Below are 72,089 nucleotides of genomic sequence, written 5' to 3'. Positions count from 1 at the left end.
ATTGCTTTTCTCTTTCTGCTTTCAGAATTCTCTCTTCATCATTGGCATTAGAAAATCTGATTAGTAAGTGTCTTGGTGTAGGTCTATTTGGATCTATTCTGTTTGGGGTTCACTGTGATTCTTGGACTTGTAATTTTATGTCTTTTATAAGAGTTGGGAAATTTTCAGTGATTGTTTCCTCAATTGTTCTTTCTGTCCCCTTTCCCTTCTCTCTCTCCATCTAGAACACCCAAAACATGTACCTTCACTGGGGAAATGCCATTGGTGTCTGGAAAACCTCTGTTAGCTGGGAAGGCATGTGGCTGGTGTCTGCTTCCTCCCAGGTTGTGTTTCAAAATGGCATTCTCCAAAACGTTGCTCTTGGGGCATTTTGTCCTCTCTTAGCTGTAGTTTCTCTTTGAAATGTCACTCTTAGTTGCTCTGAGGTCCCTGTTTGTGAGTCCTTTTCATGGGACTCCAGTGAACTAATCAAGAACCATCCTGTATGGGTGGGCCACATTTCCATAGAAACCCTTAAGCAAGAAGTCACACCCTAATAAAAGCTGTCACTTACAGTTGGGTGGGTCACATCTCCATGGAAACAACCTAATCCAAACTTTCCACCCAAATCAACACTAATACATCTGCCCTCATAAGATTGCACAAAAGAACATTGCCTCTTGGGGGACATAATACATCCAACCTGGCACATCTAGTCTCTGTGTTTCTTAATGATTGAAAATTATATCTAAAGAATTGATTAAGGAGCAAGAGAAAAGTGATTCAACACATACAAGGGAAGATTTCTTAGACATGTATAAGTTTTTCATAAGAATTGGGAAATTTTCAAACATTATTTCCTCAAATATTCTGTCTTCTTCTTTTCCCTTCTCTTCTCCTGATCAAACACTTATGATACATCTCTATGTTTGCTTCCTGCTGCCATTCAATTCCCTGAGACCCTGCTTCATTTTTTCCATTCTTTTCTCTATCTGCTCTTTTGTGTGTAAGATTTCAGTTGTTCAATCTTCTAGGTCATTGATTCTTGCTTCTGCTTTTTCAAATCTGCTGGTGCATTACTTTAGTGTATTAATATCTTTTGTTGTGCCTTTATTCCCATAAGTTCTGTTATGTTTCTTTTCATACTTTCAAATGCATCTTTTTGCTCACCTGATGCATATTTTTTAATTCAATTTTACTAAGATATATTCACATATCATACAATCATCCATAGTGTACAATCAACTGTTCATAGTACCATCCTATAGTTGTGTATTCATCACCCCAAACTATTTTCAAACATTTTCCTTACAACAGAAAGAATCAGTATCAGAATAAAAAATAAAAATAAAAAAGAACACATAAAACTCCCCCATCCAACCCTATTTTTTTCATTTTGGTTTTGTCCCCATTTTTCTACCTATTCTTCGATAAACTGGATAAAGGGAGTGTGATCCACAGGGTTTTCACAATCACACTCTCACTCCTTGTAAGCTACATTGTTGTACAATTATCTTCAAGAGTCAAGTCTACTGGGTTGGAGTTTGGTAGTTTCAGGTATTTACTTCTAGCTATTCCAATATATTAAAACCTAAAAAGTGCTATCCGTATAGTGTGTAATAATGTCCACCAGAGTGACCTCTGAACTCCATTTGAAATCTCTCAGCCACTGAAGCTTTATTTTGTTTCATTTCACATCCCCCTTTTGGTAAAGAAGATGTTCTCAATCCCATGATTCTGGGTCCAGTTTCATCCCTAGGAGTCATATCCTGTGTTGGCAGGAAGATTTGCACCCCTGAGAGTCAGGTCCCACATGGGGGGAGGGCAGTGAGATTACTTGCCAGTGTGGCTTAGTTAGATAGAGAGGGCCACATCTGAGCAACAAAGAGGCACTCAGGGGGAGACTCTTAGGCACAAATATAAGCAGCTTTACCCTCTCCTTGCAGCAACAAGCTTCATAGGGTCCAGCCCAAAGACAGAAGGCTCAGCACATCAAGCCGTCAGTCCCCAATGTTTGTGAGAACATCAGTAACAATCCAGGTGAGGAAGTCCAACACCTATGCATTTTCCCCCAGCTCTTCAGGGTGGCCCCAAATATGTATTTTTATTCTCCACTCAAATTACTTTAGGATGTATTGCTATTTCATTCTAATCTATACAGACCTACCATAGCTCACTTTCTGTTCAAAGTTTCATGTGACTGTAGTGTTTGAACAAACTGACTGTAGTTTAGAAAGTATAGATCCTACACCAAATAAACATCTCTTCCCCAGATCTCACATGGAAGTTGAAGTTTGAACACAGTCCGTTTCAAACTTTACCCTCTGGCCCAATTTGCTCTTGTCATAACTAAATCTCATTTATTCATATCTCTAATTGAAGTCTGGGCTCTATTTCAACATTTTATGTTTTAACAGTTGCTGTATGCATTAATACTGACATTCACATCTGCCAAACTCTAGCTCTGAGTTTACCTGATGTCTTATTAATACCTTTTATCTCCTTATACATATTATCTTTTATCTCCTTGAGTTGATTTAGGAGATTTGTTTCAACATCTCTGAGTGGTGGTTCCAAAATCTGTGTCTCCTCCAAAGTTTTAATTTTTTTCCTTTGCCTGGGGCATATCTTCCTGTTTCTTAGTATGGCTTGCAATTTTTGCTGAAGTCTAGGCATCTTATTATCTTGATTAGTTTACTGTAACTATTTTTTTTATTCATTTTATTGAGATATATTCACATACCACGCAGTCATACAAAACAAATTGTACATTTGACTGTTCACAGTACCATTACATAGTTGTACATTCATTACCAAAATCAGTCCCAGACACCCTCATTACCACACAGACAAAAATAACCAGAATAGTAATTAAAATGAAAAAGAGCAACTAAAGTAAAAAAGAACACTGGGTGCCCTTTTCTGTTTGTTTGTTTGTTTCCTTCCCCCACCTTTCCACTCATCCATCCACAAACTAGACAAATGGGAGTGTGATCCCTATGGCCCCCCCAATCCCACTTTCCCCCCTCATAAGCCACATTTTTATACAATTGCCTTCAAGATTCATGGGTTCTGGGTTGTAGTTTGATAGTTTCAGGTAACCACCACCAGCTACCCCAATTCATTAGAACCTAAAAAGAGTTGACAGTAGACTAATTTTATCTCTTGACTGGGGTTTTGTTGTAGGTTGACTTTTTTAAAGGCTCTTCTTTGACACTTGGTTCAACTTATTCTAGAACTTTAGAATTGCTTGTGTTTAACTGACTGGATTTTTTCAAACTCTTCTTCATTTGGTTCTTGCTCTGGGTATGCTGTAAAATTTTAAGTTTCAAGTATTGGTGCAATTGCTTCATCCCAGTATAAAGCTTCCTTACTTCTGTTCCTTGTATGGGAATCTTGACATATTCTGTTTGTTTTTGTTTTGTGTCTTTAGTTTTGTGTTTTTTGTTTCTTTTTTTTTTTTTTTTTTACTCTCTTTTTATTGCTTCTAGCTGCTTTTGTCTGGAGGGAAAATTCTAGGAGGAGGGTCACCCAGATGAGGACTTTTCCAAGTCAGTGTCTCCCAGACAAAACAGGGCCTGGGACCCATGAAGGGGTGCAGGGCAGTTCCAAAGAACCATTGGGAGAGAGTCAGGAAAGATGCAAAAGGCCTTTTTGGTGGCCCCCCAAAGATGCACTTTCCTGACCTGCCCAGCAGATTACATTCTTCAGCAAACTGTCCTGCCCAGCCCTAATGCAGCCCTGTGTCTTTCAACCTCCTAAATGTTTACCCCTTTTGGGGGCAAGGTTGAAAGAATTGGTGCAATGTTCCCTGTCCAGGGCACACTAAAAAGCCATTCAGAGACAGGACCCACATTTGAAATTCACCATTTAAAAGTCATGATCAGTAGTGGGCCATGCCCCCTGCATTCTTGGGGAGGAGTTCTTCCACATCCTTCTCTGTCTGCAGCAGCCATCCAGGGGCCAGATCAAAGGTAGTTCACCTTGAGGGTGCCAATGAGGAAGTTAATCACAGTTCTTTACCACAGTGTCTCAGCCTCTTCATCCTGCTCTTCCCTGGGTGCTGTAGGCTGCTCCTCTAGCCTCCAGGGCTCCAATAGAGTTGTTTCAGTTTCTGCCTGTCAACTGCACTTTTTGGAGGAGGAGTGAATTCTGGATTTCCCTATTCCACAACTATTCTTTGTTTTTGTCAATTATTGCCAAAATATAGCTAAAGAACAATTAAGGAGAATTTGGGTCAATGGAATTTTAAAATTTGAAATTAACTTTATTGCTAGGAATGAACCATCCCCTAAAAATTTAATGAATTGCAATATTTCCTTTCATTTCTATTTCTTGTTGCCTTCCAAAAACATTGCTGTAATGATAAATTTAAAAAGCTCTTTTTCATGAAAAAAGTGACTTAAATATTCTTTTGGTCTTCCCAAAGGATCCATAAAAGAAAAGAAGAGAAAACTCCTAGTATGTATTCTGATTCCTATTAGGCTCTTTAAAAAAATCTAGAATACGTGTGGTGCTCATGGACGTTTGCTTAGGAGTATAAAGGTGCTAATATTTGACTTACTCTTCTTTATCTGCCAGAGGAACAGTCTCCCAGAAGGTGAGGGAAATGTCAGTACTGCAATTATTTGAAAACTTATGCTGTTATGGCCAAACCAAAGCTATTAAAGATAACTGCTTCTGATATTTTGGTAGGTTATTAGTGACCCAGATGGCTCAGTGTCTTTACTTTTATTATGTATCCAATGCAATCTCCCCTCCTTTAAAGGATATAAGCATCCAGGAATGTGGGAGAAAGAATTTCCTTTATAGTGAGTGATTCCTCAGTTTCACTTTGCAACCCTATACAATATAATTTCTGGAATTATTTCAATTTTGGTAGAGCATCATTTGGAATACTTATTTGAGGAGATGTTATAAAAAGGCTTATAGCATTTTTGAAGAAATCAACTATTAAAGGAAAGAATAATTGCTTAAATAGAGCAAGCAGGAACATAAATCATATTTTTATTGAAAGAATCTGTGACTGGATTAATGACATGTATTGGGAATTTTGGGTGGAGGGCATCTTTTTTCTTGATATTTTAGTACTTGTAGCTGTGACATATTCATAGTGACATAGTCATTACTTAACTTTATGTTTTTCCTTCTAGAATTAAAACAATAACAAAAGGAAAGCATTAGAATTCTACTGCTTCACTTTTAAGGGAACCCAACAAATTGGCAGATGATACAACCTAAAAGTAACTTTAAAACATGTGGGTTTCTGACAAATAATGCCTCAAACTGACAACTTGTTTGCTAGCTGCTCTTGGAATTGCTCCCCTTTCCAGGTATAAATGTCTTCAGTCATAAGGCTATTAGAGTTTGAAAAGGTTTGATAGGAATAAATCTTGAAAATTTAGATAATATGTGACCTTGGTCTAAAGAATAGCAAAAGAAGAAAAATAAAATGTATTATTTTTCAAAATGAAAGCTATTTCATGGCTACTTCAGGCATTCCTTCACTGCTTAATTATCTCCCAGACCCTAAGTATATCTAATTTAAAGTCTTGTTCTTTTATAATACAATTTTTGCACATTTAAATTTTGATAGAGCTGATAAGTGATTCATTTTTAAACATTTATTCTAATCTTGAATAGCAATTATATGTAATAACTTTTCTTCTCTGTAATCTCTTCACTCAGGCAAAAATATTATACATCTCCCATATTTCTTCACTCTTTCTATACTTTTATCAGTTTCTCTGATTCTTTCCCTCAACTTGGAATAATTTATACAAAAAAATCACATATACATCTTATTAATTTTAAATTTAATTATCATTAATTATTTTGGTGTGAAATGTGTTACTGAGCAAGACGAATTGTCTTAAAGATAATAATGGTTAACATTCATTGAGTATTTACTGTACCATACAATGCTAGGTGATTTGCATGCATTATCTCTTTCCATACTCCCAAGAAATCTTGGAAGGTATATTATTTCATCATCATTCTTTTATATGAAGACACTGGCATAAAGCACATTAATTCCTTTTCTAAGCTCCCAATTAGAAAGTGAGAGAAGCAGAACTGGAAACTAGTTCTATTTAAAACTGACCCCAGTACTAACCATGGCACTATTACAGTCTTCAAATTTTCCATTGATTCTGCATTCTAAATTATTACTTGATATTCATATCTATAATAAATATATATTGATTGATTACTATTTGCAATACCCTGAACATTATGCTGACAATATATAGAGAACAAGTTGAAGTTTTGATCTGAAGAAAATTGTCATTGAGGAAGAGTTATATTAAAATACTGTGATAACTGCTATGATCACCGAAAGTATGATGTATGCATAAAGGTGTTATGACCAAAGCTGGAGAATTAGGGAATTTACTATGAATACATGAAATTTTAACTAACTCTAAAGAACAAGAAGAGGTCACTCAGGTTAACGGAACAGGAAGTACATCTTACCCAGAGATGGTATAGGGTAGTTATTAAGAGCATGGATTCTTGAGCCAATTTTCCTAGCTTCAGATCCTAGTTCTGATACTAGTAGGTGACCTTCAGCAGAATTTTTCATTTCTCTGTGCCTTGGCTTCTTTATCTGTAAACTGGGGAATATAAAGTTATATAACTTATATTATTGTTGTGCTGATCAAGTTACTATGAAAAGCACTTAGAAAAGTGTCCAGCTTATAATGAGTGCCACATAAATGTTTGCTATTATTATGACTGTCTACTGGGATTGTACAAAAAACCTGAGGAGAGAGAAAGAGTGGACAATATTGTTTGCAGAAAGAGGTCCAAATCTACTTGAACTGTCTAGTAAATGAATTAATGAAAACTATGAAATTTATTTTTGGGGTAAATAAAAATGCAAGCAACAATTCCCTCAATGTATCTTTTTGTTCGGTATCCATTTATAAAGTTTTTATTCTACCTGGGCTATTTTAAGGCCTCTTCTCAAAAAGCCATGGGCCTAGGTATCACAGGAAAATTCTCTCTGTGAGATCACTTTGGGTTCCCATGTAGAAGAAAAATCATAGAACATGTGTACAAATTGCTGCTTTTGGTCATGCACAAGTTTTCTCTTAGAAGGTACGTAGCTTCTATCAGAAACCAAAGTAACCATGACCCATAAAATGTACCACCTTAATTTTAAAATTCAGTTGTTTTCTTTATTATTTGCTGGTATTCTTTAAATTGAGGTCCCAATTTTTCCTAACCTAGACTACTGAAACTCCATTGTCTCTAATCTCAGATATCCTGAATTGTTTCCCAAATATCATCATGAAATCAGTTTGATCTCTACCAAAAACTATCTCAGCTTATTGAAGTACAAATCATGAGTGGAAAATTTATAGAGATTACAGTTGTGAATTTGAAAGGCATTGTACTAGACTCAAAGACAAAGACCTAGTTCAACCATGTGTTAAATTAAGCAATAAAACTAACTGATAATTAATAGTCATTTCAAATTGGCTTCAATTTAATTCACAGAATTTATAAGAGGCTAAAATGAATTATCATTACAAAATAACTTTGTAAATCTAAGCAGTGTAAGAGATTATTTGTAACATTAGGATCAAAGCCAAGAACTCATTTGTTTATTTTCCCATGTGCCTCTCAGCAGGTCTCTGCCATGAGTGACAGGGGAAGAAACAACCACTCAGAAGGAACTGACTTCATTCTTGTAGGCTTCAGAGTTTGTCCAGAGATGCACATCTTCCTCTTCCTGCTATTTCTGCTTGTATATGCCATGATCCTTCTAGGAAACATTGGTATGATGGCCATTATTATGACTGACCCCCGGCTGAACACACCAATGTATTTCTTCTTAGGAAACCTGTCCTTCATTGATCTCTTTTATTCATCTGTTATTGCACCCAAGGCTATGATCAACTTCTGGTCTGAGAGCAAGTCCATCTCCTTTGCAGGCTGTGTGACCCAGGTCTTTCTCTTTGCCCTTTTCATTGTGGCTGAGGGATTTGTCCTGGCAGCCATGGCTTATGACCGCTTCATTGCCATCTGCAATCCTCTTCTCTACTCTGTTCAGATGTCAGCACATCTCTGCTCTCAGTTGGTGGCTGGATCCTATTTCTGTGGCTGCATCAGCTCAGTTCTTCTGACCAGCATGACCTTCACTTTATCCTTTTGTGCTTCTCGGGCCATTGATCACTTTTATTGTGATGTTCGCTCACTTCAGAGGCTATCTTGTTCAGATCTCTTTGTCTATAATGTGGTGTCTTTTTCCTTATCCGGCATCATTATCTTGCCTACCATCATAGTCATTATTGTTTCTTACATGTATATTTTGTCCACAGTTCTAAAGATACACTCCACTGAGGGACGTAAGAAAGCCTTCTCTACTTGCAGCTCTCACCTGGGGGTTGTGAGTGTGCTGTATGGGGCTGTCTTTTTTATGTATCTCACTCCTGACAGATTTCCTGAGCTAAGTAAAGTAGCCTCCTTATGTTACACTCTAGTCACTCCCATGTTGAATCCTTTGATTTACTCTCTGAGAAACAAAGATGTTAAAGAGGTTCTAAAGAAACTTCTAGAGAAGAAAAATACTACTCTTTGATATAATTTATCTCCTACCAATTGTATTGTGACTTTTTATTTAGTAGACTTGTGGCCTTTAATAAAAAGCTATTCTCCTGGATATTATTAAAGTATCATTGGCAGCTTTTTGATATATGATATAAATATTCTATTCATTACTTTCTAAAATTCTTTTGACCTATTGTTAATATTGAAGTCCTGGAGTGTGGTGAAGCCTTGGCCACTGGAGAGGAATTTGTAGTGGGGAATTCTCCACTAGTCTCATGTATCATTTTATTTCATAGTTTTCCTATCTATTGGTTCCCACAAAATTGCGCTGAATATTCCCTGTAACTTATATGTTGTCTGGCATTTGTATTTGGAAATGGCCCTCCCTCCTCTACTTAATCATGAATAATTGGCAGTAATGCCCAATTTATTTTTTATTTTTATTTTTAATGCAATTTTATTGGGATATATTCATGTACCATAAAGCCATCTGAAGTATATAATCACTGGCTCATAGTATCATCACATATTTGTGCATACATCCCTGTATTAGTCACAGTTCTCTAGGGAAACAGAACAGGAGATATCTGTAAGTAGGAGATTTTACAGAAGTGTCTCATGCAATTGTGGGGATGCATGAGTTCAATTTCTGTAGGTCAGGATGCACAATTCCAAATTCCATAGGGAAAGCAGTGAGCTGGCAACTCCGATGAAGGTCTTCAATGAATTCCCCCAGGAGAGGTTGGCTAGCTGAAGGAAAAATGAAAGTTCTCTCTTTTTTCTTAAAATAGTTCAACTGGTAGAATTCAATCCTACTGATTGATTTCTCTCATTGGGGGAGACCTTCCCTTAGTTGATCATAGATCCAATCAGCCACAGATGCAATTATTTGACAAATGATTTAATTAAACCAGCTTTCTGTTTATTAACCAGCCAGGAAATGTCCTTGCTGTAATGATTAAACAAGTGCTTTCTCAACCAGACAACTGGGCACCATCTCCTAGCCAAGTTGACAAATCAACTCAACCACCACAAACCCTGTGATAAAATTTAGAAAATTTTCATTACTCCAGAAAAGAAACAAAAATAAAAATGAAAACCCTAATCTTCCATACTCTTTATCCTCTCCTATTTTTGACCCATAGTATTAATGTGATACCTTTTTTTACTGTTGATGAAAGTGTATAAAATTATTACTGTTAACTGTAGTCTATAGTTTGCAATATATCCATTTTTCTTCATATACCCTTCTATTAATAACACCTTGCAATAATGTTGTACAATTACTCTAGTTCATGAAAGAATTTTTTATATTTGTACAGTTAATCATGCACGTTGTCCACCACGAGATTCACTGTGTTACGCATTCCAGTGTTTTAACCTCAACTTTCCATCTGTTGGCATACATGACTCTAAAATTCCCCTTTCACCACACTCACACATCATTCAGCACTGTTAATTACTCTCACAATAACTTTCTATTGTCACTAATGTCCATTTCCAAACATTTAAGTCCAACCTAGTTATACATTCTACAGGTATCAAGCAACTGCTCTGTATTGTTTAGCCTCATTCTATTCCTGGTAACAAATATTCTATATTTTATGTCTATGATTTTACATATTATAATTAGTTCATAACAGTGAGATCATACAATATTTGTCCTTTTGTGTCTGGCTTATTTCTCTTAACATAATGTCTTCAAGGTTCATCCATGTTGTCATGTGCTTTGGTAATTCATTCCTTCTTACTGCTGAATAATATTCCATCATCTGTAAATACTACATTTTGTTTAGCCATTCATCTGTTGGATGGACACTTGGGTTGTTTCCATATTTTGCCAATTGTGAATTATGCCACTATGAACATTAATGTGCAGATGCCTGTTCATGTCCCAAGTAGCGGGAATACTGGGTCATAAAGCAACTCTATACTTAGTTTCCTGAGGAACCACCAAAGTGACCTCCACAGCAGCTGCACCATTTTACATTCCCACCAGCAGTGAATAAGTGTTCCAGTTTTTCCATATCCTCTCCAATACTTGTAGTTTCCTGTTTGTTTAATTGTGCCAGTCTAGTAAGTGTGAGGTGATATCTCATTGTGGTTTTGATTTTCATTTCTCTAATAGCCAGTGAGATTGAGCATCTTTTCATGTGGTTTTTAGCTATTTGTATTTCCTCTTAATTAAAGTATCTATTTGTGTCTTTTGTCCAGTTTTAAATTGGAATATCTTTTTATTGTGGAGTTTTAAGATTTCTTAGTATATTCTGCATATCAAACCCTCATCAGATTTGTGGTTTCCAAATATTTTCTCCATTGATTCAATTGACCTTTCACCTTTTTGACAAAGTCCTTTGAAGCATTGAAGGATTTGATATTTAGGATTTCCCATTTAACTATTTTTTTTTTTTTTTTTTTTTTGTTGCTTGTGCTTTCGGTGTGAAATCTAAGAAACCACCTCTTATCACTGGATCTTGAGAATGTTTCCCTACATTTTCTTCTAGGAGTTTTATGATACTGGTTCTTATATTTAAACCTTTGATTCATTTTGAGTTAATTTTTGCATAGGGTGTGATGGAGGTCCTCTTTCATTCTTTTGGTTATAGATATCCAGTTCTCCCAACACCGTTTATTGGAGAAATGGTTCATCCCAGTTGAGTGGACTTTGGAGTCTTATCAGAAATCAATTGACCAGAGATCTGAGGGTCTATTTCTGAACTCTGAATTCAACTCTATTATTCAATATGCATATCTTTATGCTGGTGTCATGCTGTTTTGACCATTGTAGCTTTATAATATGCTATAAAGTCAGGAAGCATGATATATTCCACGTCATTCTTCTTTTTCAAGATGTTTTTGGCTATTCAAGGCTCCTTACCCTTCTGAATAAAATTAATAATTAGATTTTCCATATCTGCAAAGAAGTCTGAGGAATTTTGATTGGTACTTCATTGAATCTATAGATCAACTAGGGTAGAATTGACATGTTAACATAATTTAGTCTTCCAGTCCATGAAAATTATTCAGGTATTTGAAATTTTTGGCAATGTTTTGTAGTTTTCTTTGCACAAGTTCTTTACATCTTTGGTTAGGTATACTAGATATTTGGTTATTTTAGGTGCTATTGTAAATGGAACATTTTTCTTGATTACCTCCTCAGGTAGCTCATTGCTAGTGGATAGAAACACCATTGATTGTTGCATGTTGCTCTTGTATTCTTCTTCTTTACTGAACTTGCTGATTAGCTCAAGTAGCTTTACTCATTTTCTCTGGATTTTCTAAATATAGGATTATGTCACCTGCAATTTTACTTCTTCCGTTCTAATTTGGATCCTTTTATCTGTTTTTCTTGCCCAATTGCTCTAGCTACAACTTCCAGCACAATGTTGAATAGTAGTGGTCACAGTGAGCATCCTTATATTATTCCTAATGTTAGAGGGAAGGCTTTCAGTCTCTCACCATTGAGTATGATTTTAGTTGTGGGTTTTTCATATATGCCTTTCATCATGTTGAGGAAGTTTCCTTTGATTACTACATTTTGAAGTGTTTTTTCATGGAATAATGAATTTTTTCAAATGTCTTTTCTGTATCAGTCAAGATGATCATGTGGTTTTTCCATTTTAATTTGTTAATGTGGTATATTACATTAATTGATTTTCCTGTGTTGAACTACATTTGCATACTTGGATTGAAGCCCTCTTTGTTATAGTGTATAATTCTTTGAGTCTGTTGTTGGATTCTATTCTCAAGTATTTTTTTGAGGGTTTTTGCATTTGTATTCATTAGAGAGATTGGTCTGAGTTTCCTTGTATCTTTAGCAGGCTTTGGTATTAGAGTAATGTTGGCTTCCTAGCATGAGTTAGGTAGTGTTCCCTTTTCTTCAGTTTTTTGAAATAGTATGAGCAGGAAAGGTATTATGTCTTCTTGGAATGCTTGGTAAAACTTGCCTGTGAGGCCATCCAATCCTGGGCTTTTCTTTTTTGGTAGATTTTTGATGACTGATTCAATCTTTTGTGACTGGTTTGTTGAGGTCTTACATTTCTTCTTGAGTCAGTGTAGGTTGTGTGTTTCTAGGAAGTTGTCAATTTCATCTAAATTGTATAACTTGGCATATAGTTGTTCATAGTAAACACATTTGATCTTTATTTTTTTTTTTCTTTGGGTTCCATGGAAATGCCAATTATTTATTTAATAAAATGTTTTCTAATTTTATTACTAATTTTTTGGATGTTAAACCATTATTGAATTTTTACTTCAAAGCAAGTATTTTATATATGTTTCATAGAAAGGATGTAGCAATATGAATAAACAAAGAAAGTGTCATCTTCATTGTACACATTAACTTGGAAAACTGCTGTGGCTACCCATGGCCTGAGCAAAACAGGCCTGCAGATCTTTGGTGCACAGCAGTCTGCATGACCTAGGCAGCTAAATGTTTAACCTATTGTCTTTGTAAGCCAGTAAGGAGAAAAAGGGTAAATTGACCTTCAAATGTAACTTAATGGGAAGCAGGCAGGAAGTGAGAGACTCTTAGTCTCACAAAAAGAGCAAAACATAATTGTTCAAATGTTATTCTAGTCCTTCCCGCACCACCCCTCAGGTCAGAGTGACCTGTTCCTGCATCTATGCTCCCCCCACCCTTAGGGACATTTTTGTCTAAAACCCTTATGAAAAAGGGCTTGCTGTTCTCTGAATCATGCAGCCGATGTCCCCTACCAAAGCGGTACCTGCCTGAGGAAATAAATGCCATTTGAATTCTGCCTCCCTGTGAGTAAGCCCCAAATAAAGTCCATGTTTCAGCAAATTCTGGGCATTCTCTTTGTTTTTTGACTGGTAAAGCCCCCTTGGGCTGTGACAATTGGTGGGCCAGCCAGGAGACCAAAGGGGCCCCCACTTTCTGTAGGCACAAACCTGGGGAAGGGAGAGACCCTGGAGGGGGATACTGGGGTGGCCTGAGACTTCAATGTGGGGAGCGGTAGCTACCCTCCTGGATGAATGGGGCCCACTGAGGGACATTGGAGGCATGTTCACCTCTCTGGTGGGACTATTAGATATCCTGCAACAGGTGGCAGGTGACTTGGGAATCCAGAAAGAGAAAAGGGGCCACTAGATTGTGGCTGTGGTGGGATGGCCATTGTTAGAAGCCCTACATGCTGCTACTGAGAAAGCTTTGGCAGCAAAGGCATCCATATGCCTCCTGAAGGATAAACTAAAACTGGAAAAGGATATGAGGCTGGCACAAGCTGAGCTGAGGGATGCTTTGAATGAAAGGTTAAAGTGAGCAGACAAAAGTTTGGCCATGCTTACATGCCATTATGCTAAAGTGAAAGGGCACAAGCTGCACAAAATGCAAGTCAGACACATTCTATCCTCGCCTGACTGGGATCTTAAGGTTTGGGACCCTGTGGATTTCTCTTCAGAGGAAGAGTCACAGTCAGAATGGGAGGTTGAAGAAGAGCATAAGCTTTGCCATCCTTTGGTCTGGTGCAAAATTAAATCAGAACAGACAGTAGGGTCTAGTGAAAGAGGCGAGGGTGAGGCAGAGCAGTCCCCTGATGAGCCAAAGGTACTTGTCACAACATGAGAATTCTCCCCAGTGGAATTAAGGGATATTGGGTATCAATATCAGCAAAAGCCTAGAGAGCCATTAGTAAACTGGTTGCCAAGGCTATGGGATGATGGTGCAGACAGCACTCTGCTCACTGGGTGGGAAATGAGTAAGTTAGCCACCATTTCCATTCACCCCTCCCTATGCCAGCGATTGTACTCAATTGGAACTACAATAGAGACTCATTCACTTTTTCAGTGGCTAGACAAACAATGTAAAATTGTGTGGCTACAAGAAGGGGACTTACCCCACACCCTGCTACAATGGAATAGCATAGCAGAGCTTCAGGATATACTTCAGGGTTTAGGCATGAAACATTCAATTTATGCTAATGAAACTGTGGGACCAGATGATGTCACTTTCACTCAAGATTTGTGTGGAACAATTATGCACACAGCCCCTAATCAATGGTATGGAACTTCAATGCCCCTGTTCGAGCCTCTAATAGGAAAGCCCCTTGTGGAAGTTGCCCAAGAGATAGTGGAGTTGGGAGAAACAGACCATCTGTGGAAAAACAAGGCTGGGGTTAGAGCAATGAGGCAAGTCCCCAGAGAGCATGATGGGTCAAATAGGGTGTCACATAAGCACATGTGGGCAGATCTCATAGCAGCTGGAACAGAAATAGAAGGAATTGATGAGAAGTCAAATCCTGTACTAGTTAAACTGTGGAGAAAATTGTCCAAAGAGCAGAGGTTTACTAAGCAGGAAATTAAACCTTCAGGAAAAAAAGTTGCATTAGGCTATCAGGCATGTGGTATGTGAATGGAGCCCTCTGCTCCACCAGCAGATGAGGCTTGGGAGGCCCCATTTCCCCTGGATTAGAGGTGAGGCTGAGATCCCCAGATAAGAGCAATTAATGGGAGCACTGGGGATTGGAGGCCACACATTGGATTAACTATTTTTTGGTCTGTCACTAATGAACATAGAGTTTTAGCCCTTGTAGACACAGGAGTGGAATGTACCCTGATATATGGGAGGAAACCATGAAGTGGAGGCCCCACACTGATTATTGCTGGTTATGCAGGCCAAGGAGTTAAAGCAACACAAAAACAGGTTTTAATGCAAATTGCCCAGCTACCTCCCCAAACTTACAGAGTATATATATCCCCTATTCCAGAATATAGACTGGGGATTGATATTCTTCAGAATATCACCCTGCAGACCACTAAAGAGGAATTCCACCTCTGGTGTCAAGTTGTAAAAGCAGTCCTGAGGAGACACACTAAATGGTCACTGGTAAAGGTGCCTCCTCCTATACTCACAGTTGCCATTTGCCAGTACAAGTTACCTGGAGGGCACCAGGAAATTATAGCTATGATAAAGGAGTTAGAAAGGGTGGTTATTATTATTCCCACCCATAGCCCCTTCAGCAGTCAGGTCTGTCCAGTAAAGAAGTCTGATGGCTCTTGGAGGATGACTATTGATTATAGGGAGCTAAATAAGGTAACCCCTACTTTGCAGCGGTGCCGAATATCACCACATTGCTCCAGGATATTAGCACAAAATTAGGCTTGTTTCATTTTGCATTAGATCCTACTAATGCCTTCTTCAGCATTCCACTAGATTCTTCCAGTCAACCTGTGTTCACCCTCACATGGGAAGGACAACAGTGGACTTTCACAGTGTTGCCAAAAGGGTATATTCACAGCCCCACTATTTGCCACAGCCTAGTGGCTAGAGATTTAACAAAATGGACACCTCCTGATGCTGTCACTGTGTTCCATTATATTGATGATATAATGTTAACTAGCAATTCTCTTCCAGACCTGGAAGAGGCTGCTAAAACAGTGGTGACTCAACTTGAGAGTAAAGGATGGGGGATAAACTGAGAAAAAATGCAAGGACCTGGGTGTTCTATTAAATTTTTGGCATTGTCTGGTCAGATAAGACAAGAACTATTCCTTCTGCTGTTATTGATAGTGTGCAGAATTACCCTACCCCATGTACCCCCAAACAATTAATGGTTTATTTATGGCTATTGGGTTATTGGAGGTCTTTTATACCTCACATGGCACAAATTTTTAAACCTTTATATTTGTTAGTTCAAAAGGGAAAAACATGGGAGTGGGACATTCCCCAACAGGCTGCTTTTGAGACATCAAAGCATGCTGTGGTGCAGGCACAAGACTTAAGGGGGGTGGACCCTGATATGCCTTGTGAATTGGTTGTGGTCAGTACTGACATTGGCTTTGGGTGGGGTTTGCTGCAAAGGTAACAGGCTAAACATTTACCTATCAGATTTTGGTCACAATTATGGAAAGGTGCAGAGTTTTGATATAGTCCTTTAGAAAAGCAGTTGTGTGCTGCTTATAATGCCCTATTACAAGTAGAAAGGCTAATTCAAAAATGTCCAGTGACTTTATGAACAGCCATACCTGTACAGGGGTGGATCTGTGACACCATAAGCAAGCCACATTCTGGGAGTGCTCAGTTGAGCACATTGACAAAGTAGAAAGCTTACCTCCTACAATGTAGTGTTTTCAACAACAGCCATTTAAGTGAGGGAAGGAATGAAATCCTGGGACCAGTCTCCTATGTAGAAGAACAGTTTATCTCACTACATCCCATCCTTCCTGAGGTAGCTCCTCCCTCAATGCCCAGCTGAGCACTGATACCATCTGATGAGAAATGGGAACTCTGCAAAGCAGCCAATGGGCAGAGTTATGGGTGGTATGGATGGTGACTGTCCATGAGCCAGGGGATGCTTTAACTGTTTGTACAGATAACTGGGCTGTTTACTGAGGCCTGATGGCATGGATGGCTACATGAAAATAAGAACAATGGACAGTGGTTGCTCACCCCTTATGGGGGAAAGAAATGTGGGAAGACATCTGGATAGTCCGTCAAAGGTGTAAGATAACTGTTTTCCATGTATCAGCCTATAATGCTAATCTTTGCCCAGCAACATTGAAGCAGATGCACTGGAGAAAATCCACAGTTTGGCACCAATGACACATGAGGCAGCTGAATGGCTACATTAGAAAACTGGACACCAAGGGCACCTAACTGTGGAAACTGGCATAGCAATTCCAGTTGACCATTACTCAGCAGGAACTAAAAGAGGTAGTAGATGCCTGTCCTTCCTGTTCAATGCGACAGCCCAGGATGCTTCCTCACCAACTTGGACTCATTGGCTGGGACCAAATTCCTGTTACCTAGTGAGAAGCAGATTACATTGGGCCACTTCCTCTATCAGAAGTGCAAGGTATGTTTTTACAGCTGTAGACAAGGCTACGGGACTTTTATTAGCTTTCCCAGTAGGAAAATTCAACCAAAAAGCTACCATACATAGTTTAGAAAAGTTAAGTGCCTTTTTTGGGATCCCCACACATGCAGACAGTGATAGGGGGACCCCTTTTACTGGGCAGTTAACCCAGGCCTTGGCTACAGAACATGATGTCCTTTGGACATTTCACTTGCCCTATAACCCCACAGGAGCAGGGTTAATTGAAAGAATGAATGGTCTTTTAAAGGAACACTTAAAGGATGATAAAAACTCCCTACAGCAATGGACTCGATGACTGCATCCAGCTCTGATTACCATTAACTCCAGACCCAGAGCGGCTGCTCCTGCTCCTGTGGAAATGGTAACCACAGGGCCCATGCAGGCCTTACAAATTCAAATAAGGGGGCCAGCTGCTCTCAAGCCACAGTGAGGCAATGATAATAACCTGCTCTTGCCTGTGCCACAAACACTAGAAATTGGGGAGAATAGGGTCAATTGGCCTTGGCCCTGGTCTATGCAGCCTCATTGGCTGGGCATGCTAAGCCCATGGGGAGTTGGGGTTGCCCAAAACTTAAATATTTGACCACAATTTATTAAAAAAAATGCCTAAAGTGGTGTATATTGCTAATCCTGGGCCTCCCATACCCCAGGGAATGATGTGTATCACCATGTGGACTCTCATTATACCCAGGTTAACTTTAGATCTAACCCCTGAAAGCCTTATACAACCTCAGGGGGAAAAGTTGTGGTATCTCAAACCCCCAGACAATGCTCATTTGCCTGGAAAACTGCTGTCTACAGACATAAATGTAGCTTGTGTATTGTTAGATCACCAAGATTTACCCCTTATTGTACCCCACAAACATCTTTCTTTTCACCCATAGCACTGCAGGAAATACATTTCTATGGTGGGCTTCTGCTGTAACCTCAGCCCACAATAGGTACCACTGCTGGGAGTGAGCTGAATTGCCATCATCAGGCATCACTGGCCTCCTGTGGACTATCACTCTGGCCATCCAAACCACCTGGGATGCCATGATAGGGTGGCAGAATACCCACCAATGGCAGGCATGGAAGGAAAACTAGATGTCAAAGTAGAAAGCCTGGTAGTGTTATCCTTTAGCTATTTTAACCCAGGCAGTACCTGTGCTAAATGGTGGAACTCATTAACCTGGCCATAGCACCACTTGCTAACAGGTTTCTTGTCTCTCTGTGCCAGTGTATTATTACTATGTTGTTTACTGTATTGGTGTAAATTATGGATGTAATGTCTGTCCTACGGTCAATGCAAACTGTTGCGCAGGGATGGATTGTGGCAACCTGTGGCCGGAGCAAACCAGGCCTGTGGATCTTTGGTGCACAGCAGTCTGCATGACCTAGGCAGTTAAATATTGAACCTATTGTCTTTGTAAGCCAGTAAGGAGGAAAAGGGTAAATTGACCTTCAAATGTAACTTTTTGGGAAGCAGGCAGGAAGTGAGAGACTTTTAGTCTCACAAAAAGAGCAAAATGTAATTGTTCAAATGTTATTCTAGTCCTTCCTGCACCACCTCCCAGGTCAGAGTGACCTGTTTCTGCATCTATGCTCCCCCCACCCTTAGGAATGTTTTTGTCTAAAGCCCTTATAAAAAGGGTTTGCTGTTCTCTGAATCATGGGGCTGATTTTCCCTGCAAAAGTGGTACCTGCCCAGTGAGATAAAAGCCATTTGAATTCTGCCCCCCTGTGAGTAAGCCCCAAATAAAGTTCATGTTTCAGCAAATGCTGGGTGTTCTCTTTGGTCTTTTGACTGGTAAAGCCCCCTCGGTCTGTGACAACTGCATACTGAGTACGTGTTATATGCCAGTCATGGTGGAGTGCTCTGAGGCACTGCTAGTTGCTGGATCCTAGTGCAAAGAACTAAAGTAGGGCATAGGGTTCTGAAACATTTTTTGGCATATTTTTTAATTGAGATTGTTCACATACCATACAATTATCCAGAGATCCAGTGTACAATCAATTGCCCCTGGTACCATCACACAGCTGTGCATCCATCACCACAATTAATTTTTTTTCAATTTTAGAACATTTTCATTACTCCAGAAAAGAAATAAAGACAAAAAAAGGGAACTCAAATCCTCCCATACACCTAACCATCCCCCCTCCATTGTTGACTCATAGTTTTGATATAGTACATTTGAAACTGTTGAAGAATGTTAAAATACTACTAACTGTAGTATATAGTTTGCAATAGGTATATTTTCCCTTTTATGCCCCTCTATTATAAACTTCTAGTTATAGTGTCATACATTTGTTTTGGTTCATAAAAGAGATTTCTAATATTTGTGCAGTTAATCACAGACATTGAGTACCACATGGTTCACTGTTTTATACATTCCCATCTTTTAACCTTCAACTGTCCTTCTGGTGACATATGTGACCCTGAACTTCCTCTTTACACCACATTTGATCACTTTTCAGCACTGTTAGCTATTCTCACAACATGCTACTCTCATCTCTGTCCATTTCTAAACATTTAAGTTCAACCTAGTTGAACATTCTGCTCATAATAAGCAACCACTCCCCATTCTTTAGCCTTGTTCTATATTCTGGTAACATATTTCATGTCTATGAGTTTGCATATTATAATTAGTTCATATCAGAGAGACCATACAATATTTGTCCTAATGTCTGACTTATTTCACTCACTATAGTGCCCTCAAGTTTTCCATCAACCCATTTTTAAGACAGTTTTGTCCACACACCATATACTCCTTCATAAGTAAAGAATTGATGGTTCCCTGTATAGACAAATATTTATGTATTCACCACCATCACCACTATCTATATAAGGACATTTCCATTTCTTCCACAAAGAAGGAGGAAGAGTCAAAAGAAGGTAAAGAGACAAAAGAAAAAGAAAAAGAAAGATAAGAAAAAAACATGATTGCTGGGAAGCAACAAAAGGAAAGATAGCATTAAACTAAAGTAGAATAAAGAATCAGACAACCTTACCAATGCCAAGAGTCCCATTCCTTCCTTCCTTATGTCTCCATCCTATATGCCTTTAGCTTTAGTATGTTGACTTTGTAACATTAAAAAAGCATAACACAGCTCAGGAGGGGCAAGATGGCGGCATAGAGAGGAGTGGAAGCTAAGTAGTCCCCCTGGAACAGCTACAAAAAACCAGAAACAACTAGTAAATAATCCAGAATAACTGTGGGGGGACAAACGAGACCATCCACTCATCATACACCAACCTGAATTGGGAGGAATGCCCGAGAACACAGCATAAAATCTGTAAGTAAAACCTGTGGAACCAGGTCGGGAGACCCCCTCCCCCATAGCCTGAGCTGCGGAGCCACATGGTGCCACAGAGAAGCTCTCTCCCAGCAAGCGAATACAGCTCAGCTGAGCTCCAACTGGGGTTTTAAGTAGCGAGTGTGAACTGCTCACTACAGGTACGCAGCCCCAAAAAACAGACAGAGGCTTTGGGTGACGACTGACCTGGGAGAGACAGAGGGTCGCCTTGATTGGGTCTGAAGGGGACTATCTGTTTCTTTTTCGGCTTAGTGGAGAAAGCCCCAGTCATTTTAAGTTTCCAGGGCTGTGACTCTGGGAAGGGTGGAGACAGCACAAGCAGAGAGCAAGACGATTGAAATGCTAATGACCTCCACCTGGGGGGTCTGTCTTCTCTAGGAGGAAAGGGGTGGGACCCTTTCCATTCAGAACCAGACCCCAGAGCCTGGGGGAACACGGCCACACTTCCTCACACCAGTCAAGAATTATAGGCTAACAGGCATCACCTGCTGGGCAGAAAAGCACAGTGACCCGAGGCATCAAAGGGTGGAGCAATTTTCTAAGACACACCCACAGGGAAACCAGATACTGAATATTTCTTCCCTCTGGGACCTGAACCTGTTATGGTCTGGGAAAACCTGATTTGGATAAACAAGGAAACCATGCCTAGACAACAGAAAATTACAACCTACACTAAGAAAAACAAAGTTATGGCCCAGTCAAAGGAACAAACTTACACTTCAACTGAGATACAGGAATTTAAACAACTAATGCTAAATCAATTCAAAAAGTTTAGAGAAGATATTGCAAAAGAGATAGAGGCTGTAAAAGAAGCACTGGACATGTATACGGCAGAAATCAAAAGTTCAAAAAACCTGCTAGTAGAATCTATGGAAATGAAAGGCACAACCCAAGAGATGAAAGACACAATGGAAACATACAACAGCAGATCTCAAGAGGCAGAAGAAAACACTCAGGAACTGGAGAACAAAACACCTGAAAGCCTACATGCAAAGGAGCAGATGGAGAAAAGAATGAAAAAATACGAGCAACGTCTCCGGGAACTCAAGGATGAAACAAAGTACAATAATGTACGTATCATTGGTGTCCCAGAAGGAGAAGAGAAGGGAAAGGGGGCAGAAGCAATAATAGAGGAAATAATTAATGAAAATTTCCCATCTCTTATGAAAGACATAAAATTACAGATCCAAGAAGCGCAGCGTACTCCAAACAGAAGAGATATGAATAGGCCTACGCCAAGACACTTAATAATCAGATTATCAAATGTCATAGACAAAGAGAGAATCCTGAAAGCAGCAAGAGAAAAGTGATCCACTACATACAAAGGAAGCTTAATAAGACTATGTGCGGATCTCTCAGCAGAAACCATGGAGGCAAGAAGGAAGTGGTGTGATATATTTAAGATACTGAAAGAGAAAAACCACCAACCAAGAATCCTGTATCCAGCAAAGCTGTCCTTCAAATATGAGGGAGAGCTCAAAATATTTTCTGACAAACAGACAATGAGACACTTTGTGAACATGACACCTGCCCTACAGGAAATACTAAAGGGAGCACTACAGGGTGATAGAAGACAGGAGTGTATGGTTTGGAACACAATTTTGGGAGATGGTAGCACAACAATGTAAGTACACTGAACAAAGGTAACTATGAATACCGTTGAGAGAGGAAGATGGGGAGCATGTGAGACACCACAAGAAAGGAGGAAAGATAACGACTGGGACTGTGTAACTTGGTGAAATCTAGAGTATTCAACAATTGTGATAAAATGTACAAATATGTTCTTTTACGAGGGAGAACAAGCAAATGTCAACCTTGCAAGGTGTTAAAAATCGGGAGGCATTGGGGGAGGGATGCAATCAGCATAAACTAGAGACTGTAACTAATAGAATCATTGTATTATGCTTCCTTTAATGTAACAAAGGTGATATACCAAGGTGAATGCAGATAAGTGGGGGGGATAGAAGAGGCATGTTAGACACTTGACATTGGTGGTATTGTCTGATTCTTTATTCTACTTTGATTTAAGGTTATTTTTCCTTTTGCTGCTTCCTAGCTGTCTTTTTTTTTTTCCTCTTTCTTTTGCCTCTCTGCCTTCTTTGACTCTCCCTCCTGCCTTGTGGAAGTAATGTAGATGCTCTTATATAGATAGTGGTGAGGGTGGTGAATACATAAATGTATGACCATGCAGAAAACCATCGATTATTTACTTGGGATGGAATGTATGGTGAGTGAACAAACCATATTTAAAAAAATGGGTTGATAACAAAACCTCAAGGGCAATATACTGAGTGAAATAAGCCAGACACATTAGGACAATTATTGCAAGTTCTCACTGATAGGAACTAATTACAATATGTAAACTCATAGACATGAAATATAAGGTACCAGGATATAGGACGAGGCTTAAGAATGGGGAGTGGTTGCTTAGTATGAGCAGAATGTTCAATTAGGATGAACTTAAATGTTTGGAAATGAACAGGGGTTTTGGTAACAAGATGTGAGAATAACTAACAGTGCCGAATGGTGTGTGAATGAGGTGGAAAGGGGAAGCTCAGAGTCATATATGTCACCAGAAGGAAAGTTGGAGGTCAAAAGATGGAAATGTATAAAACTGAATCCTATGGTGGGCAATGTCCATGATCAACTGTACAAATACTAGAAATCACTTCATGAACCAGAACAAATGTATGAGAATACAATTAGAAGTTAATAATAGAGGGGCATATAGGAAAGAACTATATACCTATTACAAACTATATACTACAGTTAGTAGTATTTCAACATTTTTTCATAAACAGTAACAAACGTACTATATCAATACTAGGAGTCAACAATTGAGGGGGGTTGGTTAGGGATAGGGGAGGATTAGAGTTTCCTTTTCTTTTTTTCTTTTTTCATCTTTCACTTTATTTCTTGTCTGAAGTAATGAAAAGTTTCTAAAAATTGAACAAAAATTAAGTGTGATGGATGCACAGCTGTATGAGGGTACCCAGGGGCAAGTGATTGTACACTTTGGATCTTTGGATAATTGTATGGTATCTGAACAATCTCAATAAAAATTAAAAATAAAAGCATAATACAATGTTTCTGTTAATTATAATCTCTACTTTGCATTGATTGTGTTTTTCCCCCAATACATCCCTATTTTTAACACTTTGCAAGGTTGACGTTCATTTGTTCCCCCTCATGAAAAAAAACATATTTGTACATTTTGACACAATTATTGAGCACTAAGGTTTCACTGAGTTACACAGTCCCAGTCTTTATCTTTAATATTTACTTCTGTTGTCCCACATGCTCCTAACCTCCCTCTTTCAGCCATACTCACAGTCATCTTTATTCAGTGTACTTATATTGCTGTGCTACTATCTCCCAAAATTGTGTTCCAAACCTCTGACTCCTGTCTTTTCCTTTCAGTCTGCAGTGCTTCCTTTAGTGTTTCCTGTAGATCAGGTATCTTGTTCACAAAATCTGTGATTGTTTGTCAGAGAATATTTTAAACTCTCTGTCATATTTGAAGGACAGTTATGCCAGATATAGGATTCTTGGTTGGCATTTTTCTCTTTCAGTATCTTTTTTTCCTGAATAACTGAAGTTTGTTGTGTTTGTTCTAAGTCCATATCTTGTTCAATAGGCTCACTTGGTCATTTTATAGGTGAATACAAAATTGGACCAAAAAATACCTTGATCAATTTGGGAAAATACAGGAGGAGAAAGAAAAAATTTATAGAGATTAAAAAAATAATAAACGTAGAGCAGATAGGTCCCTATCAATATGGATGGCATTGAAAAAATCATGATTTCTTCTTATTTTAAGTTCAAGAGCTTCCTAAGTATTTGATATATCTATCAACAGGTTGAAGCAGACAAAAATTTTAACATTATCTTATAATCTATGTCTTAAAATTTTTTATCACATTTTTGTATTGTGATTGTTCACATACGATATGATTATCCAAAGACCCAAAGTGTACAATCAGTTGCCTCTGGTACCATCATACAGCTATGCATCTGTCACCACATTTAATTTTTTAAATTTTTAGAACATTTTCATTACTCCAGAAAAGAAATAAAGACAAAAAAAGGCAACTCAAATCCTCCCATATCCCAAACCACTCCTGCTCCATTGTTGACTCATGGTATTGATATAGTACTTTTGTTACTGTTGAAGAAAAAATGTTAAAATTCTACTAACTATAGTATACAGTTTGCAATAGGTATATTTTTTCCCTATAAGCCCCTTTATTATTAACTTCTAGTTGTAGTGTCATACATGTGGTCTGGTTCATGAGAGAGATTTCTTATATTTGTACAGTGAATCACGGGCATTCTTCACCCCAAGATTCACTGTTTTATACATTCCCATCTTTTAACCTCCAACTTTCCTTCTGGTGACATACATGACTCTGAGCTTCCCCTTTCCAATGTAATCATGCACCATTCGGCACTGTTAGTTATTCTCACCATGTGCTGCCATCATCTCTGTTCATTTCCAAACATTTAATTAAACCTATTTGAACATTGTGCTCATAATAAGCAACCACTCCCCATTCTCTAGCTTCATTCTATATCCTGGTAACTTATATTTCATGTCTATGAGTTTATATATTATAATTAGTTCCTATCAGTGGGACCCTGTGATATTTGTCCTTACGTGTCTGCTTATTTGACTCAGAATAATGCCCTCAAAGTTTATTCATCAACCCATTCTTTTTAAGATGGTTTTGTTCATACACCATACATTCCATCCTAAGTAAACAATCTATGGTTCCCTGTATAGTCACATATTTATGTATTCACCACCTTCATGACTATCTATATAAGGACATCTCCATTTATTCCACAAAGCAGGAGGAAGAGTCAAAGAAGGTACAAAGGCAAAAGAAAAAGAAAAGAAGAAAGAGAAACAAACAAACAAAACAAAACAACGTGACAGCTAGGAAAAAGCAAAAGGAAAGATGACCTTAAACTAAAGTAGAATAAAGAGTCTGACAACATTACTAATGCCAAGAGTCCCATACCCCTCCTTATGTCCCTGTCTTATATGCATTTACCTTTGGCATATTTCCTTTGTTACATTAAAGAAGCATAACACAATGTTTCTGTTAATTATAATGTTTATTTTCATTGATTGTATTTTCCCCCAATATCTCCCTATTTTTAACACCTTGCAAGGCTGACATTCATTTGTTCTCCCTCAGGAAAAAAAGGTATTTGTACATTTTATCACAAGTGTTGAATACTCTAGGTTTCCCTGAGTTATACACTCCCAGTCTTTATCTTTCCTCTTTACCTCTGGTGTCCCACATGATCCTAACCTTCCCCTTTCAACCATATTTATAGTTATCTTTGTTCAGTGTACTTACATTGCTGTGATACCATAATGCAAAATTTTATTCTAAACCTCTCACTCCTGTCTTTTCCTGTGTTTGTTGTTCTCCCTTTAATATTTCCTGTACAGCAGGTATCTTGTTACAAACTTTGTCATTGTCTATTTGCCAGATAATATTTTGAACTCTCCATCATATTTGAAGGACAGTTTTGCCAGATATAGGTTTCTTTTTTGGCAGTTTTTCTCTTTCAGTATCTTAAATATATCACACCACTTCCTTCTTGCCTCTATGGTTTCTGCTGAGAAATCAGCACATAGTCTTATTGAGCAACCTTGGTATGTGATAGATCATTTTTCTCTTGCTACTTTCAGGATTCTCTCTTTGTCTTTAACATTTGATTATTTGATTATTAAGTGCCTTGGTGTAGGACTATTCAGATCTATTCTGTTTGGTATATGTTGTGCTTCTTGGATCTGTAATTTTATGTCTTTCATAAGAGATGGGAAATTTTCATTATTTCCTCTATTATTGCTTCTGCCCCTTTTCCCTTCTCTTCTTCATCTGGGACACTCATGACATGTACATTCAAGCATTTCATATTGTCATTCAATTCCCTGAGATGTTGCTCATATTTTTCCATTCTTTTCCCTATCTGTTCTTTTGTGTGTCAGATTCCAGGTGTCATTTTCTCCAGTTCCTGAGTGTTTTATTCAGCCTCTTGAGATCTGATGTATGTCTCCATTGTGTCTTTCATCTCTTGTGTCATACCTTTCATTTCCATAAATTCTGCCAGTTGTTTTTATTTTTAACTTTTGATTTCTACCTTTTGTATGTCTATTGTTTTCATTATATGCTTCTTCTCTCTTACCATATCTTCCTAAACTTTTTGAATTGATCCAGCTTTAGTTGCTTAAATTCCTGTATCTCAGTTGAAGCCTAATCAGGTTTTCCCAGACCAGAACTGGTTAAGGTCCCAGAAGGAGGAAATATTCAACACCAGGTTTCCCTGAGGGTGTGTTTTAGAGGATTGACACACCCTGTGAGGTCTCAAGTTGCTGTGCTTTTCCTAATCTGCCCAGCAGGTGGTGCCTGATCTGGGGATCTGATTCTGAATGGATCTGATTCTAAATGGAAGGCTGGTAGTAGAGTTGGGCACCACCTCTTTCCTCTTAGGGAAGATGAAACCCTCAGGAAGTTTTCATTTTCATTTAAATAGATTCTTTGTCTGTCTGACTCTGTTGTCTCCATCCTTGTCTGGGTCTGAGTGCTGGGAACTGAAAATAGCAGAGGCTTTCTCCACTGAGCCTCTCAGATTGAGAGAGAATAAAAGGGACAGAAAGCCCCTTTCAGGGTCAGTCCATGGCCCTCAGTTTCACCCAGTAGCCAGAGATAGCACCTAGTCCTCTGGGCTCCCCCTCCCAGGAAAAAGAAGTCCCCTGTCTCTTCAAGGTCAGTCATCACTTAAAGTCTCTGTCTGCTTGTTAGGGATTTGTGGCTTGCTTGAGCAGTCCACATTTCCAATTAAAACCCCAGCTGAAACTGAGCTGAGGTATATTTGTTCAGAGAGTGCTGCTCTCTATCACAGTGAGGATTTGCAGTTTGGGCTGCCATGTGGGAGGAGGGTGGTTCCTGGCTCAGGTCTGCAGTTTCTACTCAGATTCCTGACTGCATTCTCAGGCATTCCTCCCAATCCAGGTTGGTGCGTGATGTGTGGACAGTCATGGTTGTCTCTGTGCAGTTATTCCAGGTCATTTACTAGTTGTTCCTGGTTGTTTATTAGTTGCCCTGGGGTGACTAACTAATTTCCACTGCTCCCTATGCTTCCAGCTTCTTCTGCCTCTCTCCACATTGTTGAGCCATCATTACATAATTAGAATGTTTATAATTTTCTCCTGTATTAATTCTTGCTGAGGAATATTTAATGATGGTGTAAAAGTAAGGGGGTCATCAAAATAGAATGTGTCCCAAAATTTACACATCTTGTCTCTGAATGTATTTATTCCTTTGGTTAACTTTTATTGACTGCCTGTGTAGTATGTTCTGTTCTGTGGTATGCTCAGGGGATAAATACCCTCACTACTCAGGGAACTTACAATTTATTGGCAGTGTCAAATCCTTGGAAACACTGTTAAAATTATGGGGCTGAGTATCATAGAGATTGCAAAGCAGGGCACCTGAAATTGGATGCTTTTTAATCAGGAAAACAGTTTTTGGGCTTTGTTGAAGATGCATTTAAAGGGGACCATATTTGAGTTAGGGAAAATGCTGTAGCAGCTCATATTATTGAAACATGCTTGAATCATAGTGACGTTAATGAAGAAGAACAAGTCTGAAAAAATTGCAGGTGAAATACAAAGACTGTAGTAAGTGATTAGTACAAGGAGTGTGTATAACAATCTTTTCAACTTGAATGAGTGTGAATAGTGATGATAAAACAGATAAAAGGTGCAAAATTAGAGGAAATTTAAAGGGAAAATGAGTTAATTTGTTGATTATTTGATTAATTCTCTAAAGCAAAGTAATCAAGACAATGTGTCATTGAGGAAAGAAAGATGAATATATAAATGGAAGAGAATAGAGAGGCTGGGACTAGACCAACCCAAATACAGTCAAAGCAAAGGCATGTCAATTGAGAAAGAATAGTGTTTCAACAAAAGGTACTAGAACAACTGGAAAAAAATGAATCTTGCAGATTAAAATAAAAAGAAACTTTACTCTGACATTGCAGTTTTTACAAAAATTGTTCCTTGACCTAAACACATAATGCAAAACTATAAAATTTCTAAAGGATAATATAGGAGAAAATCTAGGTGATCTTGGGTTTGACTATAATCTGACATGAACGCAAACTGCTATATGCTCTCATTGACTTCCAATGAACCTTTAGATACAACACCAAAAGCACAATCCCAGAAAGAAAAAAGGTAAGTTGGATTTCATTAAAATTAAAAACTTCTGCTCTGTGAAAGGTACTAAGAGAATGAAAAACTAAGCCAAGACTGGGAGAAAATATTTGCAAAACACATGTCAGCCAGAGGACTTGTATCCAAAATATACAGTATACTCTAAAATTCAGCAAGAAGAAAGCCAAAACCCAATTAAAGGGTGGGCAAGAAATCTGAGCAGGTACCTCACCAAAGAAGATATACACATGGCAAATAAGCATATGAAAAGATACCCAATATTATATAACATTAGGGAATTGCAATTGAAACAACAATGAGATACTACTATAAACTAATCTGAATGGCTAAGATCCAAAACAATGACAACACCAAATGGTCCTGAGGATGTGGAGCAACAGAAACTCTCACTCATTGCTGGTGGGAATGCAAAATTGTACAGGCACTTTGGAAGGCAGTTTGGAAGTTTCTTAGAAAGCTGAAAGTAGTTTTACCATAAAATCCAGCAATAGTACTCCACAGTATTCACCCAAAGGAGTTAAAAGCTTATGTCCACAAAAAACCTGCACATGAATATTTATAGCAGTTTGATTCATAATTGCCAAGAATTGGAAGCAACCATGGTATCCCTCAATTGGAGAATGGTTAAAGAAACTATGGTACATCCATGAAATGGAAATTACTCAGCAAAACAAAGAAATGAGCTACCAAGCCATGAAGTCATGGAAGAACCCTAAAGACATAATGCTACATGAAAGAAATCAACATGAAAAGGCTACATACTGTATGATTCCATCTATAAGAAATTTTGGGAAAAGGCAAAACTATAGAGACAATGAAATGGTCAATGCTTTTAGGGGTTCAGGGAGGAGAGTGGGAGGAAAGGATGAATAAGTGGCACATGGGATATTTGGGGCAGTGAAACTATTCTGTATGATATTTTAATAGTTGATGCAAGACATTAAGCCTTTGCCAAAACCTACAGAAATGTTCAAAACAAAGAGTGAACCCTTGTGTAAACTATGGACTTTAATAAATAATAATATATTAATGTGTTTCATCAATTGTAACAAATGTATCACATCAATATGAGAGTGAATAGTAGAGTAGTCTGCACAGTGCAGAGGAGGTATTTGGAACTCTACTTTATGCTCAATTTTCTGTAAACTGAAAACTGTTCTAACATAAAATCTATCAATTTAAAATGCACAAGATAATGGATACATGAAAGTTTATAATACAATTTTAAATGTATTTCATTATCAAGAGTTTGTGGACATGACTACAAGAGTTATGTATATGAAGACAACAATAGTTAGGGTTGAAAGTTCTCTCTCTGCTTGTGGAGAGTGATAGTTTCTTTTCCTCTGCCATAAAATTGAATTTGTGTGACTGTAATGGTCTGAGCCCCCAAATGATAATCTTAATGGATTTAATTGATATAACTAAATCATAATTATTTTTTTCTAAAACAATTATGAATGAAGAACATTGTCAAGATCATTTCTAGGGTGAGAAAAATCTAAAAATGTAAATACAACCCTAGCCATATTTGATCAATAGGCAACCTTCCAGATCATTCATTCTCCCAAGGTTTTTTTTATTGACTTTTGAAGATATTGAGTCAGTTACCAGAAATTGTGGATTTATTGCATTGCTTTCTCATGATCCTTAGTGGCTGTATTTCTTATTAATTGAAAATTAGATCTAAAGTGTTGATTAGACTCAGATTCAACTTTTTGAGAGGCAAGACTTTTTTCAAATTATGCTGTGTATTTTGCTCTACAAGAAGGCATGTATTTTCTGGTGGTCCTGATATTTCAATGCAAAGCCGTACCAGGAGGTTTATAATGGGGAAGCCACATTCTTTCACTGGATTTCCCATTAACTTTTATCTAATGCTTAAAATCCATTTATCATTGCCTTACCAATTACTTCACTAGATGTTGAAAAATCTTGTTGAAATTAGTAATTCTGTGATAATTAACAAGTTGTACAATAGCTGGAATATTTCTGTGAGGAAAGATTTTTTTTTTCATAGCCAGTATTACGTGAGTTACCTTGAAATAAAACTCTCTGGGGACAAGAGAAAAAAATGTGTATTTCTCTTTATTTGCCAAAGAGCATGGTCAGTATGTTAGCTACCTCCATTAGTGACCAAGGAAAGTTTACTTTTATGCTTCTTTATTTTTTGCCTTTTCTTGGTTTGTTGATTTTTTTTTTCAATATTATCATGTGTTTTAGGTGCTTAAATTATTTCAATAAAATGCAGCCATTATTTATTTAATTTTTAAATTGTCCCATCTTCCTCCAGTGGGGACTTTTAAGCTACTTCTTGTGTCCTTTTTGACACTATCCCATCATTTTTGACCCTTGCTCTTTGTACTTTTTGTTTTTAGAATGTTAGTTAGGAGTTACTTTTTAATGCCAGGAATGCTCTCTGTTAGCATGTTTCCATTACCTATATGTCTTTGCAAGAGATATAGCTACAAAATTAGTTTGTTTTTTTGAAAAAGAAATAATTGTTGATATTTTCACTTTACATTTAACCTTTCAAGAAATTAACATAAATTCTCTTATTTTATAATTATATAGTTTTCTGGCAATGAACATCTGGGTTGTTAACATTTTAATGTGATTATAAATAAATTGTTAGAAAATTATAATAAAATATTAAATTTTATTTTGCATTTTTCTTAGAATATATATTGCATAGGATACATAATCAATATTCTGTGTCCTAAAGAACTTTGAAAATTAAAATATGCTTTTTTTGACAAACCTTAAGAGTTCTTTATTTGTTGAAAGGTTTTGTATTAATTTCCCAGCTGCTAAAACACATACCAGAAAATGGTTTGGCTTGAAGAAGGTGAATTTATTGGCTCATAGTGGTTTCTAGGTCAGGAGAAGTCCAAAATTCAGACATCAGCAAGGCTATGCTTTCTCCCCAAATACTGTGGCTTTCTGGGGCTGGTTTTCAGGCTTTGGTCCTTTGCTTTCTGTCGCATGGCAAGGTACATGGCAAATTCTTCTCCTTTCTTCTCCAGCATTTGTGGATTCTGGCTTCTTCTTGTTCTTCTGTGTCCAATTTCCTTTGCTTATAAAGATTTCAGATTGACTTAGTCCCACCTCTATTCAGTCTGGGCACACCTTATCTGATAGCATCATCAAGGTCCTATTTACATATGGGTTCACACTTATGGGACCAGAGATTGGAATTTGAACATGCCTTTTGTGGAGGACATGATTCAATCCCTGACAGGTGTCAAATATACCTTCACTGCATTTTGACTTTACTGACTATTTTCCTAGGTCAGCTCTAACAATAAAGTGCTGCAACCCATGTTCTGTTGTTTGTAATTTTGAGATTATATTATCCCCAATGTTATTAGAGGTCCTGGTTGTATGGCAGAATCTTTCACTGATAATCCCATTACAAAGAGGACAGCCTTCTCTGAGCTACTCAAAGATACCAATGTCTTCCAAACTTGCATATTCCTCACCATCTTTGAGAAATAAATTTTCTCTGGGATTTTCTGGTAGATACTCAGACCATTAATAATCAAAGTACTCTAACATTTGCACCTTTATAGGCATTCTTGGCATGCTCTTCCTTATCTTCACCATATACTGGCAATCCATTTTTACCACTGATAGTCAAGGTTTATCTGTTAGCCAGTACAGTACTCTCTTTATGTGTCTGTTGGTTTACTGGTATGAGGAACCCAAAGCAGCCAGATGACAGGATCAAGTCATAGTTTAATGGGACAATTGCTGTGTCCTCTGGTAGAATCATTCCTGCCTTGTGAACCAGCAGAGCCTAAAGTCATGGGGATAGTTAGCAAAAAGATAGCTAATGTATCACTAAGGATAAATACCAGGAAGAAATACTCCTATTTCCCTCCCTTGATTCTGTACCAGTGAATCTTGGCTATGGGGAAAATAGCACCATATATTGTTTGCTGTTTTAGGGGATAAATGACATTTTTGAGTAAATACTTCAGTTCCACAAGTTTGGTCTGCTAGATGTATCTGTAAAAGAATCTTTAAAGGACTATTCCACCATGCTATCTGACCAACTGTCTTCAGGATAATGGGAAATATGGCAATCCTAGTAAAAACTATGGGCATGAGTCTATTGCCACACTTCATTTGCTGTAAAATTAGTTATTTGTTCAAAATTGATGCTATGTAGAATATCATAATTGTAAATATAGCATTCTGCAAGTCCATGGTAGGAAGTTTTAGCAGCAGCACTGGCATCATGGAAGGGAAAGTCATATCCATGTATGTATTCTATTGAGAAAAAATTACTAACCTTACAAGATAGCAATAGTCCAAAATAATTGACCTGCCTGCAGATGGATTACCTATCCTGCTTAAAGAATGGTGCCACAGAGAGAGCTACAATTAAGCACCTCTGCTTATAAGTTTTGAATACATTAGTAAATGTAGTCAGATTGACCTTGGTGAGTACCAGATATTCCTGAGTCCATGCGTACTGTACATCCCTGCCTCCTACCTGTTATAGAGCCTCCAGTTGTTTTATGCCCCATGAAAACTGGCATCCATTGGTGTTATTCAGTAAGTGTTGCAAAGTAGCATGCCCAAATGCAGTATCTGTAGTCTGCAAAATCCAAAGAAGTGCACTAACCATTGATCTTATTTCTAGGGGTAGATTGTTCCAGATATATCAATTGGTCTTCTGCTCTGGAAAAGACATCTCAACCCACCCCAGATTACTAGATCCCTACAAATTTCACCTGCATTACTGTCCCCTGAATTTTTGTCATTGTGTTCCTACTCTCTGGCATGTATATGTTTTACCAAAGTGTCCAGAGTAGTTCCTATTTATATCTTCCTAGTACAATAAGCATGATATCATCAATATAGTAAATCAATCAGTATAATATCTTGTGCAATGAAAATGCAGGAAAGTTGTCTGAATATCATAGTATTCAGAATATCCATAGGGTTAGATAGTTGATATAGTTCTGAGGCAAGATGTAAAATTATATTAGTGCCTCTGCCAGCTGAAGATCAACTGCTTTTCATGAACTCTCCTAATAGATATTGTTCCAGTTTGCTAATGCTGCCATTATGCAAAATACCAGAAATGGATTGGCTTTTATACATGGGTTTATTTGGTTACACAGTTACAGTCTTAAGGCCATAAAGTGTCCAAGGTAAGGATCAACAATTGGATACCTTCACTAGAGGTTGGCAAGAGCATCTGGAAAACCTCTGTTATTTGGGAAGGCATGTGGCTGGCATCTGCTTGCTCCCAGGTTGCATTTCAAAAAGGTGTTCTTCAAAATGTCTGCATCAGCTTCCAATGGCTGTCTTCAAAGTGTCTGTCTCAGCTGCAGCAGCAAGCTCCTTCTGTCTGTTCTCTTATATAGGGATCTGGTAGACTAATCAAGGCTCATTCTGAATGAGTGGGTCCATGCCTTCATGGCAATTATCCAAGCAAACATTTCACTCATAGTTGATTGAGTCACATCTCCATGGAAACACTCAAAGAATTTCAATCTAATCAACACTAATATTTCTGCCCCCACAAGACTGCATCAAAGAACATGGCATTTTGGGGTACATAATACATTCAAAGTGGCACAGATAGTGAGGGAAAAACCCAATTTCCTGATGAATTTCAGCATACAAAGAGCTAGGATACATGTTAATTTACCCCAGCATGAAACCAAATCTGGAAAAGCATTTTCTATTGGAGTCATCAGCTGTTTAAGTTTATTGTAGTGCAATGTAATTCCCAAGATCCATCTTTTGCACAAACCAAAGAGACTAATTAAATGTGGATATCATAGAAATCATCACCCTGCATTTTTTAAGCCATTGACTGTGACACCAATCTCTTCAATCAAGAATGTTGTATTACCTCATGCCAGTAAACCTCACTCTTTTGGTAGGCAGAAGCAATTAGAATGCTTTCTACATGGCTCTTTTTTGTTCAATAGCCTTTAATCCAAGTTTAAAGGAACTAATGTAGGGACTTTGCTAGTTGTTTATTGTATCTCTTTGAGCTCTCTATTCTCAGGTAGAGGAAATAACCACAAGCTACAACTTTATTGATTACCTTGACTTCATTGACAACTCTGACTGGGGGCCAGGTTGGTAATTGGATCTCCAATAAGTAGTGTCACTTAAAAGCCAGTTTCCAGTTATCTCTGAAAAGTTTGATAATATCCCTTCTGCAATGATAATGGACCATATAGAAGAAAACTTCTTCCCCCTGAGAGACACCTAGTATTTTTAGGGTCTTTCTTTCTCAGTTTAATATAACACTTCTGATAGCTGATGGACCAAGACTGTCCCTGGACTCAGGTGCACTGGAATTGCACAGAATTTGGAGCCTCTTTCATTGAAGGCTTGTTCCATTCTAGGAATTAAAGTGTTATATGAAGTGTTATGCATTTACTCCCCAGAGGAGGGTTAGTAAACATGCCACTTCCTAACCTAATCGTCTTTATGCACCATCTCAGGAGGAAGACAAGACTCCACCTTAGCACACTGACCACTTATCTGAAAATTTAAAAAAATGTCTCATGAATAACAACATGACTATTATGTCATTACCACATGCTAATTAGGGAGTCCTTTATTTCTCCCAAGATTCTGTGTTAACATATATGGGTGAAGAAGAGAAATTTGCTAAAGTATAAGAGAATCCTTTAAGAAAAACATTAGTAGAGGTATAAATGGAGATATTGTTTGATGATAGTTGCTATTTTGCATCTAATTGGGAGCTCTGTTCCTTTGTTCCTAATTTTTCCATCTTTTCTAATAGTTTGCAGCAGACAGCAAGTTAAAGGCTAACATAATAAAGTAGTAGTTTCTCAAGATCTGGCTGTGAAAATGAAAACATTACATCTGCCTGGATAGCTGGGGATACTTTTTGGTAGAGTTAACTGAAACAGGCAGATTTAATTACTGTTAGCATCTCAGATGTAGTATTGCAGGCATGAGGAAATAACATATTAGGCATTAGTTCAATACGTGGCTTTAAAAATTTTGTATGAAATGTCACTAATCTTTTAAATAACTCTAATAGGTAGGTAGTAATTATACACCATATTTTACATGAGGAATTTAAAATGCACAAATATTATGCTACTTGCCCAAGCTATATGGCTAAAACAGAATTTGAAAACAGGCTGATTCCTGAGTTTATCTTAACTATTAACTCATAATTTAAAATTCACTCATATTAACTTCCTCAGTTTATGAGATAGATTTTCCCTACTATAATCTCAAGCATTAGAAGTCATTATTTCTAACTCTTTTCATTTCATCAACTAATTAATCAACATATTCAGCTTCGTTTATCTACTATTTTAAAACTAGCCCCTCTCTTCACTATGTCTAATGCTACTGCTTCTGTTAAAGCTATCATAACCTCCTACTTGGACTACTTCTGCACTTCTGGGTCTTCTGTATTCTTCCAGGAATATTTATCTTCCACAATGCCACAAGTGAGGTTCTTGTAAAATGCCAATCAGATCACATTACTGCCTTTCTTAAGAATCCCCAATGCTGCTCCACTTTCCACAGAAACAATCCTCCTATGCTTGTCATAAACATCTTCATGGTTCCTGTGGCTTCTCTTTTAAGTCTCACCCCCACTCCTTTTCTTGTGCATTTAGGATTAGTTCTTAAACTTCATGCATTTCACCACATAATTCTTTATTTCACTTTGCATGAAAAAGTTATCATTTCATCTTACTAAATTTTATCTATTTTTAAAATGTGCTTATGAATCATTGACCATTATGTTCATTTACATTTAGAGGTTACCCTCTCTTAATATCTTCTATGTGTGTCTTTATTCATTGCATTTATCATATAGCAATTCAATAGTCTCTTGGCCTTTCTCATTTGACTATGAGCTTCTTAGATAAAAAAATTATATATTTACTCTAGGGATTTTCATAAGGCCAAGAATGTATCAGAATTCAATAAATGTTATTTGAAGGATGAATATTCACAAAGATGTATTTAACAGAAATGGATTAATTTGAGTTTTAGTTTATTTTCATTACAGTTTTCCTGTGAATGAGCTAATTTTCAAGGATAGTTTCTTAATCTAGTAGGTATTTAGAAGAGAAACAAAGTAATTATGATCCAAATCCAAGAATTCATTCAGCCACTTGACAAATAAGGGCAGTTCACAAAGTTTCATTTTTGACTCTATGTGTTGCAGAGCACCTGATATTTCCACAACACATTCAAATGGTTTCTTAAGCAAATGTGAGAATTTGTTCCCTCTGCTTATTACACTGGAATTTGCTACCAAGGCCTATTAATTAATCATTTATGTAACATATATAAATAACTCAAGATAAACAATATATCATAAACAACATCCTCATGAAGACAGATACAAACTTGAAAATGTATTTTTCCTGAACAATAAGATGGCAATCATTATCTTTGTCCACAATGAAGATGAAGTAGACAGAAAACAACTCCAAAATCAATAGGTAAGCAAAATGCTGTCCAAAAGCATTCTTTAGCAATGAGTACAACGAATTAAAAAAAAAAAAATAAACCAAAAACCAAAAATAACTCTGGAAGATCAAAAATATATAAGATCAATTGTATGATTCTTTTCAAGTAATCACTAAACTATTGCCAATATCCAAGACTTTCAACTAGATCACTGTTGAGGAATTAAATAAAAATTTATTTTTCCCCCATGATCTTTCTCAGATCTTCTTTGACATCTTTGTTTCTCAGAGAGTAAATCAAAGGATTCAACATGGGAGTGACTAGAGTGTAACATAAAGAGGCCACTTTACTTAGCTCAGGAGATCTGTCAGGAGTGAGATACATAAAAAAGACAGCCCCATACAGCACACTCACAACCCCCAGGTGAGAGCTGCAAGTAGAGAAGGCTTTCTTACGTCCCTCAGTGGAGTGTATCTTTAGAACTGTAGACAAAATATACATGTAAGAAACAATAGTGACTATGATGGTAGGCAAGATAATGATGCTGGACATGGAAAAAGAAACCATCTTATGAATGTAGAGATCAGAACATATAATCCTCTGAAGTGGATGGTCATCACAGTGGAAATGGTCAATGGTGTGAGCAGCACAAAAGGATAAAGTGAAGGTCATGCTGGTCTGAAGAACTGAGCTGATGCAGCCACAGAAATATGATCCAGCCACCAACTAAGTGCAGAGACTTGTTGACATTTGAACAGAGTAGAGGAGAATATTGCAGATGGCAATGAAGCAGTCATAAACCGTGGCTGCCAGGACAAATCCCTCAGCCACAATGAAAAGGGCAAAGAGAAAGACCTGGGTCACACAACCTGCAAAGGAGATGGACCTGCTCTCAGACTAGTTTATCATAGCCTTGGGTGCAATAACAGATGAATAGAAGAGATCAATGAAGGACAGATTTCCTAGGAAGAAATACATTGGTGTGTTCAGCTGGGGGTCAGTTGTAATAATGGCTATCATCCCAATGTTTCCTAGAAGGATCATGGCAAATACAAGCAGAAATAGCAGGAAGAGGAAGATCTGTAGCTCTGGACAAACCCTGAAGCCTACAAGAATGAAATCATTTCCTTCTGAGTGATTGTTTGTTACCTTGTCACCCATGGCAGAGACTTGCTGAAAGGTAAAAGGCAAAATAAGGAAAGAACATATTGGCTTTTATTTAGAGCTTAAATATTCTCTTAAATGTTGAACTAAGTTATTTAAAATTTAAATAAATCTTTCATATAAAATCATTTTCATATCATAAAGAAGCAAGTATTAAGATCAGTTATCACAAGGCTTCTGAAACCTAAATTTTATTAAACAGTGAATTTAAGGATTGACACAATTCTTTGGTTATTCTACTTAAATTATGCCTTTTCAGGGATTTCAGCAAGAAGATCACTTGTTTTTAATATCTAATTTTACTCACATACTGAATTTCTAATCTTGGTATAAGTATGGTTACAGGATTATCTTTATCTAGAACAAAAACTTTAAGTGTAAATCCCATGGTAGTGATTTGTGTAATTATGAGTGCTAATGGTCAGTTTTGAATCATTACATGACAGAAACAAACACATTTTAAAATATTTTTACCCTACTTTATTTCAATATTTTTAGTTACTGCTTCTGAAGCAAACCTTAGACATTGTGTAAAATAGAGACAATTTCTTGGTATGTTAAAATTAATAACAAAAAATCATTAAACCTAGATAAAATTAATTCTTGAAGTTAGTTCTAAATTTATCCATTTTTATCAGATTAAGGTCATTCCCATAAATAAATTCATTTTTTGTTGCCTCATTAACAATATTTTATTTGCATGAGTAAATGTTTAATTTATTTAAATGCCATAATTATTTAGCCATTATTTAGAAGCAGTGAAATAGTTTGTGAACATTCCAACCCTTGCAATGCAGTGGTTTGCTTTCTACAAAAGGTGAATCAATTCATAGTATCTTAGTCTTTTATCAGGGCAATTAACCTAAGGTATAAATATAAAGGACATTTCTACTTCTGAATCCTTGTATGTTTTGTATATCTACCTATGAGGACAGTGGGATCAACAAAGATATTTAAAGTCTGTAGTAACCTTGTGTCAATTGGAGTTCATGATTATCTGCCAGAATATCAATAGTCATTGTCTATGATGGCCTTAGTTAAGTTTATTCCTGTTCATTTTTTTCTGGTTATTTCAGCTTTGAGGCTTTGCTTATCTTGTGTGATGGACTCCACTGTAAGAAGAGTAATTATAAAGTCAATTATGGAGACATTAACTGCAGACTCCAGGGCTGTTGTCCATAAAGACTACGGTAAACTTAGATACAAAGAGTCTAATAATATTTCAAATACAAAGAATTTTCTCTTTTGTTATATGTCTCCTTTCAGAAAATAGCAGAAGGAGCATTGTGGAAGAGGATGAAAATTGAAAGTCCCACTGAATTGACAGTATACCATGATTTTCTCCAGTACACCCCCATCTAGATTCAAGACAGCTCAAATCCCAGAATGAGGCACCATCATGGACAGAGAAACATCCTCTAGAAGCCCTTGAAGGTCAGGCTCAAGATAAAGGAAAGGAGTCTACTGGTAATGATGGTGGCAGTAGTTGGGACCCACGGACACTTTAAGGTCTTCCAGAAGGGAAAATGTGGATGAACTGTTGTTCCAGAGGATTGGGTAAATCCCCATTCCTTTTATTTTCCTCTGTGTCCTTTCACTCTTTGGCCCTAGATACAAGCACATTCATAGATAAGTGTGACACAGAGGGATAACCCAAGCCTCAGCTTAAAGTCTAGAATTCTGAAGAAGATAGAACCAAAGAGATGGAATGAACTGGAGAGATAGGAAGAAAGGACTTGGGAAGTGAGCCAATAAACTCATTTATGAATTCCAGGTTCACTTATGAACTGTGCATCCATAGATCTGTTAGAAAATAGTGTAACAGAGACTTTGAGAACTGAAAAGAGAGAGAGAGACAAGCTCCCAGGCCCCAGATTAGCAATGGAGTAGTGCATAGGTGGGACAGATCTGAATAGCACTGCAAAAGCATAGAAAATGGAAATGACATTTAAACAACAACCAACATCCCCCCCACCCCACCAAAGATTGGCCAGAATTGTGGGCTAAATGGAACTGGGTTGATTCTCCAAACACACACAAAAAATTATATATTATAATTTGTTATAACATTGTCAAGTAACTTGATCTAATAGAATATGACTCACAGAATTGCAGAATACACTTTCTTTTCATATGCACCTGAGGCAATCACCCAGAGAGAGCAGATGCTGTGTAATAAAACAAGCCTCAATAACTTTCAAAAGAAAGAATTCATATGGAATTCATATAGAATTCACTGACTAACATAATTAAATCAAACATCAATGACAGAAAGATAACTGGGAAATCTCCAAATATTTGGATATTAAGCAGTATATTTCTAAATAAGCAATCTAAATAAGAAAATATTTGGAACTTAATGAAAAGAAACACAACATTAAAAAATATTTATAGTCCTAAAAGAATGTTTTGAAGGAAATGTTTATGGTTCAGTGGTTATATATGAAAGAAGAAAGGTCTAAATTTGATTAACAAATTACCATATTAAATGCAAAATAACAAATTACCATATTAAATGCAACTTAAATGGTAGAATTCAGCCAGAGAAAAACGAAAAAAAAATAACATTCAGGGGAACAAACATCAAAATGACCAAGAAGCCAAAGAAAATGGTGGCTGTGTAGCTACAGTTCTCATATAGCCTCCAAACATTAGAAACAAAATGATGAAGACCAAATTCTACTACGCAGAACACATACCCTCAACATAGCAAGGAAACAGATATTTCCAAGTGTTCCAGTATGCTAAAGCTGCCTTTATACAAAATACCAGAAAGGGATTGGCTTTCATAAAGGGGGTTTATTTGGTTACAAGTTTACAGTCTGAAGGCATGAAAATGTTCAAATTAAGGTATCTACATAAGTATACCTTCATCAAAGGAAGGCCAATGGTATCCAGAAAACTTCTGTTAGCTGGGAAGTCATGTGGCTGGCATCTGCTGTTCCCAGGTTGTGTTTTAGCATCTCTATCAACTCCTGTGCATTCATGAAAACATTGCTTTTGGCATGTTTTATCCTCTCTTAGGTTCTCCTGAACAAACTCTGGGCTGTCATCTCCCAAGCATCAGCAAAAGTCTGCTTTCAACAGCTGTCTCCAAAATGTCTCTCTAAGCTGGAGCTGCTCTGAGATCCTTCTGTTTGTGAGCTCTTTTATAGGACCCCAGTGATTAAATACATGGACCCCTGAATGGGTGGGGTCCATCTATTTATTGAAGTAATTCAATCAAACTTTCACTCACAGTTGGTTGAGTCACATCTCCATGGAAACACTCAGTAAAAGGATCCCAACCTAATCAACACTAAAACATCTGCCCCCATAAGATTGCATTAGTGACATTTTGGAGGACATAATACATCCAAACTGGCACATCAAGTAAAAGAGAGAAATCTTCAAATCCCAGTGAGTGATCTCTCATGCTCATGAGAGCTAGGGAGAAAAAAAATCATAAAACTATCTCTGTAGATACTTAAACAAGCCTGTGGCAAAATTAAAAACCCATTGTTTAAAATTCTCAGTCATATAAGGATTCATGGATTTTTCTTAAGATGATTTTCTATTTATACCTATCTCTTCAAGCCTATCTGCATGTCTACCCATCTATTTAAGCATCCATGATTCTATGTATTGATGCCTGTATGTATGCATGTATGTATGTATGCTTCTATCTATCCATCTATCTATATCCATCCTAGAGGTTCTTCTTCTCTGATGAACACTGACTTATACATCAATTTTTGCCAAGAGCTTTTAGAAAGGAATAGAATCTTAAGGATTAGTACTTAGAAATTTCCTCTTGGTAGTCTATAGATGTTTTCTGGTTTGGTTACATGTAAATGCATTAATGGTCCTGTCTCTAGTGATCAAGGGGATACTGGTATGCAGTCACGTAACAGTTACTCAAAATATAACCTTTGAATACTGTAATTAATGGCCTATGGAAGGAATGACTGGGAATGAAGTATTTGCTACTCTCACAAATTTTATTGAAAATGAAGAGCATGACAGGTTTGGTTGTTGCTTCTAACTGCCCTGAAAATATGAGAAAAGAAAATGATGATCTCAGGGCTTTAAATTTGCCACTCAAGGTCTATGTAGGGGATCAGAAAGCTTCTATGACTTCCCTGAAAGAAGCCTTATCTACTTAGTCATGGGGCTGACATTTCTAAAAATTAAACCGTAAGTCTCATCCTGCTGGTGACTGAACTACAGTGAAAATTGAATACCTATTCTCAAAGGGTCACTTATGGAAATGATTGGGAATACACAGGTTTTTGAAAACCGGGATGGGGATAAATAGTCAGATTTCTATGAAGCTAGGGATCTTGAATTTCTAAATTTTTCCTAGCCTTCTTTGTCAGTAGATGTAGCCCTTAATCACCCACCTGAGAAGCACCCTTACCTGAAGAAAATGCCATGACTTTTTTTGAGGTAGTTGCCTTGCAAGGGACTCCATATCCTTCTCCAGACCTACTCCTTTCCTCCATCTCTCTCTGCTTCTAGTGTTATCACTGCAACATTTTATACTATTAATCTTCCTCACAGCTTTTGCCAGAAGAACCTGCAATTATTTATAAGGGTGACTGTATTTGGGAAGAGGAAATAATCAAGTTTTTAGGTACTAATGGACATTTGCTCTGAGCTCACACAGATTATTAAAAACCCGCAAGGCACTGTGGACCGTCAGTCAGAATAGGAGTGCTTGGAAATCAAGTGATCAGTGGAGTTTTGGCTAAACTCCATCTCACACTGGCCTAATATGTCATCAAACTTATCCTCTATTTATTTTGATGTTTTGGAATGCAAGACTGAAATAAACATACTTAGCAACTGGCAGAATAATCCCCACATTGGTTCTCTGACCTGTATTTTGAGGGCCATCATTGTACTAAATGTTTCTCTACCTGTGAAAATCTTAAACAAAAAGCAATGCTGAGTGGATTGCAGTTTAGTGCCAAATTCAAGGTCTTGTGATATACAGTGGTGATGCTTCTTATCACATCCCAATTCAACTCGAATAGTTGACCTATGCAGAAGGCAAATGTAACTTCTGTAATGATAATGGATTATCTTAAACTTAAATCAGGTGATGATTCTATTTGCAACTGCTGTTCCACATGTGGTTTCATTGGTAGAGTAAATCAGCACATCCCCAGGAACCTAGTATGCAGCTGTTGATAGGAAGACTATTAACTTATAGAAAAAACAAAAGAAGTGATTTGCTTAAGCAGGAAATGTCAGCAATACCTACATTGTATTACCTCATAGGCATATCAGCTCTTCAGCTTACATTATAATTTAACCAAAGGGACCTAGATGACACTTCATAGTCAAAGGACACTATAGTCTTTCATTATATTGCTGTTGTACCTGGTTAGAAATATGTGGAAATGACTTTAAACACATTGGTAAGATAAATAATCAAAGTCAGAGGTAATGAGAACCTGAATGTGTATAAGTCTGTCCTAATCAGTTCCAGATCAGATTTGTGCATTCAAGCTTGTTCTTGTTCTCCCTCATTTTATACTCATTTTATATACCTGGTTCCTCTGCCTGGAGAGATTAATCCTGTCTCACCAGATGAAATGGCAATGGAATTATATTGATTAATTCTTCTATTTCTTTTCATGACCCACTCAAAACCACCACCCTTTTCTTTAAGACCTATAACTAGACTAAAGTCACCAACATGAAGGGTGTGGTAGAAAGTGTAACCCATGAGGAAGTATGCCATACTCCAAAAGAACTGAATGAGTTTTCCAATTTAAATAGGCAGCAATCAGGGGAATATATGTGGGAATGGATTTTAAGGGTGTGGGATAATGGTGGAAGGAATATAAAGGTGAATCAGGCTGAATTTATTCATATGGGCCAACCAAGCAGAGATTCAGCATTCAATGTTGTAGCTTGAGGGGTTAGTAAGAGCATTAACAGCTTGTTTGGGTGGTTGGCTGAAACATGGATAAAAAAGTGGCTGACATTACCTGAGGTTGAAATGGCAGAACTTTCCTAGTCTAACGTAGAGGAAGGGATTCAAAGGCTCAGGGAGACTGGAATGTTACAGTGGATTTATAATGGAAGACCTACTCACACACCCCTGGGATGACCAGAGAACACACCTTTTACCAGGACTGTGACAAATAAATTTTTGAGACTAACTGTCATCCCTGAAGAGCTGTGTAGTCACCCTTCTCTGTAGGTCAGATATTACTATGAGAATGACTGTCACTGAACTGGAATTCTTAAACATAATGGGGATAATTGGTTTCTGAGTTGGCAGAAGCCATGTGACAGCAGTTAATCACCAAAGACAAGGTCAGTGTGGCTACCATACTGGAAAACAAACTTAAAGCAGCAGTCAAAATAATCTGACTTGCAGAGACTTATGGTGTTGGCTAGTAGATCATGGAGTACCCAGAAGTAAAATAGATGGGTAGTCTACTAAATTCTTGTTTGATCTGTATAAGCAGAAGAATTCTAGGTCAAGTGAACAAAAGTCTAACCTGAATTACAAAAAACAGAGTCATGGGCCCTTAATCAGTTCCCAGACTTAAGAAAGTTTAAAACCCAGAAACTGGCTCAGAAGTTGCATTAATTCATGGAGGCCCCAAACATTATTCTGGTCCACTGGTCAAAGTAGGGGCTTATGGAGTTCAGGTGATCAATGGAGGTTTAGCTCAGGCTGTCTCACAGTGTGTTGAGTGGGTCCCTGGACCCATTCTGTGTTTATTTCCACAGTTCTGGAATGCATAATTGGATTCTCTACCCATGACTAAGCAGATAAGGCTTCTTTCAGGGAAGTCATAGCAATGGGCAGAATCCCCACATTGGTTCCCTGACATGTGGAGTGAGGGCTATTATGGTAGGAAAGGCCAAGTGGAAGCCACTAGAATTTCCATGTGCAAAATAGTAAATCAGAATTAATACTGGATTCCTGGAAGGATTGCAGTGATTAATGCCACTCTTAAGGACGTGAAGGATGTAGGGGTGATGATTCCCACCATATCCCCATTCAACTCTCCTATTTGGCCTGTGCAGAAAACAGATAGGTCTTGGAGGATGACAGTGGATTTCCATAAGCTTAACCATGTGGTTACTCTAATTGCAGCTGTTGTTGCAAATGTAATATCATTGCTTGAGTAAATCAACACATCCCTTCATAACTGGTGTGCAGCTCTTGATCTGGGAAATGCTTTTTATCTCAATAGCTGTTAGTAATGACCACAAGAAACTGCATTCAGCTAACAAGGCCAGCAGTATACCTTCACTCTCTTAACTCAGGGGTATGTCAACTCTCCAGCCCTATGTCATAATATTTTCCCCAGGGATCTTGATTATTTCTCTCTCCCACAGGACATCATATTGCTCCATTTTATTGATGATATCATGTTGATTGGACCTAGTGATCAAGAAGTAGCAACTACTCTAGACTCACTGGTAAGGCATTTGCATGTCAGAGGATGGGAAATTAAGCCAGCAAAAATACAGGGTCTTTCCACCTCAGTAAAATTTCTAGGTGTACAGTGGTGTGGGACATGTTGAGATATCCCTTCTAAGGTGAAGGATAAGCTGTTGCATCTGGGCCCTTTTGTGACCAAAACAGAGGCACAATGCCTAGTTGGCTTCTTTGGAGACAATATATTCCTTATTTGTGTGTGCTAATCTGGCCCATTTATTGAGTGACCAGGAAAGCTTCTAGTTTTGAGTGGGGACTGGAACAAGAGGAGTTTCTGTGACAGGTCCAGGCTGCTGTGCAAGCTGCTCTGCCACTTGGACCATATGATTCAGCTGATCCAATGGTGCTGGAAGTGTCAGTGGCAAATAGAGATACCATTTGGAGACTTTGGCAGTCTCCTATAAGAGAATCACAAGGTAGGCCCTTAGGATTTTGGAGCAAGACATTACCAGCCTCTGCAGATAACTACCCTCCTTTTGACAAACAGTTTTTGGTCTGCTATTGGGCCTTAGTAAAGACAGAATGCTTAACCATGGGCCACCAAGTTACCATAAGACCTGAGTTGCCTATCATGAGTTGGGTGTTGTCTGAACCATCAAGCCATAAAGATGGGTGTGCATGGCATCACTCCATCATCAAATGGAAATGGTATATATGAGATAGAGCTCAAGTGGGTCCTGAAGGCACAGTTAAATTACATGAGAAAGTGGCCAAAATACCCATGGCCCCCACTCCTGTGACATTACTTTCTCTTTCCCGGCCCAGAATTATGGCTTCTTGGGGAGGTCCTTTCAATCAGTTGACTGAGGAAGATAAAACTCGGGCATGGTTTACAGATGGTTCTGCATGATATGCAGGTACCAACTGAAGGTGGACAGCTGCAGTACTGCAACCCCTTTCTGGGTTATCCCTGAAGGACAGTGGTGAGGGGAAATCCTCCCAGTGGGTGAAACTTTGAACAGTGCACCTGGTTGTTCATTTTATTTGGAAAGAGTACTGACCAGAAGTGTGTTTGTATACTGATTCATGGGCTATTGCTAATGGTTTGGCTGGGTGGTCAGGGACTTGGAAGGAACATGATTGGAAAATTGATGACAAAGAAGTCTGGATAAGAGGTATGTGGATAGACCTTTCTGAGTGGGCAAAAAACATGAAGATATTTATGTCTCATATGAATTCTCACCAGAGGGTGATTTCAGCAGAGGAAGATTTTAATAATGAAGTGGATAACATGACCCATCCTGTGGATACCAGCCTCTCCTGTCATTGCCCAATGGACACATGAACAAAATGGTCATGGTGGTAGGGATAGAGGTTATGCATGGGCTCAACATGGACTTCCTCTCACCAAGGTCTAACTGGCCACAGCCACTATTGTGTGCCCAACCTGTCAGCAGAAGAGACCCCCACTCACTTCCCGACATGGCACTATTCCCTGAGGTGATCATCCTACTACCTGGTGGCAGGTTGATTACATTGGACCACTTTCATCATGGAAGGGGCAGGGATTTGTTCTAACTGGAATAGACACAAACCCTGAATATGCATTTGCCTTCCATGCATGCAATGTTTATGCCAAAACTTCCATCCATGGACTTACAGAAAGCCTTATCCACCATCATGGTATTCCACACAGCATTGATTCTGATCAAGGAACCCACTTCACAGCAAATGGAGTGAGGAAATGGGCACATGCTCATGGAATTCTCTGGTCTTATCATGTTCCCCATCATCCAGAGGTAGTTGGGTTGATAGAATGGTGGAATGGCCTTCTGAAGACTCCATTATGGTGCCATCAAGGTGGCAACACCTTGCAGGGCTGAGGCAGTGTTCTCCAGGATGCTGTGTATGCTCTGTATTAGCATGACCCTGTGGTGCTGTTTCTCCCATATCCAGGATTCATGGGTCCAGGAATCAGGGGGTGGAAATGGGAGAGGCACCACTCACTATCCATCCTAGTGATCCACTAGGAAAATTTTTGCTTCCTGTCCCTGCAACCTTAAGCTCTGCTGGCCTATGAGTCTTAGTTCCAAAAGGAGGAGTGCGTTCACTAGGAGACACTACAATAATTCCATTGAACTGGAAGTTAAGACTTCCACCTGGTCACTTTGGGTTTCTCTTGCCTCTGAATCAACAGGCAAGGAAGGGGGTTGCTGTACTGGCTGGAGTGATTGATCCTGACTGTCAAGGGGAAATAGGACTACAACTACACAATGGAGGTAAAAAAGAGTTTTTGCATAATATAGGAAATCCCCCATGGTGTCTGTTACCATCATGCCCTGTAATTAAAGTCAATGGTAAACTGCAACATTCCAATCCAGGCAGGACTATCAATGGCCCAGAATCTTTGAGAATGAAGGTTTGGTTCACCCCAGCAGACAAAGAACCATGGACAGCTGAAATGCTTGCTGAGATAAAGGGAACATGGAATGCATAGTGGAAGAAGATAGTGGTTAATATGAACAGTGACCACATGACCAGTTACAGAAATGAGGATGATGATGGCATGAATACTTCCTTCTTGTTTTGTTATGAGTATGTTTGTGTTTGCTCATGGAGCAAATATCTTTGTTTTCTTCTCTATCTTAACCCCTTATCATATGACATAATTTGTAGTGGTCATTTCATGGTGTTTAAGTTATAGGATATCAAGTTTAAGAGTGAATGTTACCCAAGGATTTGCACCTTATTCTGGAGAGATTTAGTGCATTTTTGGTTTATGCTGAGTATTGTTAGGTGAAACATATGTTTGTTATTGCTTTCTATTTAGAAATTAAGTATGTTTTAAGGTGATGTGTGTAGCTACCAACTTGAGAAGGGGTGGACTGTGATGGTTAGATTCATGTATCAATTTGGCCAGGTGATGGTGCCCAGGTGTTTGCTCAAGCAAGCAAGCACTGGCCTAACCATTACTGCAAGGACATTTGTGGCTGGTTAACAAATCAAAAGGCTGTTTTATTAAATCATCAGTTAATTGGCTGCACCTGTGGATGATTACATCAATGAAGTATGTGTCTTCTGCAATGAAAGAATTCAATCAGCTGGATTTAATCCAATCAGTTGAAGACTTTTAAAAGGAGAAGAGAGAGAACTTTCACTTCTTCAGCCAGCAAGCCTCTCCTGGGAAGTTCATCAAAGATCTTCATCAGAGTTGCCAGCTTGCTGCTTGCCCTGTGAAATTTGGACTCATGCATCCCAACAGTTGAGTGAGACACTTTTATAAAATCTTATACTTACAGATACCTCCTGTTGTTTCTGTTTCCCTAGAGAACCCTAACTAATACAAGAGTTGAGTCTTAAAATGTACAAAGTTCTTATTTGGAACAATGTAAATGCTTTGGTATGGATGGTGGTGATGGTAGCACAATATTATGAATGTAATTAAGAGCACTGAATTATATGTCTGAATGTGATTAAAAGGGGAAATGTTAGGTTGCATATATGGTAATAGAATAAAATTAAAGCAATCAATGGAACTGCACTACACTAACAGTGAACCCTAAGTTAAACCACAGACTATAGTTCACAATTATAATTATAATAATAAAAATATACTTTCATAATTTGTAACAAATGTACCACAGCAATGCAAGGTTTTAATAATAGTGTGGCATATGGGAATCCTGCATTTTATGCATGATTGTTTTGTACACCCACAAATTATTTAATCAAAAAAAAAAAAGGAAAATCACAAGATACCACTGTAAACATCTTAGAATGGCTAAAATTCAAAACACTGACAACACCAAATGCTCCTGAGCATGTGGAGCAACTGGAACTGTCATTCACTGTTGGTGGGAATGCAAAGTAGGACAGGAATTTTGGAAAATAGGTTGGAAGTTTGATACAAAGTCTCCAGACAGGCTTAAGCAATCATGCTCCTAGGTAATTTACTAAAATAGTTGAAACCTTTTGTCCTCGCAAAACCCTGAACACAAATATTCATAGTACTTTTATCCATAGTCACCGTAATTTGGAAGCAAGCAGGGTGCCCCTCAATAGGAAGATGGATAAGCAAACTGTGGTACATCCATAAAATTGAGTATTACTCAGTGATAAAAAAAGAAAGGAGCTATCAAACCAAGAATAGACATGAAAGAAACCTACATGTATATTACCTGGTGACAGAAAACATACTAAAAGACTACAGACTGTATAATTCCAACTTTATGACATATGAGAAAAAGCAATATATTAGAGATATTAAAATGATCTGTGGTTGCCAGGGGTTTAGGGAGGAGAGCAGGAGGAAGGATTTATAGTGGAGCACAGGGGATATTTAGGGCAGTGAAACTATTCTGTATGATATTATAATGGTTGATGCAAGACATTATGCCTTTGCCAAAACCCACAGAACTGTGCAACACGGAGTGAACCTTAATATAAACTATGGAATTTAATGGATAGTGATGTATGAATATTGTTTAAAGAATTGCAACAAATGTATCGCACCAGTGCAAGATGTGATTATTGGGAAAACTGGGCACAGTGTAGAAGAGGTATATGGAACTCTACTTTCTGCTCAATTTTTCTGTAAACTGAAAACAGCCAAAAAAATGAAGTCTACCAAATTAAAAGTACAGAAAGTGGACAAGGCAATGGAAGCAAACAAGATTATAACAAAATTTTATATGTTCTTCACTATCAAAATTTGTGGGCATTAGTTATGACTGCAAAAGTAATATATGTGAACACCACAATAGTTAGGGTGAAGGACTGAAAGTCCTCTCTCTGCTTGTGGAGAGTCATAGTTATTCTCCTCCTCCATAAAATTGAATTTTCTGTGACTATAATGGCTTTATTCCCCAAAGGGATAATCTTAATTAATTTAAACTGGTATATATAAATCAGAATTATTTTTTTCTAAAATATTAATGGTTGAAAAACATTGTCAAGTTCATATCTGAGAAGGGGAAGAATCTGGAAATGAAAATATGTACACAACCAAACTTGGTCCATAGAGAATACCCTAGGCCATTCATTCTCCCTTCTCTTTTGTTTTAAGTTGACTTTTTAAAGATATTGATTCAGTAGCTCTAAATTGTGCATTTGTTGCTTTGTTTTCTCATGGTATTAACTAGCTCTTCTCTCTAATTTTTTAAAAACTTGAAAAAGGTCTGAAGAATTAATTAGCCTCAACTTCAAGTTCTTGAGGGGCAAGAACTCTATAAAATTATGCTGTAAACTTGGCATTGTATTACATTAAAAACCATGTAATTTCCTGAAGCCCTGATGTTTTCTTTAATGCAATTTTATTGAGATATATACACATACCATAAAATCTATCCAAAATATACAATCAATTGCTCACATAGTGGTATATTCATCACCATAATCAATTTTAGAACATATTCACTACTCTGAAAAAAAGCAATGAAAATAAAAAAAAAAAACTCAAAATGTCCCACACCATTTATCCTCCTATTATTTTTTAAAAGTTTTATTCACACACGATACAATCCATCCTAAGTGTACAATCAATGGTTGTTGGTATAATCACATAGTTATGCATCCACCACTACATTTAATATGAGAATATTCTCATTTCTTCTGAAGAAAAAAATTCCATACCCCTTGTATCACCCCATTATTGACATTTAGCTTTGTTATAGTGCTTTTTTTTAATTAACACAAGAATAGTAGAATGTTACTATTAACTATAGAACTTAGTTTACATTAATTGTATTTTCCCCATATGCGACCCTATTATAAACACCTTATAATAATGACATGTAATTGTTCTAGTTCATGTAAGAACTTTCTTATATTTGTACAATTAACACGGTCGTTATCCAGTCTAACTTTTCCTAAGTTATAGAGTCCCAGTTTTTATCACCTAGTCTTCCTTCTGGTAAAATTCATGACTCTAGCTTTCCTGTTTCAACTATAATCACACTCAGCTTTGTTAATTACACTTACACTATTGTGATACTTTCACACAGTATTGTGCTCTCATTTCTGAACATTTACAATCAGCCTTATTGAACATTCTGTACTCCTTAAGCATTGATTGCCTAATCTCTGCCCTCATTCTATCTCCTGATAACCTATGCTTTTGATTTCAAATCTCAGAGTTTACTCATTATTGTTCATTCATATTAGGGAGAACATACAATATTTGTCCTTTTGTTTCTGGTTTATTTTAGGCAACATAATGACCTCAAATTTCATCCATGTTGTTGCATGCATCATGACTTTATTCCACTTACAGCTGCATAATATTCCATGATATGTATATACCACAATTTGTTTGTCCACTTGTCAATTGATGAATGTTTGGGCTGTTTCCATCTATTGGCAATTGTGAGTAATGCTGCTATGAACATCAGTGTGCAAATGTTTGTTCATGTCCCTGCTTTCAGTTCTTCTGAGTATATACTGAGTAATGGGATTGCTGGATCATATGGAAATTCTGTACTTAGACAAGTCCTTTGATGCACAAAAGTATTCAATTTTGAGGAGATCCCATTTATCTATTTCTTTGTTCATTGCTTGTGCTTTAGGTGTAGGGTCTAGGAAACCACCTTCTAACACAAGATCTTTAACATACTTCCTTTCATTTTCTTCAAAGAGTTTTATGGTCTCAGCTCTAATGATCAGGTCTTTGATTCATTTTGAGTTAATTTCTGTATAAGGTATGAGATTGGGGTCCTCTTTCATTCTTTTGGTTATGGATATCCAGTTCTCCAGCACCATTTACTGAAGTGGCTTTTCTGTCCCAGTTGAGTGGACTTGGCCACCTTGTCAAAACTCATTTATCTATAGATGAGAAGGTCTGTTTATGAGCTCTCAATTTGATTTCTTTGGTCAGTATATATATCTTTATGCCAGAACCTTGCTGTTTTGACCACCATAGCTTTGAAATATGCTTTAAAGTCAAGATGTGAGAGACCTCCCAATTCATTTCTCTTTCTCAAGAAATTTTTAGTTATTTTGGGAACTCTGCCCTTCCAAATAAATTTGATTATTGGTTTCTGTATTTGTACAATGTAAGTTGTTAGGATTTTAATTGGTATTGCTTTGGATCTGTAAGTCAATTTGGGTAGAATTGACAACTATATTTACTCTTCCAATCCATGAACATGGTATGTCCTTCCATTTATTTAGGTCTTTCTTGATTTCTTTTGGAAATGATTTTAGGCTTCTGTGTATAGATCTTTTATGTCCTTGGATAAATTCATTCCTAGATATTTGATTCTTTTGTTTGCTATTGTAAGTGAATATTTTTGTCTTGATCTCCTCCTCAAATTGCTCCTTACTAGTGTATAGAAACACTACTGAGTTTTGTACTTTAATCTTGTACCACACCACTTTGCTGAACTGATTTATTAGACTAGTAGTACATTGTAGATTTTTTGGGAACTTTCTACATATAGGATCATGTCATCTGCAAACAGTGAAAAATTTACTTCTTCCTTTCCAATGTGGTTGCTGTTATTTACTTTCTCTTACCTAATAGCTCTAGTTAGAAGTTCCAGCACACTGTTGGGTAACAATAGTGACAGTGGGCACCCTTGTCTTTTTCCAGATCATAGAGGTAAAGCTTTCATTCTTTCCCCATTGAGCTATGGGTTGTTCATATATGCCCTTTATCATGTAGAGGAAGTTTCCTTCAATTCCTATCTTTTTTAAGTTTTTTTTTTTTAATCAAGAAAGGATGCTGAATTTTTTCAAATGCCTTATCTGCATCAATCAAGATGATCATGTGATTTTTCCCTTTCAATTTTTCAATGATTTTTAATTGATTTTCTTGTGTTGAACCACCATTGCATTCCTGGAATAAAGCCACCTGGTCATTGTGTATAATTCTTTTAATGTGCTGCTGGATTCAATTTGCAAGTATTTTGTAGAGGATATTTGCATCTGTATTCGTTAGAGAGATTAGTGTGTAATTCCCTTTTATTGTAGTAAGATTCTTTGGCTTTGGTATTAAGGTGATGTTGGCTTCATAGAATGTGTTAGGTAGCTTTTTCTTCTCTTCAATTTTTTTCAAGAGTTTGAGCAGGATTGGTAACAATTTTTCCTGAAATGTTTGATATAATTCACATGTGCAGCCATCTCATCCTGGACTTTTTCTTCTTGAGAGATTTTTGATGACTGATTCAATCACTTTATTTGTGATTGGTTTATTGAGGTCTTCTATGTCTTCTCAAGTCAGTGTAGGTTGTTTTATGTTTCTAGGATGTTGTCCATTTCATCCAAATAACTTGTCAATGATTTTAGTTGATTTTCTTATGTTGAACCACCCTTGAATTACTGGAATAAAACTATTTGGTCATTGAGCATAATTCTTTTAATGTGCTGCCAGATTCAATTTGCAATTATTTTGAAGAGGATTTTTGTTGGCATACAGTTGATCATAGTATCTTCTCAGGATCAGTATGAATGACTCCCTCCCAATTCTGATTTTATTCATTTGCATACTTTCTATTCTTTCTTTGGCAGTCTGGTTAAGGATCTATCAATTTTATTGGTTTTCTGCAAGATCCAACTTCTGGTTTTGTTGATTCTCTTTACTGATTTTATGTTCTCAATTTTTATTTCTGCTCTAATCTGTTTTATTTCTTTCCTTCTGTTTGGTTTGGGGTTAATTTTCTATTCTTTTGCTAGTTCCTCCAGGTGTGCAGTTAGGTCCTTGATTTTTGTTCTTTCTTCTTTTTTAATATAGGTGATAAAGCAATAAATTTCCCTCTTGGCACTGCCTTCACTGCATCCCAGAGGTTGATATTTTGTGTTCCATTTTCATTTGCCTCAATATATTTACTTATTTCTCTTGTAATTTCATCTTTGATTCACTAGTTGTTTAAGAGTGTGCTGTTTTGCCTATGTATATATGTGAGTTTTTCAGCCCTCTGTCTGGTATTAATTTCAAGTTTTATTCCAATATAATCAAATAAAGTGTTTTGTATAATTTCAAATTTTTTAAATTTATTGAGTCCTGCTTCGGGACACTAAATATGTTCTATCCTGGAGAATGACCCACAAGCACTTGAGAAGAATATATTTCCTGGTGTTGTAGAATACAATGTTCAGTAAATGTCTGTTAAGCCTAGTTCGTTTATCTTGTTATTCAAGATCCCTGTTTCCTTGTTGAGTCTCCATTTAGATGTTTTATCCACTGATGAGAGTCATGTATTGAAATCTCTTACTATTATTGTAGAGGTGTCTATTTGTCCCTTCAGTTTTGTTCACATTTCCCTCATGTACTTTGGGGCACTCTGGCTAGATGCATAATTATTTTTGATTTTTTTCCTTTTCTTTTCTTTTTAGTTGAGCAATCCTCAACACACTCCATTTTAAACAATTCTCATGACCCAAAACAATTCGTAGCTCTTTTCAGCCCTTAATTGTTTGTCCCTAGTATTTGTGTGGTACTGGTAAGGTATTCCTATTAATTATAATCCCTAGTATGCAACAAGTAGTTTTTTTTCCCATATAGAATTCTGTTGTCAACTTTCTGTACTAGTGTCATACCTTAGAAGTATATGAAAGCACCTAACTATATTTGTGGTGCTGATCTGTGGGAAACATATCTTTAAACAACCCCTTTCAATTCCATTTGCCTTCAATATGTTCTATTACTTATAATCCCCTTAACAAACAATCATCACCCCTATCCATTCCTATAACCTTGAATTCACAATTATTAACATATCTGAACATATTAGATTATCATTACCCCTGCACTAGTTTCTACCTAACACTAGGTCCCCAATATTCTGCATTTAAGACATTCATTTTACATTGTTTAGGGAGTTCATAGAAATGGTGACATGCAATATGTCTCCCTTTGTATCTGACTTATTTCACTCAGCATTATATCTTCAAGGTTCATCCATGTTGCCATAGGGTTCAGGACCTTGTTCCTTCTTACCACTGCATAGTATTCCATCATATGTACATACCATATTTTGTTTATCCACTCATCTATTTAAGGACACTTGGATTGTTTCCATCTGTTTGCAATTGTAAAGTCTTAATAAATTTAAAAAGATTGAAATTATTCACAGCACATTCTCTGCCCTTAATGGAATGCAACTAGAAGTCAATAGCCACCAAAGAAACAGATCTTTCACAAATGTATGGAGGTTAAACAACATGCTGCTAAACAACCAGTGGATCAAAAAGAAATTGCAAGAGAAATAGGTAAATATATAGAGGCAAATGAGAACACAACATATCAAAACCTATGGTAGGCAGTGAAGGTGGTGCCAAAGGGGAACTTTATGGCTCTAAATGCATATATTAAAAAGCAGGAAAGAACTAAAACCAAAGACCTAAGAACAATTGAAGAGGCTAGAGAATGATTAGCAAACTAACCCTAAAGCAAGTAGAAGAAAAGAAATGACAAAGATTAAAGCAGAAATAGATGAGCTGGAGAACAACAACAACAACAAAAAACAATAGAGAGAATAAATAAAACCAAAAGATGGTTCTTTGAGAAGATCAAGGTTGACAGACCCTTAGCTAGACTGATAAAGTCAAAAAGAGAGAATACCTGAATAAACAGTAAGAAATGAGGAGGGGATAATTACTATGGATCCTGAAGAAATAAAAAAATCTTAAGATGATATTATGAACAACTGTATGCCAACAAGCTAGACAATTTAGAGGAAATGCAGGAAATGAACAATTTCCTGGAAACACATGAACAACCTAGACTGACCCAAGAAGAAATAGAAGACCTCAACAAACCAATCACAATTAAAGAGATCCAATCAGTCATCAAAAATCTACCTACAAATAAAAGTCCAGGTGAAGGTGGCTTCACAGGGGTATTTTACCAAATTTTCCAAAAACAATTGTCATCATTCCCGACAACAAAGGAGCACTACATAACTCATTTTATGAAGCTTACATCACTCTGATAGTATAACCTGATAAAGATGCTACAAAAAAGGAGAACTACAGGCGAATCTCCTTAATAAGTATAGATTCAAAAATCCTAAACAAAGGACTTGCAAATTGACTCTAAAGGCACATTAAAGGAATTATACACCACGTTCAAATGGGGTTCATTCCTGGCATGCAAGGTTGGTTCAATATAATAAAATCAATTAACGTAGTATATACATTAGCAATTCAAAAGGTAAAAATCAATTAATCCTCATGGTAGGTGCTGGAAAAGCATTTGACAAAATTCAACATCCTTTCTTGATAAAAACACTTCAAAAAGTCTGGAATTGATGAATTGTTCCCTTTATTAACACATCATGCTTTTTTTGTCTCTTTAAACTGTTTTACATTTAATGTCTCATTTATTGATATTAGTATTCCTACCCCTGCTCTTTACTGGTTGCCATTTTCAAGGAAGAGCTTTTTCCAACATTTTACTTTCAACCAATTTATGTCCTTGGGTCTAAAGTGAATCTCTTGTAGACAGCATATAGATGGATCCATTTTTTTTTTTTTATTCCATTCAGGAAGTCTATGTTTTTGGATTAAGAAGTTCAATCCTTTAATATTTAATATTATTCTTACAAAGGCAGTACTTTCTTCAACTATTTTGTCCTTTGGATTTTATATGTCACATCTTATTTTTTCTCTTTTTACATTTTTAAGTTATCCTTACTGAAAATTTTCATTTCTACGCTCTCCTCCAAATCTTTCTCTCCTGTTTTTTCCTGTCTTTTCCCTTTTCGTATTTCCTGCAGATCAGGTCTCTTGTTTAGAACATCTCCCAGTGTCTGTTTATCCATGAATATTTTAAACACTCCCTCATTTTTGAAGGGTGATTTTGTCAGATATGGCATTCTTGGTTGGTAGTTTTTCTCTTTCATTGTTTTAAATATATCATACCACTGCTTTCTCACCTACATGGTTTCTGCTGAGAAAACTGTTCTTGGTCTTATTGAGCTTCCCTTGTATGTGATAGCTTGCTTTTCTCTTGCTGTTTTCAGAACTCTCTCTGTCTTCAGCATTTGACAATTTGATTGGTAATTGTTTTGGGGTAGGTCTCTGTGTGTATATTCTGTTTGGGGTACACTGCACTGCTTGGACCTGTAACTTTATGTCTTTCATAGGAGTTGGGAAATTTTCAGCTATTATTTATTCAATTATTCTTTCTGCCCCCTTTTCCTTGTCCTCTCCTTCTGGGATTCCTATAACACATGCATTTGTGCCCTTCATGTTTTCATTCAATTCCCTTAGATCATGTTCAATTTTTTCTTTCTTTTCTGTATTTGTTCATTTGTGTCCAAGATTTCAGTTGTCTTTTTCTCTAGTTCACTAATTCTTTCTTCTGCTTCTTCAAATCTGCTGTGGTTTGTCCCCATTCTATTTTTCATCTCATCTATTGTGAATTTTATTCCCATAAGTTTTATCTTGTTTTTGCAAGTTTCCTAGTTCTTGTTTATGCTCACCCAGTGTCTTCTTTATATCCTTCATCTCCTTTACCACATTTTTCTTCAACTCATTAAATTGATTTTTAAGCTTATTCAAACATCCCTAATTAGTTGTTTCAACTCTTGTATCTTATCTGAAGTTTTAAAGTGCTTCCTCGTCCATGATATAAGTGGTCCAACATAATAGTTCAGCCACCAGGTGGATAATTTATCTTTCCCAAACAATGATGCCATATAAGAGACCAAAATCATTTTTTTTCTGTGGAAATTTTGGAATACATTGATGGAATGTAGTCAGATTGGCCTTGGAGAGTGGAAGTTGATAATCCCGAGCTCATGCATAATCTACATGTCTGTTGCCTGTATGTTTAAAAGCCCTCACTTATTTTTTGCCCCACTAAAATGGGCAACCTTTTGGGTTATGTAGTAAGTGTATCAGAGGATCATGACCAAATGAGGTATAAGTAGCCTCCAGCAATCAAAGATTTGGTTAGGTATTGATTTCCTTTCTTATTGATAGATGAACCCAGATGCAGCAATTGGTTCTTTGCCCTGGATTATTGACCCCTAGAAATTTTACCTCAGTTATTTGCCCCTGATTTTTTTGTCATTTAATTCCTAACATTTGCATACATGTTCCTTACCAATGTATCTAGGACAGTTGTTGCTTGTTTCTTCCCAGTGCAATAAGTGTGATATCAGTCATGTAATAGATCAGCATGGTATCTTATGCAATGGAAAGGTAATTAAAGTTCTAAATGGTAGACTATGATTACTAGAGTGTGAAATAGGCTGAAGAGTTGACATAGTTCTGACATGTAAATTGCTGGCTCTGCCAGCAAAGAAAAACTCCTTTTCCTGACCCTTCCTAATAGGTTTTGAGGAAAAAAACTCAGGTGAATTTCAGCATACCAAGAGATGTGCTGATTTTTTCCAGCATAACAACAAATCTGGAAAAGCATTTGCAATTGGAATTATCAGGTGCTTGAGTTTACCATAATGCACTGTTATTCTCCAAGATCCATCTATTTCTTGCACAGGCTAAATAGACTAATTAAATGTGGACATGATAGGTATCATCAAACCTCCATTTTCAAATCCTTGATTTTAACACTACTCTTTGTATCTGAAGTTGTGACATTACCTCATGCCTATAAACCTCACTATTTGGGTAGGTAAAAGCAAATATAATGGCTTTTATTTGGTCCTTTTTAGTTTAATAGCCCTCACTCTATGGCTCAGGGAACTAATATGGGGAAATTGCTAGTTATTAGTGGGAAACAGCCACAAGCCACATCTCTATTGATTACCTCACCTCCATTTACTGCACTGACCACAAGCAATGGCGGCATTTTTTTAAAAATTCATTTTATTGAGATATATTCACATACCATGCAGTCATACAAAACAAATAGTACATTTGATTGTTCACAGTACCATTACATGTTCTACATTTATCCCCCAAATCAATCCCTGACACCTTCATTACCACACACACAAAAATAACAAGATGAATAATTAAAGTGAAAAAGGGCAATTAAAGTAAAAGAGAACACTGGGTGCCTTTGTTTGTTTGTTTCCTTCCTTCCCCCATTTTTCTACTCATCCATCCATAAACTAGACAAAGGGGAGTGTGGTCAATATGGCTTTCCCAATCACATTGCCACCCACCCCTCATGAGCTACATTTTTATCTAATCATCTTCAAGATTCATGGGTTCTGGGTTGTAGTTTGATAGTTTCAGGTATCTACCGCCAGCTACCTCAATTCATTAGAACCTAAAAAGGGTTGTCTACATTGTGCATAAGAGTGCCCACCATAGTAACCACTTGGCTCCTTTTGGAATCTGTCTGCCACTGAAGCTTATTTCATTTCCTTTCACTTCCCCCTTTTGGTCAAGTAGATGTTCTCCATCCCACGATGCTGGGTATACATTCCTCCCGGGGAGTTACATTCCACATTGCTGTGAAATTCACTCCCCTGGGTGTCTGATCCCATGTAGGGGGGAAGGCAGTGATTTCACCTGCCAAGTTGGCTTAGCTAGAGAGAGAGGGCCACATCTAAGCAACAAAGAGGAATTTGGGAGGAGGTACTTTGGCACAATTATAGGGAGGCCTAGCCTCTCCTTTGCAGCAACAGTCTTCCCAAGGGCAAGTCCTGCGGTAGAGGGCTCAATCCATCAAACCACCAGTTCCCTATGTCTGTGAGCATGTTAGCAACCATCAATGTGGGGCAGCCTAATACCCCTGCATTCTCCACCAGCTACTCAAGGGGGCTCTGCATATTATGTTTCCTTGTTGTTGTTTTTTTAATTAACTCTTTTTTTTAAATCAACTCTATAAAAAATAAAAAAATAAAAACAATTTAAAAAAAACATACCCTAAAAGAATATTTCAAAGAGACCATAACAAGGGAGTAAGAAAAAGACACCTAACCTAAGATAACTACTTTACTTCCAACATGTTCCTACTCTACCATAAGAAGGTAACCTAATATAGCAACATTTCTTTGAACTTGTTCCTACTGTATGCATCAGAAATTAACAGACCATAGTCATTCCTGGGAATTCCCAGAATGTTAAATTTACCCATTATAGCTTATCTGTTCTTATTGGATTATCGTTCCCCCTTCCATAATTGCTCTCTATCGCTACATCCCTTACATTCTACATTATAAACCATTCATTTTACATTTTTCAATGTTCACATTAGTGGTAGCATATAATATTTCTCTTTTTGTGCCTGACTTATTTCACTCAGCATTATATCTTCAAGGTTCGTCCATGTTGTCATATGTTTCACAACATTGTTCCTTCTTACTGCCATGTAGTATTCCATCATGTATATATACCACATTTCATTTATCCACTCATCTGTTGAAGGACATTTGGGTTGTTTCCATCTCTTGGCAATTGTGAATAATGCTGCTATGAACATTGACATGCAGATATCTGTTCGTGTCACTGCTTTCAGATCTTCCAGGTATATACCAGGAAGTGCAATCGCTGGATTGAAGGGTAACTCTATATCTAGTTTCCTAAGGAACTGCCAGACTGACTTCCAGAGTGGCTGAACCATTATACAGTCCCAACAACAAAAATAAGAGTTCCAATTTCTCCATATCCTCTCCAGCATTTGTAGTTTCCTGTTTGTTTAGTGGCAGCCATTCTAATTGGTGTGAAATATTATCTCATTGAGGTCTTAATTTGCATCTCTCTAATAGCTAGTGAAGCTGAACATTTTTTCATGTGTTTCTTGGCCATTTGTATTTCTGTTTCAGAGAACTGTCTTTCTATCTTTTGCCCATTTTATAATTGTGCTGTCTGTACTATTATCACAGAGCTGTAGGATTTCTTTTTATATGCAAGATATCAGTCTTTTTTCAGATACATGGTTTCCAAAAAATTTTCCCATTGAGTTGGCTGCCTCTTTACCTTTTTGATAACTTCCTTTGAGGTACAGAAACTTCTAAGCATTAGGAGTTCCCATTTATCTATTTTTTCTTTTGTTGCTTGTGCTTTGGGTGTAAAGTCTAGGAAGCGGCCACCTAATACAAGGTATTGAAGCTGTTTCCCTACATTATCTTCTAGGAGTTTTATGGTACTGTCTTTTATATTGAGGTCTTTGATCCACTTTGAGTTAGTTTTTGTGTAGGGTGTGAGGTAGGGGGTCTTCTTTCATTCTTTGGAATATGGACATCAAACTCTCACAACCCCATTTGTTGAAGAGGCTGTTACATCCCAGTTCAGTGACTTTGGGGGCCTTATCAAAGATCAGTTGGCCATAGATCTGAGGGTCTATCTCTGAATTCTCAATTCGATTCCATTGATCTATATGTCTATCTTTGTGCCAGTACCATGCTGTTTTGACAACTGTTGCTTTATAATAAGCTTCAAAGTCAGGGAGTTTAAGTCTTCCCGCTTTGTTTTTCTTTTTTAGTGTCTTTAGCAATTCAAGGCATCTTCTCTTTCCAAATAAATTTGATTACTAGCTTTTCCAAGTCTGAAAAGAACGTTGTTGGAATTTTGATTGGGATTGCATTAAATCTGTAGATGAGTTTGGGTAGAATTGACATCTTAATGACATTTGGCCTTCCTATACATGAACATGGAATATTTTTCAAAATTTAAAGTCCCTTTCTATTTCTTTTAATAGAGTTATGTAGTTTTCTTTGTATAGGTCTTTTACATCTTTGGTTAAGTTTATTCCTAGGTACTTGATTTTTTTAGTTGCTATTGAAAATGGTATCTTTTTCTTGAGTGTCTCTTCACTTTGTTCATTTCTAGCATATGGAAACATTACTGAATTATGTGCATTAATCTTGTATCCTGCTGCTTTGCTAAATTTGTTTATTAGCTCTAGTAGCTGTATCATTGATTTCTCAGAGGTTTCCAGATATAAGATCATATCATCTGCCAACAATGACAGTTCTACTTCTTCCTTTCCAATTCGGATGCCTTTTATTTCTTTGTCTTGCTGGATTGCCCTGGCTAGCACTTCTAGCACAATGTTGAATAACAGTGGTGATAGCAGGCATCCTTGTCTTGTTCCTGATGTTAGAGGGAAGGCTTTCAGTGTCTCTCCTTTGAGTACTATGCTGGCTGTGGGTTTTTCATATATGCTCTTTATCATACTGAGGAAGTTTCCTTTAAGCCATACCTTTTGAAGTGTTTTTATCCAAAAGGGATGTTGGATTTTGTCACATGCTTTTTCAGCATCTATTGAGATGATTGTTTGATTTTTCTCTTTTGATTTGTTAATGTGTTGTAATACATTGATTGATTTTCTTATGTTGACCATCCTTGCATGCCTGGAATGAACCCCACTAGGTCATGACGTATGAATTTTTCATGTGTCTTTGGATTTGATTTGCAAGTATTTTGTTGAGGATTTTTGCATCTATATTCATTAAGGAGATTGGCCAGTAGTTTTCTTTTTTTGCAGCATCTTTGCCTGGTTTTGGTATTAGATTGATGTTAGCTTCAAAAAATGAGTTAGGTAGTGTTCCATTTTCTTCAGTGTTTTGAAAGAGTTTAAGTAAGATTGGTGTCAGTTCTTTTTGGAAAGTTTGGTAGAATTCCCCTGTGAAGCCATCTGATGCTGGGCATTTATTTGTGGGAAATTTTTTGATGACCGATTGGATCTCTTTGCTTGTGATTGGTTGGTTGAGGTCTTCTGTTTCTTCTGTGGTCAGTCTAAGTCTATGTTGTTCATATGTTTCCAGGAAGTTGTCCATTTCCTCTACATTATCCAGTTTGTTGGCATACAGTTGTTCATAATATCCTCTTATAATTCTTTTAATTTCTTCAGGATCCACAGTAATGTCACCTTTCTCGTTCATTATTTTGTTTATCTGGGTCTTCTCTCTTTTTGATTTTGTCAGTCTAGCTAGGGGCTTGTCAGTCTTGTTGATCTTCTCAAAGAACCAACTTTTGGTGTTATTTATCGTCTCTATTGTTTCTTTGTTCTCTATGTCATTTCTTTCTGCTGTAATCCTTGTTATTTCTTTCCTTCTACTTGGTTTAGAAATGGTTTGCTGTTTATTTTCTAGCTTCTTCAGTTTATCCATTGGTTCTTTGATTTTGACTCTTTCTTCCTTTTTAATATATGCATTTAGTGCTATAAATTTCCCCCTCTGTACCACTTTTGCTGCATCCCATAGGTTTTGGTATGTTGTGTTCTCATTTTCATTAATCTCTATATATTTAGCAGTTTCTCTTGCTACTTGTTCTTTAACCCACTGATTGTTTAGAAGCGTGTTGTTTAACCTCCAGGTATTTGTGAATTTTCTAAGTCTCTGATGGTTATTGACTTCTAATTCTGTTCTATTGTGGTCAGAAAATGTGCTTTGAATAATTTCAATTGTTTTAATTTATTGAGGCTTCTTTTATTTTCCAGCATATGACCTATTCTGGAAAAAGTTCTGTGAGCACTAGAGAAGAATGTTTATCCTGGTGATTTGGGATGTAATGTTCTATATATGTCTGTTAAATCCAATTTATTTATCAGATTGTTTAGATTTTCAGTTTCCTTATTGGTCTTCTGTCTGGTTGATCTATCTATAGGAGAGAGTGATGTGTTGAAGTGTCCCACAACTGTGGAAACATCAATTGCTTTCTTTAGTTTTGGCAGTGTTTCTCTCATGTATTTTGTGGCACCTTGATTGGGTGCATAAACATTTATGATTGTTATTTCTTCTTGTTGAGTTGCCCCTTTTATTACTATGTAGTGGCCTTTGTCTGTTGTAAGATCCTTGCATTTAAAGTCTATTTTATCTGAGATTAATATTGCTACTCCTGCTTTCTATTGGCTGTAGCTTGCATGAAATATTTTTCCCATCATTTCACTTTCAATTTATTTGTGTTCCTGTGTCTAAGATGAGTCTCTTGTATGCAACATATTGATGGTCCTTTTTTCTTTATCCATTCTGTGAATCTATATCTTTTAATTGGGGAGTTTAATCCATTTACATTCAATGTTATAAACATGAAGGCATTTCTTAAATCAGCCATCTTTTCCTTTGGTTTATGTTTGTCATATATATTTTTCCCCTCTCTCTATTAATATTTTTATATACCTGTAATGAATCTCCTTAGTACTGAACCTTTCTCCATGTCTCTCTCTCCTTTCTTTGTTTCTCCGTAGGTAGGACTCCCTTTAGTATCTCTATTAGGGCACATCTCTTGTTAGCAAATTCTCTCAGCATTTGTTTTTCTGTGAAAAATTTAAGCTCACCCTCAAATTTGAAGGAGAGCTTTGCTAGATAAAGAATTCTTGGTTAGCAGTTTTTCTCACTCAGAATTTTAAATGTGTCAGTCACTTCCTTCTTGCCTCTGTGGTGGCTGCTGAGTAGTCAATACTTAGTCTTATGCTGTTTCCTATGTATGTGAGGAATTGCTTTTCTCTTGCTGCTTTCAGAACTTGCTCCTTCTCTTTTGTATTTGACCGTGTGATCAGAATATGTCTTGGAGTGGGTTTATTTGGATTTATTCTACTTGGAGTTCGCTGAGCATTTATAATTTGTGTATTTATGGTGTTTAGAAGATTTGGGAAGTTTTCCCCAACAATTTCTTTGAATACTCTTCCTAGACCTTTACCCTTCTCTTCCCTTTCTGGAACACCAATGAGTCTTATATTTGGGGGTTTTATATTATCTATCGTATCCCTGAGGTCCATTTCAATTTTTTCAATTTTTTCCCCATTCTTTCTTTTGTTCTTTCTTTTTCCCTTGTGTCATCTTCCAGATCACTGATTCATTGTTCAACTTCCTCTAGTCTTGTACTATGAGTATTCAGAATCTTTTTAATTTGGTCAACAGTTTCTTTAATTTCCATAAGGTCATCTATTTTTTTATTTACTCTTGCAATTTCTTTCTTTATGCCCTTCTAGGGTCTTCTTGATGTTCTTTATATCCTGTGCCATGCTCTTCTCCATGTCCTTCATATTCTGTGCCATGGTCTTGTCGTTCATCTTTAGTTATTTGATTAGTTACTTCAAGTACTGTGTCTCCTCTGATCTTTTGATTTGGGTGCTTGGACTTGGGTTATCCATATCGTCTGTTTTTTTCATATGCTTTAAAATTTTCTGTTGTTTTTGGCTTCTTGGCATTTGCTTAACTTGATAAGGTTATTTTAAGTTTTGTAGACCAATTAAAATCCTTATCTCCAATTTGTCAGATCTGCAGCTTTGTGGAGTACACTTTAACTAGCAGGTGGCATCCGTGAGCAACCTATTCCCCTCAAGCCAGTTCTCCCCCACTTTGTCTTTGTGGTGATTGGGGGTATGAGTCTTGTGGGGTCCAATTGGTGTACCAAGCTCACGTGTGTAGTTGGTGTTGCCCACCCTGTATATGGGGCATGTGTAAGGGTGGTCAGGGAGGGATGGTGGCTCCAACAATCAAATCTCCCTGGTGATCCTGGAGTTTTAAAGCTGCTGCAGTAGTCTAGTCCTTCAGTTCAGTCCTGCCACAGTTTGTCTCTGCTGCTGACCCAGAAGTCCTTGGTATTTGTGTATGGCCCCTGAGACTTGCAAGTGGGTCCCTCTTCCAGGCTGTGCACTCCCAGGTCCTCTGTTGAGGGATGAGTGTGCTATGTCACAGGTGAGCACCATCCCTCAGGGCAGTTCTGGGCTGCAGGGCTGTGTAGGGAGGCTCTCAGTCTGCTGAAAGGATGGCTGAATGAGGCATGTTAATTTACACTACTCTGCCTTCCCAACTCTGGGACAACCAGCTGAGGGTGCAGGGAAGGCTAATTTCCATGCCTGATTTTGTGATGTGTGCATGTGTTATTGGAAGCACTTCCCATCACACTGGGTTGTCTGAGGCAGCTCTGGGCTCTGGGGCCAGGGACGGGCAGGAGTGTTCCCTGTCCACTGGAAAGATGGCTGTGAGAGGATGCCACCCTTTTCTTGGGAATTTGTGGTGTTTAGTGAATTTTCTCAGCCACTGGACTTACCACCTTGTGTCTCAGAGCTCTATTATTTCTGTTCTTTTCTTTACTTGCCCAAATTACAAGTCTTTGAGGCTTTCTGTTTTGGGCTTCTTAGAGTAATTGTTTTAGAAAAAGATAAAAAGATAAAAAAAAAAAAAAGGAAAGGCCCTCCTTGCAGGTCTAATGGGTTATTGAAATGCTAAGAGACAAGGCAATTAAGGCCATTAAGGAAGGGTCCAGGGGGCAGAGAAACCAGTGTTTCTTCTGGATTTGCATATAAGCCTGACTCTGCCTGAGCTCTACCCTTCCCCCTTTCTATGTTCACCAGAACTCCAAAAAGCCTCTGCTTTATTTTTGTGTTTTTCTTGCTGTTTTTGCTATCCCTATCTCCTCTCTGCTGGGCTGGCTGCTCCCAGATTCTCTGGTGTCTGGTCTCAGTCTATCTATGATTGGAGTTTGCATCAGTAGAATGAGTTTCCTATAAGAGCTGCAATTGCAGTTCTCCCTCCTCATTCACAGTGCTGATGGCCCCTCCTCTCATGGGACTGAGCCTGGCAGAGATGGGCATGGGTCCTCAGGCCTCAAAGACTTACAGATTTCACTGCACTCAGCAGTTCCACATATTCATGAGTGTTGTATGAAGTATGCCCAAAGTCAAATTGCTCTGCGGTGTCCAGTCCTCACAGTTCCTGGCTTTCTACCTACTGCTCTGGAGGAGTAACTAAAATATACACCTCGCCACTCTACCATCTTGCCCTGCCTCTGCAATGGTGGCATTTTGATCTTCAGATCTCATTTGGGAGTTAGTCTCCAGTTATCTCTGAAAAGTCTGTTTATATCCCTCTTGCCAATGATGATTCATCCTGGCAAATGGTTCAGTTGATTAGGAAAAAAGAAAAGAGGAGGATTTACCATATAAACATTTTGAAAGTTCAGCAGGGCCCTTCCTTGGAGCTGATGGCAGCTTTCCTTGCAAGGAATTTTGGGCCTGTGAAGTAGTTCAATACTGGAAAATGGTTGAGGAAATGTAACTCTCTATTATGGTGGCTCAAAACAGACTTGTTCACCATACATAGAACTTTCTGCTTACATAAATCAAGGAGGACATTAATGGCCTGTCTGTCTCCCTCATTCTCAAGACATCATAATCATCAGCAAAAGCCAAAGATCTCTGCAAGTCAAACTATTTTAACTACTAGTTTGGTTTCCCACACTTTTCCCTTGTTTCTGTCTGTATAAAGTTGGAAAATTCTTGCAATTTTCTCACCATGCATTGCACCTCCTCACTTATCCTTGGGCCATTCCTGATACCTGGATTTAAGTCTAGAAGTAATGATAGGTAATGGTGGTAGATCAAAAGGAGAATCACAAGTCCCCTGAAAAGCAACTACCTTAGGGGAGGTTATTGCAGATTTTTGAGGTAAGGGAAAAAATAACTTCTTCAAATGTGAAAGTAACAACTGCCTCCACTAGAAAAGTAGGCTCAGCAGTGTTGAGAGTTTAAGGTTCCCAGCATTATCAGAATTGGCCCTTATATCTACATCCAAATTTTAATGGTCCCCTCTTTAATAATTCATGCCCTAACATTAACATGAAACCCTGTGCTGGACAGTGTAGTGTTTGCTTAAGGATAGAAATAAAATTTAATGTTTCAGAATATGGAGAACAGAATTAGACCTCAGCATATGTAGTTGGTTAATAACACCAAAGGTGCCAAGACAATCAATGGGTAAAGGAAAACTATTTTAAAATATTTTTCAAGAAAAACTATATCTGAGGGGAAAAAAAGGAAATAACACATATCAAATCAGCACCAAAATTTAAGTAAAAGGAGATCATACATCTAAATGTAAAAAGATATAACTATACAATTCTCTGAAGAAAATAATAGAACAAAATTTTGTCAATTGAGATATGTAAAGTTTACTTGGAGATGACACCACAAGCATGAAACAATAGAAAAATTGTAACTTGGTTACCACCAAAATTAAAATAATTTGATCTTTAACAAGTGCCATTCGGAAAATGAAAAGAGAAACAACCAAATCAGAGAAAATATCCACTATTCATGTATCTGACAGAGGACTTCTATTTAGGAAGTAAGTACTCCTTAAATACAATAATATGAAGGCATTCACCTTAATTTTTTTAAATAAAAGGGCAATATTTTAACAAACACATTATATAAAAAGAATAAATATGAATGGCCAATAAAGACATGAAAAGATAAAAAGATCATCATTAGGCAAATGCAAAATAAAACTATATTAAGATACACTACACATTTATAGAATGGTTGGTTACAGTTAAACAGACTGACCAAATGTATCAGTGAGATGAAGAATTAATTGGTAGTGATGCAAATGGCACAATTTTTAGGAAAATTTGGGCAGTTTTTTATGTACTTTAAATCATACTACTGCTTCCTTTATCTGGAAAGTCTTGGTACAAAGTAAACTCCTAGCTCACCTAACAGTGTGCTTTGTAATGTGGTTGATTTAGATTCTGACATGAACCCCTTATCTTATTACATATCTTTAACAATCAGTTCTCTGACCTATTCTTTTAATGATTGAATGGTAGTCTTTTATTTCTTGTTGTTTTTCATCTTTATTGAGATATGAGTCACCATTCACCAATTGAAAGTGTACAATTCAATGGTTTTTAGAGTATTCACAGAGATGTACAACCATCACCAAAATCTAAATTTAGGAATTTTCATCATCCATAAAGAATCCCCTTATCCACTGGCAGATGTTCTCCATTTTCCCCACAAATCCTTCCCCTTGGCAAACAGAAGACTACTTTAAGTCTCTAAAGATTTACAGGTTATTGACATTTCATATAAATGGATACATACAATATATGGTCTTTGTACGTGGCTTCTTTCACCTAGCATAATGTTTTTGAGGTTCATCCATGTTGTAGCATGTATCCATATATCATTCCTTTTTTTACTGAGTAATATTTTATTGGGTGGACATACCATGTTTTAATTATCATTTCATTAGTTGACAGATATTTGGTTTGTTTTCACTTCTTGGCTGTTATGAAGAATGCTGCGGTGAACATTTGTATGCAAGTATGGGTGGATATGTTTTTAATTCTCTTGTTTATATACTGAGGAGTCATATTGCTGAGCACAGCAAAACACTAGGTTTACACTTTTGAGAAACTGCCAGACTGTTTCCAATTTTCTCACTATTATACATTCCCAACAGCAATGTATGAGGTTCTCAGTTTCACCACATCCTTGCTAACACTTGTTTTTTTCTGCCTTTCTGATTACATCCATCCTACTGGGGTAAATGGTATCTTATTGCTGTTTAGATTTGAATTTCCCTAATGGCTAATGATGGTAAGCATTTTCATTTGCTTATTGACCACTATATATCTTCTTTAGAGAAATATCTATCCAGCTCCTTTGCCCATTTTTAATTAAGTTTTTTTGAGATATGAAAAGATAAAAAGATCATTAGGCAAATGCAAAATAAAACTTTCAATTACTAATTTGACTGTACTTTATATATTCTAGAAACAAGTTCCTTACCAGATATTGGATTTGCAAATATTTTTTCCCATTCCAAGGGTTGTCTATTTACTTTCTTTTTTATTTCTTTTTTATAAAAATGCTGTATGTTTACAGAAAAATCATGCAGAAAATAATGAGTTTTCATATAACTCCCTATTATTAATAACTTGCATTAGTGCAGTACATTTGTTGCAATTGAGGAAGGATGTTATTTAATTGTACTATTAACTATAGTCCATGAATTTATGTTAGGGCTCCTTATTTGTGTTATATAGTCTTATGGTTTTAAATATTTTTTTATTCTAGTAACATATATAAAATCTAAAATTTACCCTTTTAACCACATTCAAATATATAATTCAGTGCTATTAATTACATTCACAATGTGGTCCTACCATAACTGCCATCCGTTCCCAAAACTTTCCATCACCTTAAACAGAACAATTTTGTAAAATTTGATCATTAACTCCCCATTACTATTTGCACTCTGCCACTGATAACATGTATCCTAGTTTTTAACTGCATGAATTTGCTTATTCTCTAATTATTTCGTATCAGTGAGATCATACAATATTTATCCTTTGTGTTTGGTTTATTTCACTCAACATGAAGTCTTCAAGGTTCATCCATGTTGTTGCATATGTGAGAGCTTCATTCCTCTACTAACTTTCTTAATGGTGTTTTTTGAAGAACAAAAGTATTTAATAGTAATAAATTCCAATTTATTTGCTTTTTTTGTACTTTTTGCTTTTTGTGTCATATCTAAGAAGGTTTACCTATTTCAAGTTTATGAAGATTTACTTCCAAGTTTTTACCAGTTTTTGTATTTTAATTGTTACGATTAGATCCATGATCCCTTGAGAATTCATTTTTGTATATGTTGTGAGATAGGGGTCAAACTTCATTCTTTTTAATGTTGGCATTCAGTTGTCCCAGCACTGTTTTCTTTTTTTAAATACAATTTTATTGAGATATATTCACATACCATGAAATCATCCAAAGTGTACAATCGGTTGTTCACAGTATCATCATATAGTTGTGCATTCATCATTGCAATCAATTTTCGAACATTTTCATTACTCCAAAAAAAAAAAAAACGAATAAAAAGAAAAGTAAAAGGGACACCCAAAACATCCCACACCACCTATCCCCCCATTATTAATTTATGTTTTTTCCCCATTTTTCTACTCCTCTATCCATACACTAGATAAAGGGAGTGTGAGCCACAGGTTTTCATAATCATATGGTTACACCATATACAGTCATCTTCAAGAATCAAGGCTACTGAGTTGCAGTTCAACAGTTTCAGGTATTTCCTTCTAGCTATTCTAACACACTAAAAACTAAAAAGGGATATCTATGTAACGCATAAGAATAACCTCCAGAATGACCTCTCAACTCCATTTGAAATCTTTCAGCCACTAAAACCTCATTTTGTTTCATTTCTCTTGCCCCTTTTGGTCAAGAAGGGGTTCTCAATCTCATGATGCCAGGGATGTTGAATTGTTTATTTTACATCAATTATTCCTCAATAAATTGAGACTAAAGGTTTAATTTTGATCTAATTAACAGGATACTATTCAATAGTAGAAGATATTTATTGTATAAAATATCAAGGTTAACTGTCAGCCAAAATCTTCTAGTATAATTTTGGTTAGTGTAGTTGAAATTGAGTGAGTTATTCAGCAACATAAACACTATCATTATGTCAAGAAAAGTTAACTAGGAATTGATAGTACAATTAACTATTATTATCAATGTAATGGGGCAATAACTAGAATAGTTTGAAGAGGTTCC

The 72,089-nt window shown here is 37.1% G+C and overlaps 1 protein-coding gene and 2 pseudogenes across 1 annotated transcript; 2 read left to right on the top strand and 1 right to left on the bottom strand.

The window, feature by feature from the left end:
- The first annotated feature begins 7,567 nt into the window (after positions 1–7,567).
- Positions 7,568–8,566, top strand: LOC119543308 (olfactory receptor 9K2-like). Its single transcript, XM_037848086.1, has one exon. The coding sequence runs from the start codon at positions 7,625–7,627 to the stop codon at positions 8,564–8,566; it is 942 nt and encodes a 313-aa protein (XP_037704014.1). The 5' UTR covers positions 7,568–7,624.
- A 29,039-nt stretch (positions 8,567–37,605) lies between these two features.
- LOC119543409 lies at positions 37,606–38,541 on the bottom strand (annotated as a pseudogene).
- A 3,937-nt stretch (positions 38,542–42,478) lies between these two features.
- LOC119542767 lies at positions 42,479–48,445 on the top strand (annotated as a pseudogene).
- The last annotated feature ends 23,644 nt before the right edge of the window (positions 48,446–72,089 follow it).

Source organism: Choloepus didactylus, chromosome 8 (assembly GCF_015220235.1).
Source record: "Choloepus didactylus isolate mChoDid1 chromosome 8, mChoDid1.pri, whole genome shotgun sequence".
Taxonomy (NCBI): Eukaryota; Metazoa; Chordata; class Mammalia; order Pilosa; family Megalonychidae; genus Choloepus; species Choloepus didactylus.
Note: the sequence above shows the minus strand (reverse complement) of the source record. Positions and strands in the feature narration are given on the sequence as shown.

Coding starts and splice junctions, on each gene's coding strand:
- LOC119543308 (XM_037848086.1), top strand. CDS start 7,625: ATGAGTGACAGGGGAAGAAACAACCACTCAGAAGGAACTGACTTCATT.